The following is a 51,071-nucleotide window of genomic DNA, read 5'->3' as shown; positions in this document are numbered from 1 at the left end:
CATTTGATAGTGCCATCAATATAGCCTATGACATCATATTTAATTAATAAAGCATTAAACTATGCTTTCCAAGGAAAATAAGTTGTTGGAGTAAGTTCAGGGGGTGCTTGAGTTGCCACATTCATAACAATAAGAGTTTGATGAGAGTCAGAGAGACTAAATAAGATCCGTGTTCACAAAGAGTGAAACACAACATGAAGAAGAAAAAGTGGAGATGGTGTTGGAGACATGGAAATCTCAAACCTAAAGAGAATACATCTATTGGGAAAAAATAATATCATTGATGAGAAAAAAATAATATAAAACTATTAGTATATGACTTGCACCACAAACGTGATGTACATGAAATAGCAGGATACATGCAGATGGATAGGTATCCTTATTTTGATGAAATCATGATATCTTGAATACTTGATCTATATATATATATATATATATGTCAGGATCTGCACAAGATCATTTACCGGAACCCTAAACAAGTCATAACCCCAGAAAATCCTATCGGACTTTCCAATGAAAAATCAGATAGTATTTTCCCTAAGGGTTGTACATGCTATAAAATTCCCTATATAGAAAATATATTTCTAAAAACAAACACTTTATTCCTCCTACCTTACTACAAATAGTTTCCATAAATTTTAGAACTTCAAATAATATACAGGGTATAAGTGCAACATTAATTAAATAAATATCCAACATGGTATACAAAGCATTATAACGTTACAATTAAGTATGAAATTTAATATAATAAAAGGTAGAAAGAAATAATACAAGGTAGAAAGAAAAACAAAAAAGAACTCCTTGGAATTCAACAACGAACCAAAGACGTCGAACTTGTCCCGGACGTAGGAATGTCAATGGGGCGGGGTGGAGCAAGGCTGGTTTTTAAAATCCTATCCCCATCCCGGCAGGGAATTTTCCATCACATCCCTACGATTTTTTTCCTTTTTTTTAGAGGCAGGGCGAGGACGAAGATTCCCCAATCGAGAATAGTGCGGGGCAGTTTTCCCCATTAGTCACACACCTGAAACGACAAACATAAATTCTATAACTCACGGAAGTTAAAATTATATAACTCATAGCATAAATTAAGAAAATATTTTTAATGCTTTAATTATCAATAATTTAAAAATTAAATAATTGGAACAGTATAAACTCAGAAACCCTGCCATTCTTGCAATCTTATCTCAAAAAAAAAAAAAGAAAAAAAAAAGAAAAAAAAAGCCAAAAGTAAAAACAAAATCAAATATAGGCAATATTAAATTCATTACCAAAAAAAAAAATAGACATTTTATATATTTTCATGAACCCATTTGTACTCAGTTGCAAATAAATAAAACCCTAATCAAATAAGTCAAATAAATTTGATCTATGAACAAGATTTGGTAACTTGATAATACCTAAAAAGAGAACTTGAAGCAACGAAACTGCAAAAAAGGGAATTAATTTTACGAAAGATTGTAAATTCAGTAGAGAGGGGGAGAGAGAGGAAATTGATAAAGAAGCAGAGAGAAAGGGAGGCATACCCTTAGGAGTTGGTTAAAGTCGCTGCTAGGTTGTGTTGTAGATCGGGGCTATAGACGACGTGAGTTGGGTTGCTGCTATTGACTTCCGACACAAAAAGGCCAATGATAACCCAATTCCAAGGAACTGTGGCGGAGACCCAAAATGCACTGTAGCAGCTGACCAAGGCTAAGGTTTTATGCATATTTCCCCCAAAAAAAAGGATTTTATGCGTATTACAAAAATAAAAATAAAAACAAAGGGCAATTGAGGGAGTTTGTGAGGGAGTTGGTGGTGGCAACACTAGAGACTGGAGTGATTGGACTGAGTGTTAACTTAGGGCTTGTAATACTTACTTCACAGTGAAAATATACATGTAAAAAAAAGTAAATATATACAAGCCAGGTTGGGGCTGGGGTTTTTATTCTCTGGTTCCAGTCCAACCCCGATTTGGACCTAAAGCATTTATCCTGAGCCGGACCCTCAGCCCCTTTTTTTGGGGGGCAAACCACTCCGTTAAGGCAGTGCACCACGGTCTTTGGGGTGGATGGAGCAAATTGACATTCCTACTTGGTCGGTTAATGCCTACTAACCCGGAGCTAGGGAAACATGTTTAAAAACTGAGATGATAATCATCCCAATGAGTGATCCTAAGTACTACATAAATAATAATATAACAATATTAAATAAGCTTGACTAATTAATAATGAATAAATAAATAAGTAAGTAATTAAGTAAAATTAGATTTTCTCTCAAAACCCTCATAGTTCCACTCAATTAGAAAGGTTCCCTTTTAAAACAATTTTCATAAAACCAATTATTTTGTAACCCCAGAATCAAGTAAATAAATAAATAAGTAAAATACAATTAAATTAAAATTTAAGATTTACATTGAAAATAATATAGTAACAATTTATTTAATTTTAAATAAAATATCATGAAATGAAATAAAATCACAAATAAAAATTGTAATAGAAAAATTGGCATCAAAGCAAAATTAAACTCAATATATGATTGACAATAATTTGATTTAGTAAATCAATTAAATAATATGGGAATATTTTAACTGATTTGAAACGTCCACTTGAAATAAATGATAAAAATATAATAAAATTTATTTAAAAAAACACCAAATCAATTTATATAAAAACATGGTAAAATACATTTTAAAATATTAATTTAAAATATTGATAAAAATATGAATAAATACGTTTCAAAAAATATTAATTTGTAATATAATGATAACACACAATTAAATACATTTTAATTTAAATACGATTTTAAAACATTCTTGTTTTGAAAATCGTGTCCAAAAAACAACTTGATGCACCACACTATATACCAGTAGTGTCAGATAGTACCTGATAAGAATCCAACCGTATCAGTGCAAACAACAACTCGCTGGGGTGCTGATCTTGTGCAACTGAAGACTGACCAATTATTCGGGCACAAGCTAAGAGGTTTAAGGATAATCTGGTTAGCTTCATTCAAAGAGTAGTTCAATCTCAAGAAGGCGTATTAATATCAGAAGATTTTAAGCCTAGGCAAAGCATCCAAGTTGCGAAGGCAGAAATGGATTCAGAAAGCTGTTTTGGTGCATTTGAGGACTCCGGACAGCAAAAGACAGGTTTGTTAGTTTATAAACATGATTGAGCACACCAAGAGGCCATGGAATCATGTCAAGGCAAAAGCAATGGTGTCCAAACACATCATTTGCACCCAAGCTTCCAATATGGCCGAATCGAACTGTTTTGGCATTATGAAGGAGTTATCTTATCATCCAAGCAAGCTTTGATCATTCCAATCAGTTCTAATCCTACTAGTCATCCTACTGGGCATCCTACATGGCATACTAGATTTGATTTGGAGCCTAAATTAGTTAGTGATTGAACAAAGATAGCTTATTTGGAAAACTAGTCAACTACTTTCCAAATTTGAAAATTAGATTTTTGAATTAGAAAATAATCTTTTATTTTGCTTTTATTTAATTATTTACTTGACAAATTTAATTAGGATGGTTGACATTTTAATATTTTGATTGTAAATTAATTAATTCATTTTTCAAAATCAATGAATTAATTAATATAAATTAGATTAGGAAAGCTAAGTGAATTTCGGCCACATCAATATTCTAAACCCTAACAGTCGGCTTTTATCTAGTGATTTTAGGGTTTTGTTTTGAAACTCAAACCTATTTAAAGGCTTATTTTCTCAATAATATTAAGATCATCATTCATATAGAAAAATTACTTGTGAGAAAGATTTCTCTTTGTTTTTCTTAAAACACATAGAACTCCATCAGAGAACTAGTGTTCTAGCTTGATTTATCAATAGGACCATCCATAACCTATTGTGGCATCTTCGACATATACCAAGGTTTCTAATCACAATTTGATTAAAGGTCAAGGTGACCATTATAATCTGAACTTAATTTCGATTCGAGCTAGTTTAATACAGGTTTAGGAGCGAGTCGACCTGACGGAGAGGTTAAAATGAGAAACTTGTAAACGGTTGTCTTGGCGTCCCAACGGCACCGATGTTCATAATAATTATCCTGACCATGGAGGGGAGCGGCTTATGTGTACTATATAAAACTTGTTAATCCTTAGTTCTATAGCATCCCACAGGATGGCTATACAACTTGCACGTTTTATAATGTATAACAAATATATTATAGAACATCAGTACTGTATAATGCTTCTAAAATTAATAAATCATAATTTTTAAATATCAAAATCTCATAAATACCACTGGGTTAAATACCTCCTTTCAAATCTATATAATCCACATTTTCTTTAAACCATCATCATAAATTCAGCCATTCAAATATATCAATTTCTATCATAATGAAAACAATTCCACAAACATTTAAAGGCATAAATATAATTCTGAGCATAACAATTTAAAACAATTATTTTTTCAAATTCTCAAAACCAATTTAAATCAAAATATCATTAAAACCACATAAAATTCATATAAACACAATTATTATGCATCATAAAATCAACAATAAATTTAACAAAATTAAAACAATTATTCTTTAAAACCCCAAAACAATATTGGCAGCAACACATATCTTAAAATTTATCATAAATTAGCAATATAAATTTAAACGGAAATGCTCTTAAATATTAACACATAAAATATATATATTTTTCAATAGCCCCAAAATAGCTTTTGAAGGAGGATCACTCACCTCAAGCACATGAACCAATCAAGATCCTCCATGGGACCAGTTCCACGACTCGCACGTGCACCTAAGATATCAATGTTACACAAAATCAATTGAATTAATATTTTAATCGGGTATATTACACCCGGTTACCCAAGGAAACTAACACAAGTGTCGTCCAAAATTTACAAATAATATACCAAAATAAAGCTTGTGGAGCAAGTGCTACGGATTGAGTTTTACTTCTCGGAGATCGGACATGTGATGGCCGAAATCTCGTCGGAAAGGTTTCAAGCTTAATGTCCTTGGATCTCTCAATCTGTCAAGAATTGGGGAAAAAGGACCTCAGATTTGGGTTTAGGGAGGTCAAATTAGTGGAAAAGGTAGGTGGGGTGATCGGAAACTGTTTTCTAATGAGCCACCATAGTCACCGAAAAACATCACTACTAGTGTCACATCCATTGGCCATTGGCCGTGATTTTTGTTGGAAAGGTAGATTGGAGAATGGGTGACACAATAGGACCAGCAATGTCAAAAATGGGTGGCTGGTTTGGGAGAAATAGCTAGTTAAAGAAAATGGCACTATCGCTGAAAAAAATGCCCCGATCTAGGTGCGTCGCAGACAATCGGGCCTTGAAATTTGGGTGGGCAGCTAGTTGTAAGGGGTGGGTGATGGTGGACCAGCACATGTAATGGTTTAGTGGCCGGAAAATGGGCAACCGTTGTTGGCCAATTTCTCTCTCCTCTTTCTCTTTCTCTCTCCTCTCTATCCTTCTCTCTCTTCTCTTTCTTCCACCTCACTTAGTTTTCCACCAATTAAAACAACATTCATAGGTGCCACTATGTACTCACAAGGTTGGTCCAGTTTTTGATATGTGGCACATTATCATTGAACATTGTGCACACACACAGATTGGTACACATTAAACGCTATTCCCAAAAAAATTTTGTAGATCCATAATTTTTTAAACAAATGTTCAAATTAAGCGTGCCGCTAGTCTATGAACTCGTATTGATGAGTACTTTACAACCACATATGAGCCAAAACAAAATTTTACAAAAATAAAAAGTTAAACATGACATAGCTAGGTTAGTTCGGATCGTAACTTGTTTTGCTCATAACTTTCAAATCGTAGCTCCATTTCGACGTGCTACTAATCCACGAACTCGGATTGCCATGTATGTCAGGACCCGTCCAAAATTCCTCACCGAAACCCTAGACAAGCCCTAATCCCAGGGAAACCCTACCGGACCTTCTAATGGAAAATCCAGCAGAACCTCCCTAAGGGTTGGACTTACCACAAATTTCCTGCACTGAAAACACACTTCTATATATACCACCTTATTTCTCCCACATTACTACAATTTAATTCCACAAATTTACAGCACTCCAAAATAATAACAGGAAATTAATGCAGTATTTAATAAAATGTGTCCAATACAGTATACAGAGCATTAAACAAATAAATATGGAATTAATACAATGTCAGATAAAGAAGCAATACAAGATGAAGAGGTAAAAGGGAAGAAATGCTTTTTAGACTTTCGGCAATGAACTGAGATGTCGGGCTTGCCCCGAACGATCACGTCTCCCAATCCTTATACCTAGCGGAACGGAATTTAGAAATATGAGATACTAATCATTTCAGTGAGTGACCCTATCTACTGTACAATTATAATAGTAATAATAAATATAGTACACTTGAGTAATTAACAATAAATAAATAAATAATTAATAATTAATTGGAAATAATATTTTCTCTCAAAACCCTCACCATTCACTCCATTGGAAAAGTTCCCCTTTTAAAACATTTTGGTAAAATCCAATATTTTATGCCCCAAAAATCAAGGAAAACAATTAGTCAATAAATTTCAAATAAAATACAAGAATTTAAGGATCCAAATTTATAATGGAAATATAGAATAAGACATCATTGGATACAATAAATAAAATCATAAATAAACTTATATTAAAGAAATTTGGCGTAAGAACAAAAATAAATCCAATATATAAATTATAAAATTTATTGTTTAAGTCAAGCAAATAATCAAAAAAACATTTTAAATCAATTTAAACATCTATATAAAATAAATGATAAAAATATAATAAAATTCATTTTAAAATACCAATCGATTTAAATGATAAAATCAAGGCAAATAACTTTTAAACATTAATGAGAATAGGTAATAAAATCACGATAACAATTTCATAAAATTTGTGTAAAGCTTTAAATTTAACTAAATAATAAAAACAACATTCAATATATTCTTAATTTAAATACAATTTCAAATATTTATTTTGGAATCCATGTTCTAAAAATCACTTAATGCACCCACTATATACCAGTGGCGCCAACGGTATCCAGCGTCCCAAGGTATCGCCAGACAGGAGGTTAAAGAGAGAAACCGGCATACGGTAGCTTGACGTCCCACTGCGCCGCTGCAAATAGGCGTCCCTGCCATGGAGGGGCAGCCTACCCTTATCCGATGGCAACCACAGGACAACTCCATAAATCACCTGCGCGCTACTCACACCCACCTGCGCACTAATCATATCCATGTGCACACTAATCACATCGATATACACAGAACACCAGTACGTGTATGGTGTATCTAAAAACTCGTAAATCATAAATCAATATTTTTCAAAATCTCAAAATTTTATAAATATCATCGGGTTTATTCCATCCAATTAAACCCGTAATTTTCCACATTCTCTTTTAAATCATCATTATAATCCATCAAGTTCAAATCCATCAATTTGAATATACAAATTTTTCAATGGCATAAGGTCAAGCCATTAATATTTCAATGCATAAATATTTTTGAAATATAATAATTTAAATCTATATTTTTCTCAAATTCTCAAAAATTAATTTAAATCAACATATCCTCTGAACCCATACAAACTTCATAGATAATTAGATTCCACAATTCCTCAATATATAATAAATTTAAAATAAATAATTTCCTTCAAATCCATGCAATCAATCCATACCAAAGTAAATATTAAATCACATAAATTCATAAGGTATTAAAATCATATAATTATGCACAATAAATCTAATAATAAACATAACCATAAATTAAAGGAATTAAAACCTCAATTCCTTTAAATTCACAAATATATTTTTTGGCACCAAAACACACATTAAAATTATCATAAATTAACAATATAAACTTAGGGAGTAATTTTATTAAATCACCAACACATAAAACATATTTTCCAAGTAATCAATTAGCACAAAATATATAACTAATCACCCAAAATAATTTTGAAGGTGGGTCACTCACCTCGAGTACGCAATTAACCCAAGATCCTCCATGGGATAAGTTCCACGATGCACACGTGCTCCTAGAACAACAATATTGCACAACTCAAATAAATTAATATTTTATTCGGATAAATAATACCAGGTACCCGGGAAGTTTAACACAAACGTTAACCAAAATTTGCGAGTAATATACCGAATCAAAGCTTATGGAACGAGGATCGCATTACTGGCCTCCATTGACCCCAATTCGGCGCGGTGGTGGTCGGAATTTGCCCAGGAAGTACCAGCCGAACTTCACCTCCACATAACTCGCGAACCACTTCGAATTTAAACAATTGGAGACCATATTTGAACTCAGAGAACCCAAAATAGGGGGAAAGGGGTGGAAGATCGGACTGGGTTGGCCGGAAACGTAGAGAATCGCCGGAAAACTCAACCCATCGCCGCCGACTTCACCGGCCCGATCTGGGCGCGTCCGGGGGCGACTGGCTGGGAAATTTGGTGGGTGGCATCCTTGGGGACTGGGCTACCTCCCTGGCCAGTGCGTGTGGCCGTCCGGTGGCCGGAGTTTGAGAAACGACAAGGACCCGAAAGGAAGAAAAAGGAAAGAAAAAGAAAGAAGAAGAAGAAAGAAGGAGAAAGGTTTGGGGGGCTGGGCTTTTTCCCACCTGGGGAAAGGGAAAAAAAAAGAAAAAAAAGAAAAAATAAAAGAAAATAAATAAAATAATATTATTGTATAAAATAATAATAAAATATTATGATATTTAATCATAGTTGACATGTGGCATCTCACCGTTGTGACACATGGCATCCTTTATTAAGTCACACGTGGCACACTGTTCACATATTTAAAAAATAATATTAAAATAATATTGTATTTGAAAAACTCTACAGGTCCATAACTTTCAAACCACATGTCCAAATCGGACGTATCGCTAGTCTATGAACTCGTATCGATGAGTACTTCACAACCATGTATGAGTCAAAGCTCAACTTTGCATGAACAAAAAGTCAACTCCGGCACCCCTTGGATAGTTTGGACCTCAACTTATTTTGCTCATAACTTTCAAACCGTAGCTCTGTTTTTGACGTGCTACTAGTCTATGAACTCGTGACAATGTGTACTTTTTAACGGTGCCTCGGTCAATATGAAATTCCATCAGGAGCAAAAAGTCAACATTTGACCCCTTCTCGGTCAACGACGGTCAAACCCAGTCAACCTTGGTCAAATTTGAGAAATTTTCGGTGTACTTCGGGACGGAGTGTTACAATGTACTTCACAATGGTGCCTCAATCAATGCAAAATTCTATTTGGATCAAAAAGTCAAAACGGATCCCACTTGGTCAACGACGGTCAAACTCGATTAACGCAAGAAAAATTACAGTATATTTCGAGATGGGGTGTTATATATATATATATATATATTATATGTAACAGTGGATGTAAAATGCAAAAAACATGAGATGTCAGTGATTAAAAGCATGGACATAAAAATATATATACCTTTTAATTTAAGCATGAACATAATTAAAGGATGCCACCTTTAGAAGATAAACTAATAAAATTTACAATCCCAAATAGAAATCAATGGGATCTATGTATGGAGGAGTGTCATATATTATCTTCTGTTTCTTGACCGCAAATCTCTCATGAGTTGTCATGACAACCCGCCATTTCCATTTCTTGAAGCTGCAAGTAAACAATTGGCCATAGAAAATGGGAAAAGATTCCTCAATCATTACATGGATCAGCGAACCGCTTTCTTTATTTTCCCAAAAGGTGAATTAAACAAAATTATTTTACTAACTCAAATAATGCATGGCAAATTAATACAAGTATACAAACAATTCTTAGGTGTACATAAGTCTTTCAAATAAAGCGTTTGAAAACCATAATGAAAACACATACATGACAGAAGCTACTCATCGAAATAGATTCAAGATTCTTGAGAACATATAGTTTAGAATGCTTTAATGAGAGTCATCCTAGGATAGATGACCTCTTTTGAAGTTTCAACGAAATAAAACGCTTACCATTTGGAGTGTGGTGACTAAATTGAGGACAATATCAGAAGAGTAACAGAGTGGTGGAGCATTACATAACTTTGGGAAATTTAAATAAAAAAACCTTTTACTGTCTGGAGTGTTATGACTAAACTAGGGACAATATTGGTGGAGTAAGAGAGTGGCTAGGTATTATAGATTGTATCAAAGAGCATACTCGGCCATAAATGTGTCAGTGAGGATACTGGGCCCAAGGGGGCATATTGTAAAATCTATGAGTCGTGAAGGATGCAAGGCAAAAAGGGGGATGTTAGGCCCTAACGAGGTTTATTATAGGTCCTGTGAGTCCTGAAGGATACGCGGCAAGAAGGGACATAATCAGTGAACAACATACTAGGTGAGTTATGATAACTAATGGTAGTTTAGTGTGAAACTACCAAGATAAGTGTGGATAGGTGTAAAACACTAGCAATCTAACTTACTAGCAAGATTAAATGGTGTCCAATCCCATATTGCATAAATGTTGAATGGTAAATTTTTCAAATATAATGATAGTTACTTTTTTTTTACAATCAAAGCCTTTTCACAACTATTGATTTCAGGGTTTGTAAAAATTTAAGGAAAAAAAAACTCCTTACCATTTGGAGTGCAGTGATTAAATTGGGAATAATATAGGTGGAACAAGAGAGTGGCAGAGTGTTACATATTATCCAAAGAAATTATAAACCTTCTAAAAACTCTTTTAAATTTTCTGCAAAGGAATATAGAAAATAATATTGTTTGCAATGGATTACATGATAAATAGAAATACTATCATACCATTTTTATGTTATATAGAAATACCTTTGATGCCATGATAAAGCTTAATCTCATTTTTATTTGATTCACATGTTCTAGGATTTAATTAGGTCAATCTAGATTAGGAATAATTAGATTGCCTTATGTGAATTAAACCCATTATTTGAGGAACCATCCTTTGATTATTTTAAAGATTAAGTGTGGTTGGCATATATCATTGTTGGAATTTGGTCGCATGCATTAAAATGAATATGAAAAAGTAGTCGGGAATCCAAAACTGTAACGTTTCTATATCATTGTTTTTCTTCTTAGTCAATTCAATTGCTTTCTTTAATTTTTAATTGCTTTAGTTTAATTTTCTTTTTAATATTAATTTGCCAAACAACGAAAAAGAGTTTAAATTTCCAAAACATAAATTTATTATTCAAAGCAATTAAAGACCTTCTAAAAAATCCTTTAAAGATTCTATGCCAATTCTAAATCATTAATTTTTAAAGTCAAGCTTACAACATGATCATCTCATTAGAACTAAAATTATGTACCTAATTACCAATAAACAGTCCTAGAACAAGAAAAATTATTTCCTAGCAAATGATATCATCTAAATCTAAAAATTTACAAAGGTATTGTATACATGCATAAGTGACTTTGATTGAAATTTTAGATTAAAATAATAATGAAAACCTATTCAAAATTCATTAATAATTTGACACAAAATACTAAAAATATCAGGTTTTTATAAACATACATTTAATTTCCAATTTGTTTCTCTCTCATAAAAATTTAATATTAATTGAAATTTTATAAGATAATACTAGACATATATATGTAGTCAAATAAATTTTTATATCTCAAATAAAGGCCAAAAAAATGGTCAAAACAAACTTAGTAACTTATTAACAAAAACTGAAAAACAATGATTCATATGAAGTTCAATATAAAGAAAAATCATTGTGAAAAAAATATAAGGCCAAAAGAGGTCAAAATTTTACGGTGTTACACTACTAAAAAAAGAAAAGAAAAAGGGAATTAGTGACTAAATCTTTTGCAACTAAACTTTTTTGGTCGTTAAGACTAACATCAGTTACCATATAATGGTCGCTAAAAATTTCTTATCTCATATTGGAAAAATGGTGAGATAACATTTTCAGCAACCAAGGATTGATCACTAAATCTAAGTTTTTAATGACCAATTAAATTTTGGTTACTCAATGTGAGAGCAGAAAATCTTTCCTACGTCTTTTTTAGCGGGAAGAAGATTTTTCAGTGACCATATATGTATTGGTCATTGAAATTAATTATCACCGATCAATATTTGGTTATTATAGTCTAAGTAATTAAAAATGAAAATAAATATAAGTGCATGAAATTAGTGGCCATTCTTTGGTCACCAAAACTTTTGTCTTAGTGGCCAATGAATTGGTCATTAATACTAATAATGAGTGAGTAGATGGAGTTTGGTTGCTTAAAAAGAGTAAAAGTAAATTGTTTACTAGATGAAACTTTTGGTGAGCACATAATTATATATAGTTGTAATAATTAAATAATGCAACAAAAATATGAATATAAGACCCCCCCCCCCCCCCCCCCCCCCCTTTTTCTTTTTGGGATAGAATATGAATATAACACCTTAAGCCATCTAAAAGCTTTTATTGTTGAAATGTTGCATGAGTGATCAAAAGGTTGATAGTTAAAATTTTTTGAAATTAAAAAAAAAATGATGATATAGTACACCTTTGACTACTAAACATGAGCAAGCAAGTGATAGCATAAATAATTAAAAAAAATAAAAATAAAGGATAATACCTTTTAGTGATAAAAAAATTGGTCATTTGAGATTTTTTTTATTGTTTAGAATATAATATAAAAAAAATATAACTACTTCTCTCTCTCTCTATATATATATATACATATTTGTAATTGGTACTTGTGTATTTGAATTCATATATATATATATATGTGTGTGTGTGTATATGTGTGGAAATATATTATCATACATATATACATACATAAATTTATTATCCTTTAAATATAGCTATAGATATAAACAATATTGTATATAAATTTGATAAAATAGAAACTCTCCTCCACTTTATAATAAAAACCATATTGATATGTAGATGCTATGAGTTATCAATTAACTATGTAGACTTAATATTTAATCATTTGCTTAAATGCTCTTTTAGAATGGTTTAAATAACAATTATCATTGATGATAATCTTTAAATTTTAAATTCAACTATATTTGATATTAAAATATCTCCTTTCTTGGTTTATTAAAAAAAAAAAAGTGACATCATCATGATGTACATACAAATAAAGATGCATTCTTTGCCACCACTGGTGATTAGTGGGACCTATACTGACTTGGCAAATATTAATTGATTACATTTATTATTTTTCTTATATTATGGAAAAGTGAATTTTTATTAGTAACCTATTAAGTTACCATGTCAATATGTCACTAATAATGGGTAAGGATAAATTCAATAATCACGTTTGATCGGTTTAGTTTTTAAACGGAAAATTTTAATCAATAGGTTATTCGATAAAAAATCAATTTTGGAATTTTGAAAACCATGTAAGTATTGATTGGTCAATTTTGATTCTTCTGTTATTTTTTTCATTTGTTCAGTTAATTATTAGCTTTCAAAGATCAACACGAACATCGACTGCTTATATTTTGACTAGTTTAGCTAACCAATTAATGACATTCAGTTCTTTCAATTGGTTTCAATTTAATTGGTTTTTTTTTTTTAAATTTTCTTCGGCTTATAACAAACATCCCTAATGATGGTCATTATTGATTATAAATAGCATTTTCCATATTACTACGATTTTCATTATAAAGTAAGATATTTATTAGAAGAGCAAACTATATAAATTTCATTAAAAAACAATTGATGGTAGAGTCATTATTTTCTTGTATAAATATTGTAATTTGATTTCTTTAATGCATATAATAAAAAAATATATATATATAGAGAGAGAGAAAGAATATTTTACCTTAGAGTATAAAGCATTTTTCTTTTATAAAAGAGTGGACTTATTAAAGTGGTCTTACTTGTTATATGAATAAAAATTAAAATTCTTTCGGAATAGAACTTAATATGTCATTGTAGTCAATATTGCATGCATACATCAACATGCATATATATTAGTATATTTATATATATATATGTAAAACACAAATATTTTTCTTCAGAAGCATATATATGCATACTGATTTGATATTTACTATAAACTTGTAGTTATATATTTCCGAAAAGTATACTTAAATCACATTATGAACATGTAATAATTTTATATAGATACGGGTTAAATTTGCCTTTGATTAATTAGATTAACCACTTCTATAACATTAATACCATCTCAATAAATTAACAAAGTCAATTAATATTATTTTTATATCGATATTATATATAAAAAATTATATTAATTTATTTATCATATAAAATATAAAATTTTTACTTTAAAATTTGGGTCTTGCCAAACAAATAAAATTTTCATTTTGGCTTGGCGGGAAATTTGCCACCCTTCCCTTCGTTCCCTTCCAGTTAAAACAACATTTTGCCCTAGCCCAATTTGAGACTCTGCAGTGCTTCGTCACTCCAACAATGTCATCCCCTACTCTACGGCCGCATACGAATTTCTTCCGTGTTTCTTCTCTCTCCGACTGACGGATGATCCCGATCTAGCTGCCTCTCAGGTATGCTTTACCTCTTTATTTCTCTCTTTTCCTTTTCCCCCTCTGTTTCTCCGTCGCTTTCAATCACATAGCGACTCCCACTCTCCTCGTTTTCATCGAACTTTTCTAGTCCCATCTCCTTCATATCCCCCAACACATTCTTTTTCCTTCCTCCCTCTTTACTCACACACTTTCTTTCTGATTTGGTCCCAAAACTTCGTTGTCCTTCACTTGTGCAGGTAAATTTCCACGCCTTTTTTTTATTAGATCCGTTTTTGGGTTTTAGATGGTGGCACTGGAATTCACATTAAGCTTTTACTATTTCGATAAAGTTGGCTTCCTTAGGCTTTCCTTTATTGTTTTCTTGATGTGGATGCCACAATGCACATGTGCAAATCTGCTACTTCGCCACCTGTGAGTTCTTCTTTATGCGGTTCATTGCTTTTTCTTTGTAAGGACAGAATTTTTGCATTTGGGTTTTGGTTCTGAGGGTTCCTATAATGTTCAATTGTAGAAATTGAAATGGGTTCATTTAAAAGATTCTTTTTTTCATCCTGCAAAAAAAAAAAAAAGCAACTCCCCACACCGTTGCTCCCCCCCCCCCCCCCGCCCCCGTCCCCTTCTCTTGGAGCCTGTATTAGGAGTTCTAGTTTTTTATTGGTTTATCTAATTTGTTCTGCAATTTCTTGGGTCACCTATTTAAATTGAATGGATTGTTTTTATGGAGAAGTCAAGGAATCAGGAGTTCGCAATGTATCTTTATGGTGGGAAGTAAAGTGAACTTTCCCAGGCAAAGAGATCAAGGTGTTAGAGTTAGTAATAAATATAAGAAGCAAGGAGGAGCTCTCAATACTACTTGTCTTGAGGATAAAATTCTGGTGGCAAATATAGGAGGAATAGTTGTTCGCGTTATTAGAACTGCACATGAGATTGGTATACCTTATGTTGCTGTTTACTTCACCATAGATAAGGATGCTCTTCATGTGAAACTGGCTGATGAAGCGGTTTGCATTGATGAAGCACCAAGCAATCAATCGTAAGTCACACTAATTCTCTCTGTTTGTTTTCTCCAATCATGGTTATCCTAGTCATTTTGCATTTTTTATTTTTATATGAATGAAAGAGAAAAAGAAAAAACATGTCACAGATTAGTAAAAGGAAATCTCCCCGATCTGTTTCTGAATCCAGTTAGTCAATAGTGTTTACATGTTTCTCTCTCTGCGAATCTTATGAAAAGGTTCTGGAGTTTACCTCAAATTCGTTAGTATTCCAACTTGGTTTAAATTTCCAGTAGTTGGAATATATTGTAAAGTGTTGTATACATGCTTTCCAAGTTTCTAATATGGAATAGCCTCTCTTTTCTCTTTTCTGTCATTATCAACTTTTATTTTCCTTCGTTATTTTGTTTCTATAGTTATATTTGTTGTCCTTAAAAGTGTGCAGAAGTAAAAATTGTTGATTTCAACATTTCTAGTTCATGGTTCTCTATATTCATGTATTCACTCTTTGATCTGATGGCCATATCTTGTTATGCAGAACCAACGAAAAGTCTCCCTGAGATTGCAAAGGTTTAACTGGTTCACATATTTTCAATGAAGGTAATGATTATTTTACCTTGTTACATTGCATTGAATTCGTTAGACAAAATTTCCCTGATATATTAGATGAACATAGAATTATTGGACTGAATTTTATCTTCTTACAAACGATTATTTATACAATTAAACCATAAAAATGTCAAAACTCTCTATTTGATTATGTGCATTAGCCAGAAAACCAGAGTGACAGAGAACTCATAACAGCCTATGACACCCATAATCCTTTTAACTTCCAAGGAAAATAATCTAACCTACAAATATAACTGGCTGTGGTCATACTTGTTTAATAAAGCCTTGAAGGTATGCAATTTTGTAATGTTTGCTGGCTGTTTCCTCCATTGAGTTGAAAGTTGCTTTACTTTGATAAATATTAATTTTATCATGTGGTTTGACAGATTCATTAATTAACATAATTGAGTGCTCAAACTATGCCATGAATCTCTAGAAGCTGAGATGTAATACCACTAACCCAAGTGGTCATGTGCCACTTGTCTATTGAATAACTGGTGCACAAGTATGTGGTTTCCAATTGTATAATATCAATCTGATATCCATAACTAGAAAATGAAAAGTCTATTCTAATTATATTCTTTCTGGACCTATTAATCATAATGAAAAGTTAATTCAGAAACAAAAAAAATGGAGATGGACTATCTCTAATTAGAATAATATGTTCAAAGATGAAGATCAAAGTGCCACAATTTATAAATTACCTCAAAAAACTAATTCTCTGCAATGTGTCTGCATGGTTTGCAACCACATCCCACCAACATTTTAAAACATGTTATTGCTGTGTCTGCTCTGCAATTGAAATATCTCTTTGAACCTGTTGGTTTGAACACAATATGTCTGCATCATGATGGAATATATATTAAATATAAGTTTAGAAAAATGTGCTTGTAAATTGATCTACTATGTGTGAGAAAGTCTCCTTAAGGTCTTGTTATGTTTTTCATGATCCTCTTATAGTTAAGAAACCCAATTAGATGGGCATTATTGCTAAAGTAATTCCAAACACAAACATTACATGTCAATTTGGAAAGTGCAGTGTCTAAATTTTGGGAACTTGAAGCAGTGAAAAATAAATGACACTTTTTGCAGGATCTCTTTAGATTGAGTTACAGAGGAGAAAGCTTACTCGTTTATGTGTGTAGGGTGGATAGCTTGAGGTTGGTTTAGTAGGTTGAGACGTGTGTAGGGTGGATAGCTTGAGGTTGGTTTAGTAGGTTGAGAAGTCTTATGGGATGCTTATAAGACTTACTGGAGCGTTCACTGTTAGCAAGCATAAATAGAGTAGCACAAGGTTTCCGTGTCAGCTTGGCATATTTTCATGCATTATATTAGAAAGATACTGTGGTGACAAGTTGTTTCAGGGGGATAAAACACTTGCTTCCCGTCCAATGACAGTTAATTTATGCCCTAAGCTTCAGGATTTGTTCTGCTTTAACTGATTGTTGAATGGAATAATATATGGGGATGGAGATACGTGAATATTGTGTTTTTCTTTCTTTCTTCTTCTTCTATATATGTATATATATATAGCATTTATAGTGGCTTTATATATATATGTATATATCTAATTTCTTCTTCTTCTTTATATATATATATATATATATGTATTAGGATTTCTAGTTCTGTATTGGTTTATATATATATATATATATAGCATTGAAAAGATTATAAATATTGTGTTGTTTGATTGCTATTTTAAACAAAGGAAGGAGAGGCTGCTGAAGAAACAACACAGACAAGCTCTCCTTCTTGATAATTTCTTAAGTGTGGATGGACTTGGTCCAAGGCGCTCCCTTCATGATAGAAAACCTGTCACCTATACATTCGGTAATAGCAACAAATATGAACATGTTTATTTTATTTTCTGCATAATTTTCTAAGTGCAATTCACTCTTTTGAGGTAGTTATTTGATCTTTATGTGGTTTAACATTTGATTTTTGACAATAAGTGAAGTATGAAATGTGGGTCGTGGGAGAGTGCCTTCGTTCATTCAACTTATTGCCTTTGGTTTGCTTTTAACCCCAATTCTTTTAAGGTAAAAGCTTAGTCAAATTGAGCATTTTGTCTCTACTTACATTCATCTTTTCTTAAAAAATGGGTTACACCTTAGCTGTCTCTCCATCCAAATAGAGAATTTTCAACTGTTGAGCACTTGGGATAGCAACGTAGAGGGTCCACCCTTGCAAGTTCTTTTTATTAGGCTATATGCTTTTTCCTTTGATTGCCAAATTTTTATGTTTCTTTGGATACTGACAATTAATTGGATTTAATCAAGATTAGTTTAGATGTTGTGTGGTTGCCATGCTTTTTATGAGGTTTCATTTTTCATGGATGTTTCTACATATTTGTTGGCACATCAACATTGTCTGAATAGATGGATGTATATTATTGGAATTACTTTTTCTTTTATAGGTTACTGAGATTCCTTTTTCATTAGTCTGGTGCCTAATTCATTGATGGTCATAGCCCAAAGTAACTTTGTAGTACCAAACCATTATTGATACCTAATTAAGCATCCTTAATGATTGTTTGCATTGTTAAGAACTTGAATTCTAAAGATTTTATTTCCATGGATGCTTGGAAATATAATGTACGCACATTTCTAATGTATATGAGGTCTGTTTGTGTATGTAAGTTATCATTTTTATCTTCAACCAAAAAAAAAAAAAAAAAAATGTTATCATTTTTACCGCCTTGTCTTTTATGTGTTACACTAACTTCTCTAAGTACTAGTTTAATATCTAATTGGTTGGGGTCGTTTTCAATTTATTCTCTTGGGTTATATATATATATATATATCTATATTCTCTACATTCATGATGATTATATTTTGTTAAAAACATTCCATTTAGAAGGTTAGATGGAATACAAGATCTTTAAGGGGAATGATTTATTAAAATCTCTCTGTTTCTTATTATTGACTTATTCCAGTAGAAAGGGGTATTGACTATTCAGCCAAACCATCAGGCTTTGCTCACCTATTGGTTGCTAACATAAAGCATTTAGAGACTAAAGTTTGGTTGCTGAATATAGAGCATTGGTGACCAATTTTCGGTGATTAAAAACATTTTTGAATATGTAAAAGACCAAAAGTGACTACTATGTTGGTTGCTGTGAGTATTTTTAGTGACCAATCAATTTGGTCTCAAAAAAGTTATTTTTCAGTGACCATGTTGTTGGTCAATAATAATTATAATATTGGTCACTTAAACCACTTTACGCTACCAAAAGTTGATTAAATTGGTGAATTTTTCAGAGTTTTAGAGTCTAAAGCATGGTCACTGAAAAATCAAAATCTGGTTGCTGAAAGTTTTAAGTTTTAGCGACGAAAGTTGTTCAGTAACTAAATACAATTAGTGACGGGCTTTTAGCAACCAACCAAAAATCCATTTTTGGCGACCAAAAAGACTGGTCATTGAAAGTGATTTTTTTAGTAGTGTTACAGTACATAAAACAGACATACTATATATAAATTATTAGGTTTATTCAAGACACAAAGTAATTTAAATCAAATTTCAACTCTTAACTGATCTAATTAGGAAATGAAAATTTGCAGCAATTATACATCACTTAGAAAATCATCCTGGATAAAATATAAGGAATGTGAAGCTAAATGTTTTTACATAAAACTCGATATACAGAGGATACCGCATATAAAATTTCAAGCCAAAATAACTTTGTTTAAATCTGTTTTGAAATTTTACAAACCAATCATACTGGTGTTGTATATAAAATCAAATAGGAAACGTAAACTTTAAAATTTCAAAATATTGAAAACAAACCCAACTTAAGTAAATAAATTTTTACAAATTCGTAAAAATGTCTAGTATTATTCATAAAAGTATTAGAGCCAAATGAAATTTTTAGATATTCAAAACAAATCTAAAAAATCACATTATATAGATACCCACAAAAATTTCAGATCAGGGTTCCAACATCTAAAATTCAATCTAATCCTAGAAACTTATCTCAAAAACCATATAAATCCTATAAAACATCTAATCTTTTGCTATCCTTAAAACTTCTAAAACTTGTTCTCTTTGGGCTAAGACACCCAAAGATTGATGAAAACCTCCAATAGGAAGAGAAAAACTTAATTAATTTAAACCGTTAAAGAGAAATTTAAAAAATAATCCCCTAATGAATCCTTTAAGACTGGTAGGAGAAGGAGAAAAAATTTACATACCTTAAATTTTATAGCTAGAAATTATATTCCCACTCTAAACCTATGTACAAAGACCTATGTTTCTTAACCCTATTCCAACTTTAATAAAAATTAAATTAACATAATTATTATTGTTAATTAACTCAAGTAGTAAAACAAAATAAATAGCTAATATTCCTATATAAATAAAATAGATAAACAATTAAACAATTAAATAAATACACACAATAAAAAGTACATTTTTTTTTCAAAGCTGTATATTTATATATATATATATATGTACAGTTCGTCTATGGTACGGACGGTCCTCATACGGACCACAGTATTGATGACGGTTTTTCATAATATTGGTGACGATTTTCTAAGCAACCGTCGTTAATACTATGAAAAACCGTTACTAATACTGTGGTCTTCATGCGGACCATTTTCACCATAGAATTTCCGTATATATGTATGTATGCTTGTGTTATTTATTTGTATTCGTGGATATTGTAAAATGGAAAAACATGAGCAGTAAGTAATCGAAAGCATGAACATAAATATATATATGCCTTCCAATTTAAAAGTGTGGAATTATTAGGAATCACATCTTCGCTGCCACCTCTAGAGGAGAAACTGACAAAATTTCAGTCTCAGAACTTTCAATTGATAGGAATCAATGGGATATATGTCTTGATGAATGTTATACATTATCTTCTTTTTCTTGAGCAGAAATCTCTTCTGAGTTGCAAGAAGAAATTTGCCATAGAAAATGGGAAAAGTTTCGTCAATATACTGCATCAGCGGACAGCTTCACTTGGTTTCCTAAAAGACGAATTAAACAAAATTATTTCATTAACTCAGATATGCATGGCAATTTGTCACAGGTGGATAAACAATTCTCAAGTGTAGATAAGTCCTTTAAACAGAGCATTTGACAACCATAACTGAAACATGTGACAGAAGCAACTCATTGAAACAAAGCATTAATAAACTTTTGCCACTGTTTCAGTTTTGTCTAAAACAACAATATTATTCCTAAAATACTAAAGCACAAAGTCAAGTTGCATCCTCTCTACATTTATATATTTTTGTTAGGAGTTTGGAAAAGTGAACAATTTCATGGAAATGCCTTTGTCTTTTAAATTTTGTTGCAATGCCAGATATAAAAATTGCAAGTCCAAATTAAACAAATTGAGTTTATTTAAAAGTGTCTAAGAATCAATATGTATAAATTTACTGATTCTGCTCCTATGTGACCTATCATTAAATGAGCTATCCAATCAGTTAGATGATACCTCTGATTATATATATATACACACGAAACCTACTATATGCATTATATTAATAAATAAAAAAATTATTTACAACATAAATGTGTACTGAAAAATTATAATTAAGGCATTATAAATTATATATAAACGAAAATCTATATAAAGATCATATATCAATAAAAATTATATAAAAAGTAAATCAAAAACAAAAGAAAATAAAAGATATAAATCGGTCACCTTCATCCATTCTAGATTGATTTGTATACAATATAATCATCATCTTCTTTTTCTTCTTCAGCTAAATGTAGCGATCTTTCTGCAGATTTTGAGTCAGTTATCACAAGTATTCCATCAGGGGAAATCTCCATCTCAACTCCGCAATTAATAACTATTAAATGTTGTATATAGCATAGATGATAAATATTAGCATACATGATAAATATTAGCTGAACAAACTATACATATGGGTGTGACTGCATATAGATATAAAGACTGCTTTTTGTCACATGGATTATATATAATCCGCAGTCTTTTGGAGACCGAAGAAATTTATTTATTATATACATATATATATATATATATATAGAAAGAGAGGGAGAGAAATCATACTAGTTGCACACGATAATCAAAAACCTTACCAGAACAAGTTCTAAATAAACTATATTTATGTATATGTTGTTTGTAACTAAATTACCTTTTCAATAAGAAAGAGAGGTTTAGGACTAGTAGTGGCTTGATCATGTTGATGATGGAATGTTGAAATGTCGGCGGCTAAAATCTCCATTTTCTCACATTCAATAATCTCCACCCGAGTCAATGACGGCCACTTGTAAGTATGCATTCCTGGATAGAAACTCCCAAGTTGTGGTAGATATCGTAAGCAAAGTTTCTCTAATTTTGGGAACACAAACTTGATGATTTCTTCAGCACCATCATCACCTTCTTCTTTTGCAATGATTTCTTTGATGGACCTGCAATTCGTTACAGTCAGCTCCACTAACTGCTCAAGACCTCTAGCGGCGGAGGCTGGAAAAATATATTTGAGCCTCTGACATCTATGGACTCGTATTATACGCAGATTTCGATAGCTATTCAACTGTTTGTCGGCGGCTGATAATTTTGTAAGTTTGGAGGTGAATTCTGGAGGAGCAAGCTGGTCATGATCAGGCCATATGCTCGTAAGCCTATCCAGCTCTTCCATTTCTAATACCTCCAATGATTTAGGGAATTTAAACTGTACCATCCAAAATGTTATATAGTTCATCAATATTTTTATTAATATAAAAAAATAAAAAAAAAAACTGAATATTGTATAAAAATAAAATATTAAAATAACAATAACCAATAACCCACCTCCAATTAATTAGCTTAAACTTTTGGAAACATACGTATATATACACACATACACACAAACACACACAAGCGAATATTAATTACCTTCCAATTGAAAAGTGGTGCCGAATTATTAAGAATCTCATCTTCACTGCCACCTATAGAGGAGAAGCCAATAAACTGTGGTAGATGTACAAGACTCAGAACTTTCAATTGACAGAACTCAGTGGGATCCATGTCTTGACGAATGAAACTCTTATCTACTTTTTCTGCAACAAAAACCTCTTCTAAGATGTCACAGTAACTCAATTCCGTTTCTTGAAGCTGCAAGAAGCAATTGACCATAGAAAATGGGAAAAGATTCTTCAATCCACTGCACCCGTCAGCACATATGGTCCTTAGTTTCCCAAAAGAGCCGATTCCTAGCTGAGGATAACATATACTTTCCACACTTGAGACATCATATAGACGTAGTGACTCCAATTTTGGGAAGGCAGAATGAGTATAATTGATTGATTCAATGATATGCTTCATTTCACCAGCATGATTTTGGAGGTTGAGACGTTTCAGTTGAGGAAATCCCTCACTGTCTAGTTGAGGAATACAATTACTAACTCCTTCCACCAGATCCAAGTACAAATTTTCAGATTTCTTTATAAGCATTTTAAGACTTTGATCCAATTGATCGCTTCTTGTGAGTTCGAGTCTTAGCTTCTTTGAGTTTTCATAGCCCATAAACTCCCTCAAAGGAAACACGCCACCAACACTTATTCTGAATCTTTCTAACTGATCAGAGAATAAGCTTGTTGGCAAAGCGTCAGCATTCTCAACACTTACGTTCAATGTGGTCAACTGAGACAAGTGCTTTAGCTCTGAAACACTGGCATTAATTTGTCTTTCACCTGTAACTCCTTCGGCTTCCCAATTTTTAAAGCTGTACTTCATGTTCAACTCTTCTAGGCTGCTTAAATTCGATAAGACATTCGGTGGAATAATTTCAAGCTTTATGCAATAGCTCAAATCCAACAATCGTAGACAAGTCAACTGTCCTATTTCTTTGCACAATTTTCCAACATGAGAGCGTGCCAAACTAAGAATTTGTAAACCCCGTAGCTCACCGATTTTAGGTAGGACATCATCGTCATCCGTAAACATGCAATCTTCCAAACACAATGTTTGAAGATTTGTTAGGGAAACAAAAGATGGAGGCAGTAGAAGATTACGAAAACTTGTTAAATCCAGCACTTTGAGTTCCTTCATCTCTTCAAAGAAATTTTCTGGGACTTCCAGTGGCTTATCATCATTATTTACAAGAAGAAACAATTTTAGCTTTGGACATTGCAACTTTGCAGGAAGCCCAGCTGGGATAGTACTGCCGGCATCGAAAAAAATCATATTGCAATCCTCTGAAAAATCCTTCTCGGGCCATGTTTTCAACTCATTTCCCTTTGTTACTGATAAAACCTGGTGCTCTTTTCTAGCAATGTATAGAGCAGCATCACGGGCAACATCATGCATTTCGGGATATTGATCATCTTCACCGTCAAGCAATAGACAAGAGTCTTTAAGGTAATCAACTAATGAATACAATCTATTACGTGCTTTCTCCAAAGTATCCATATTTCTAAGTATACCCAAGCCAAAACTATACATCAACAAGTCTCTGAGTGAAACTCCGTTTCCTACCACAGTCATTGCACATAGCAAGAAAAATGACTTTGCCTCGTTATCACGTAACTGGTTGTAACTCCACTCTAGAACTGAGTATGATTTTTCTTGCATTTCATTCCTGTCAATCTTTTTTAGACTTTCCAAAGCATCTTTCCATGAATATTCGTTTTTACTTCTTAAAGAACTTGCAACTGAGATGATTAAAACCGGCAAACCTGAACATCTTTTGGCTACTTCAACAGCTATATTTCTTATAGCCAGATCTTTTACCACATCCCCTGCCTTCTTCTCAAATAAAATCCAACTTTCTTGCTCATGTAAAACTTCAAGCTTAAATTCATTTCGTGTACCCGTTTCGGATAACACTTCTCGAGTTCTAGAGGTTGCTAAGATTTTACATCCCCCAACAGGTTCAAGTCCCACGACCTCCAAATTAAGTTTTGTCCAAATATCATCTAAGATTATCAAAATCTTCTTGTTTCTTGTCCTTTCTTTCAAATTCAATGCTCTTCCAGCTATGGTCTCTTGTTGAAACTTCAAATCCAACTTGTCAGCAATTTCTCCTTGAATTCTTTTGGGGTCCTGGTTCTGAGAGACGGTTGCCATAGCCACCTCATCAAACAAGTGGCTTTGTTGAACATGATCAGAAACTTGTTTGACAAGTGTGGTCTTCCCCACACCACCCAATCCATACACTCCGATAATGTTGATGTCAGGTCTCAACAATTCTTTTATGATGCTATTCATAATTGATGTCCTTGATTGAAATGCCTCAGATGTGGTAGATGTGTTCCATGTCTCTGGAAGAGAAGCACGGTATGAAACTAGTTGGGTGGTGTATTTTTCACCCTCTGTCCGTAACTCGGCAACCTCTTTCTTTATTTTTGTTGATTTCCTGCCAAGTTGATGACGAGGCTTCAGATTTGCACAACACCCATGGAGACATTTCATGTTTGCTTGATGTTCTTCTTCAACGAATTTGTTTGCCTCTTCAGAGAATTTGTTTGCCTTTTCAATAACCTCGCCAACATTTTCGAACCACTTTTTGACATCGTCTTCAGCTTTTTTATTTTTTCTCTCACCTTCATCCACAGAATGCTGCACCCTGCCTTTCAGTAAATCCAAGTTCCTAACTTGAGTTTCTAGATCTGCTATCTTTGATTTGTATTGAACCACATAGCAAACTTGGCGTACGATTGGTTGAACTGTATACTCGGCAATTGTTGCAATCCAATCAGCAATAGTCATAATTTGTTCCATAACTTGCTCTCCAAAACACTTTTCTTTTCCTTTTACTTTTTTTTCCCTTTTTTTTTTTTTGTTTTTTCTTCTTTTTGACTATTCAAATTTGTGGAGTCTGAAAATGTAAACCAAATAAAATATCAGAATGAATTTATAATTGTTTATAATTACAATTCTATAAAAAAAAAGAAAATTTTCCATGGTTTAATTCAGTATTTAGATACCTAGCATCAAATTATCAAATTAATTTTCGCAAAAGGATATATGTGTCATATTATCTAAAAATTTATACATATAGCTTTTATAAGCAAATGCAGTTTTTTTCCCCATAAATAAAATAAAATCACATTTGCTATATATTTTTTAAATATACTAGTTTAATTCTATTCTTTCAATGATTTATCACTAAACAATATTTTTTTAGTATTTTCTTATTACTTATAAATATTTTTAAAATTTTAAATCCAGGTTTTAGGCAGGTTTCTTAATATTTAATATTTTTGACAAAATAAAGTTTAGATATAAATATTTTTGAACTATTGATGTTTTGCCCAGTAAAACTATACTAACTACAGAAACCCTAATCTTAACCCCAAAAAGAAATTTTAAAAAATGTAACCAAAAAAAAAAAGATTATATGCATGAGTATCTTAAAATGTTAAAAGATACATGACAACAATTTCATAAATATATATTGAAAATTGTTTTTTTTTTGGGAGAATTTATAAAAAAGTTCTCATTGTTTGTCTTTTTCAATCATCTAATTTCATTTTTTTTACTAAAAAATAAATAATATTGAAAATTAAATGTTTATAACGAGATATATAAATATTTCTTCATCAAGAATTGGGAAGAAAATTTGTACAAGTAATAACTAAAAAAAAACAATTGTACAAGTAATAGCTAAATATGGAAAAAATAATTATTTGAGAAGAACTTTTATAAAAAAAACCTTATAGATAATTTCAAAATATAAAAATATAAACCCTTAATAAATTGTTACTGTGTACAAATAATAAAATAGTAAATGTTATAAAATAAACATAATAAAATAGTAAATGTTATAAAATAAACATATAATTATTGTTTTCATAAAGAATCGGACAATATTGAACAAATAATTAACAAATATATAAAAAAATAATTATTTGAAAAGAATTTTTTATAAAAACAATATAAATAATTTAAAAACATATTTTACTAAAATAAAAATACACATATATAGATATATATATATATATATATTATGATGAGAGAATATAATATTCAAATTTATAAATTTTCTATTGTAGTGTAAAACTTGAATTTTTAGACATCCAACACAACACAAAAAGAATAATATTACATTGGTATGATATTATCATTCTTATAGTAATATCAAATGTCAATGTTTGTCACCCATTCAAATAAGAAAACTTCTTCAATATTTGATATTGATATCTCTATATATTATCATTCTTATATATGATTTTAGTTAGCTGTCTCTGTGTTTTTGTAATTATCTATATTATGAAAGAGACTACAAATAAAGCCCTCATCATTCTTACAAAACACATAATAATAGAATTATTTTCCTCCTTTAATATTCTCTTCTATATTTTTTCTTCTTTATTTTATACTAGGTTATCAGTACGAATTCCTAATCTAACTATTGCTATTTTGTTCTTGCTTGAGAAAAATCCTCACACGATTTGGACACTATCTTCCTATTTTTTATCACCATAAAATAGTATGGACTATTGATGTTTATGTGTTAGTAGACATGGTCATACACGTGGATTGGTGTTCAAATTAGTGAATGCTCAGTTAATTTGAACCCTTCATCTATGTAAAAGCATTTATGAATTTCAGATCTCTTAATAAGGTAGGTCCATTAAATTTGATATGTGTATATTGTTTGTTTATGTGATATCCGGGATAGTTTAATTTGAGCAAAGTCTTTCATTAATTGTTTATATGAATCTACTTTGAATCCTAGATTATAGTATTATTCTAGTTTGTCGTTTTCTGATCACGATCAATTTGTGTGCACGTGTATAGATCATTTTCCTTTTTTATTTTTAAATTTTCTTTACCTGTTTTCCTTTCCCCTAAAAAAAAAATTGTTTTCGTGAATATTCTAATTATTGGACTTTCTAACTTTGTTACATCTTTTTCTATGCTTATTATATCTTCAAACCACACATTAGAAAATAACCAATGCTTGGCAATGTAATGGTATCCCTCTGCCAAGAAAATTTTCTGGATCCGCCGTTGTAATGTAACTACTTTGTAAATGCATGTACTTTTGTTACAACCATATGATTTGACATGTCTGTGAATAACATCTAGAACCCATTTATAACTCGTCCTATTAAGTTATATATATATATATATATATTAATATTTTTATAAATGTATTCAATAAAATATCTTTGAACATATGCATGCGTTCGACGTCCACTTTTGCCGGTCAAGATTTCTTCGTATATTCTAATTATATATATATATATATAGATGTTAAAATCTTTTTTTTTTTTTTTTTTTTGGTGATATCCTTCATTCAACCTCTAACAATTTGGTTTTAATTTTGGACCATTTATAGATAAGAGTAAATTCTATATTTTAATAAATTATACATTTTTAGGTTCCATCCTAAAAAACTTTACTTCTACAAAATAATAATTATATGCATATTGCAAAAAAAAATATGGTACATTAAAAATTTAAAATGACATAAAATATATATGTAAAGTTGTTTGAGAATCATACATTTAGAGTTTTTACAATATTTATGAACTTGCTATATATAATACTTAGCCGGCATGGACACCTTCTTATCGAAGCTAAATATTCAAATAACAAATTAAATTATTTGCAAATTTTTTCTTAATGAAAGAAAAGTAAAACTAGATTGATTGAGGATTGTATATGTTGTGTTAGATAGTAAAATTTTTTAACTACAAATCTACTAAATTATAGCCTCCTCGTAGTTATAAAATTATATTAGTTCCAATCATATGACTATAGAAAGGTTTTACTGTATATTGTTGAAATATTGCCTCATGTTTTATATGTACTGATGCTATGATATATACATATATATATATATATATATATATGTATATCTTGTCTCTAATAAATCGAATCATATAATTATGTAACAACTTGTGTAACACCCTGCCTTCTTTGGTGGACCTATAATTCTTTGTCAATATTATTCCCAATTTAATTACTACTCTTGATATATAGATTTTTGTTCAGAGCCCCCGAGGAAATCATCTATTATAGGATTGCTCTCGCCTAAGCAAGCTTAATTTAAGAATTCTTTCAAACCTTGAAGCTAACCACTTTTAAAAGGCTCCGGTGTTATGAGAGTGACTATCATTAAATTTGAACTATATCTTGATCTACTCTCGAACGATGTTGGATTGGACACCAAATAGCCTATCAATTCCCACACACGCCGACACTGGTCATCACAATCCATATTCTTTGAGGCCTAGCATCTTTGCTGAGACATTTTCGACTGAGTACAAGCACTAATACTATTTGTAGCAACTCGTATCTACTGGTAAACTTGTCTCTCTCCGCAGATATTATCCTTAATTTAGCCATCGCACTCAGTGTAGGGGTTTTTTGTTAAAGCTTCCTAGGATTGCTCTCGCTTGAGAACTTGAGAACTCTTAACTTAGGAGTTCTTTAAAACCTTGAAGCCAACTGCTTTGAAAAAGCCTCAGCATTATGAGAGTAACTATTATTACATTTGAAACATCCCTTAATCCATACTCGAGCAATGTGACATTGCATACCAAATAGTCTGCCAATGCCCCGTACTTGCTCACACTGGTTCTCACAACAAGACCATTTATGGTCCTATGCACTCACACTAATTGTCATAAATTGTCTTGATAACTACTTGAAATTTTAAAATTTTGATCGAGTTTAAACAATAACACCATTTATGGGTCATAAGGACCATTTATGAGTCCTAGGTTTATGTAACATCTTGTCTCTATTAGCATCTCACTCTCTACTGATATTGTTCCCAATTTATCCACAAGACTCTTGATGGTATGGGATTTTTTGTTCAGACTTCATAGAATGTCACCCATCTTAGAATTGCTTCCATTAAAGCACGCTTAACCTAAAAGTTTTTTCAAACCCTGAAGCCAAATGCTTTGAAAATGCCTTGGTTGTTAAAAGAGTAACTATTTTACATTTGAACCATTATCATTCCATACTTAGGCAATGTGGGATTAGATACTGGTTATCCTTATCAGTAAGGTAGGCTACTAGTGCCTCTTACCTGCCCATATTTATTCTGGTAGTCTCACATCGAACCGTCACTAGTCATCACCATATACCGTAGTGTATTGTTCACTAATTTTGGCCATTTTTGCCCCGCATTCTTCTGGACTCATAGGTCTTACAATACAACTCCCTTAAGGCCTAATGTTCTTGCTGGCACACTTATAGCCAAGTATAGGCTCTAATATTGTCCACCGATATTATCTCCAATTTATCCACTGCACTTTAGATGGTTTGGGATTTTTTGTTCAAACTTCCTAGAAGATCACCCATCTTAGGATTGTAAATAGGCTCAAGTAGCTTAGAATCAACTCAAGCTAGGCTTAATTTTAGCTCGATGAAACTTAACTCATAAAAAAAAGAGCTAAGCTTGAACAATAAATGAAGCTTTTGAGTCGAGAAATAGATTAAGCTAGTGAGTAGCTTAAATTTATCATATATATGTATTTATATAAAAATTATATCATGAATTTAAGCACATTAAGTATTTATATTATAATGTATAAACAATATTTTTTATATTTTAAATTTATAAATTTTTAAAAATAAATTGATTTTATAATAAAATTAATAGAATCAATGGAACTTATTGATTATTAATAATAACATTTTTATTTTAAAAAAATAAATATTCAAGTTTTTAAATTTTCATAACGTGACTAGTCAGCCGAGCTAAAATCAAATTTTTTATGAGCGAGCTGAGTCGGGTTTAAGTAAGTGATTTCAAAATTTATGAACTTAAACCAAGCTTAAGCACTCATAAAATTATGTGAGCCGAGCTTAAGAATGCTACTACTCAGTTCGACTCAATTCTTTTATACCCTTACCCATCCTATCATTGCTTGCACTAGAGTAGGCTTAGCGTAAGAGTCTTCCTACGTTGAAAGCAAACGTTCTAAAAAACCCTTAATTGTTAAAAGAGTGACTTATTTACATCTGAATCATCCTTGTTTCACACTAGGCGATGTGGAATTGAACACTAGTTAGCCTTGCCAATAAAGCAACTTACCAATATCCTACACCCAACCACACTATCCTATAGTAGCCTTACGCTGAACTGCCCAATCTATTATTTACTGATTTTGGCCCTTCGGGCTCCTAGATCTTACAGTTTAACTTTTTAAATAGTCAAGTTTTTGGTTTGGCATGTATAACATTATGTAGAACTCAATGACACGAGTACATAAACTAGTGGCATATTAAATTCTGACATATGATTAAAAAGTTATAGCTTTAAAAATTTTTGAGCATAAATAGTTTATTTATGTCCAAACTAATCCAATTTTCTTATTAATATGAGATTTAAGTCTAGAATAGTTAGTAATTACTATTTTATTTAAGGGAAAATTACCCATTATTTAATTCAATATTTAGCTACTTAGTGTAACAGCCCAGACCACCCGCCTCAAGATATTGTCCTCTTTGGGCTCGGCCCGCACGGTTTTGCTCTTCTCGACCCCAGTACAATGGTGGGTCACAGGAAAAGGCCTCTTAGTGGTTAGGGGTCCCACCCCTACACCTGCTAGTCCCACTAGCCCGGGCCTCCCAGGCCCAACCAAGATATTGTCCTCTTTGGGGTATTCCAGGCCGTAGTCCCCCTCAAGGTTTTACGTTCATAGGATCTTTCACCTGGAAGGCCTCTTAGTGGTTAGGGGTCCCACCCCTACACCTGCTAGTCCCACTAGGCCGAATCTCCCAGACCCAACCAAGATATTGTCCTCTTTGGCAGTGGAAGCATACCTCAAGGTTTTACGTTCCCGACCCCTTTCAACGGTGGGTCACAGGAAGGCCTCTTGAAGGGAAAGGTATCCACACGCTTATAAGCCATACTTTGTTTCCCTTTCCAACCGATGTGGGATGTTACAATCCACCCTCCTTAGGGTTCAGCGTCCTCCCTGGCACACCGATCCGGGTCCGGCTCTGATACTACTGTAATAGCCCAGACCACCCGCCTCAAGATATTGTCCGCTTTGGGTCCGGCCCGCACGGTTTTGCTCTTCCCGACCCCAGTACAACGGTGGGTCATAGGAAAATGCCTCTTAGTGGTTAGGGGTCCCACCCCTACACCTGCTAGTCCCACTAGCCCGGGCCTCCCAGGCCCAACCAAGATATTGTCCTCTTTGGGGTATTCCAGGCCGTAGCCCCCTTCAAGGTTTTACGTTCACAGGATCTTTCACCCGGAGGGCCTTTTAGTGGTTAGGGGTCCCACCCCTACACCTGCTAGTCCCACTAGCCTGGACCTCTCAGGCCCAACCAAGATATTGTCCTCTTTGGCAGCGGAAGCATACCTCAAGGTTTTACGTTCCTGACCCCTTTCAACGGTGGGTCACAGGAAGGCCTTCTAGAAGGGAAAGGTATCCACACGCTTATAAGCCATGCTTCGTTCCCCTTTCCAACCGATGTGGGATGTTACACTTAGCATCAAATCATCAAATTAACTTTTGGGAAAAGTATTTTTCATGTTTTTTTAAATATTTATGTAGCTTTTTATGAATAAATGTAATCTTTAGAAAAACAAAAACATAATTTCTATATATTTTTCAATCCTAGTTTGCTCCAAAAAACAATTAGGAGTTTAAATATATTCATTTCACGTTTTATTATACAACAATATTTTCTTATTTCTTGTAAATATTTTTATTTATGTTAATTCAGATTTTATTTTAAGTTTTATAAACTATATATTTTCTTTTACAAAAATAAGTTTAGATAAAAATATTTTTAAAGTATTGGCCCTAAGCTATATTAATTACCTAAACCCTAAATCATAGGGAAAAAAAAATTGTAACTAAAAATCATTATATAGGTGCTTGAGAATTGAAGTAGCATAAAGGTGATAAATTATATGAAGTATTTTCGGCATTCCGGATAAATTAGAAATAATTTAGGAAAATCGATTAACTTAGATTTGATTAACGTAGATTTAATTTCATAAATAAGGGAATTTCATATTTCATTTCCATCTATGTTTAGGAACCTTTTTAACTATGGAATTTTAGTGATTTGTAATTTTTTGTTTTCTTAATTTATGTATTAGAATTTTGTATGCCTACATATACTTAGTATTGGTGGAGGTAATGGGGGCTGATGATGAATAATATTTTGAGGTTTCTTTTTTTTTTTTCTCAATTTTTATCAAATTCACTGGTATTCTGTGGAATCAACAACTCTTTAATTTCTAAATCTTGGTTATTCGTAAATTAATTTAGATTATCGTTATAAGTTTTTGTGAGATTTTACCATTTTTTACGCTTCTACTCTGCATCAATTAGTATCAAAGTCTGGTTAGCGTTCTCCATAGCATAGAGAAACGCCGCCTTGGAAATGCTTCTCTGCCTACGATGAGTAGATAGATGAAGAGTATGAACATATATAGCAAAATCACGAAAGTATAATAACACATGGATCTATTTGGTGTGTTGCCCCACTTGAGGGGATTCGATTTTGAAGAGGATAAATCCGTTGATTTTGATTCTGATCCAATTTTCAGTGAGGAGCAAGTTGAAGAAAATCAATTTTCATCTTGATTTTCTTGGAATTAAGATTCATTGTTTGAAAATTTCAAACAATTAAGTTGATCTAGTTGCCCTATGTGAAGATTGATGATCGAGATTTCAAAAGTTTCCAACTATGCAATCAATAGTTTTAGATTTCTAGAAAATTAAAATATTCTAAATATATATATTTTTTATTTGGAACGGAAGATTCCAATTTTAAAATTGCAGCTTGAGGACAAGTTGCTTCCAAGAAGGGAAGAATGATGTAGCATACAAGGCAATAAATTATACGGAGCATTTTGAGCATTCCGAATCCGGATAAATTAAAAATAATTCATGAAAATTAATTAATTTAATTTTAATTTCGCAAATAAGAAGATTTAATATTTTATTTTTATCGTTGTTTAAGAATCTTTTTAACTATGCAATTTTAGTGATTAGTTATCTTTGGTTTTCTTAGTTTATGTATTAGGGATTTTTATGCCTACAAATGCTTAATATTCGTGGTTGTAATGGGGAATTGATGATGAGTAATATTTTGAGTTTTTTTTCTCAATTTTTATCAAATTCTTTGGTTTTCTACAAAATCAGCAAGTCTTTGATTTCTAAATCTAAGTTATTCATCGTAAGTGAATCCACAAATTTAGATTATTGTTGTATGTTTTTTGAAATTTTTATCATTTTCTTTTGCGTTTCCATTCTGCATCAAGAATCTAGTGATGTTAAATGTTAAATGATATACATGAGTGATCCCAAAAAATAATAATAATAATAATATGCAAGCATAAATTATCACAAATATATAAATATATTTATATATATATATTCCATGCTTGTCTTTTTCTTCATTATCTAAATTCACTTTTTTATAATAAAATAAAAAATATAAATATTGAAAATTAAATGTTTACAAATAGATACATAATTATTTTTTTCGTAAAGAATTACGAAAATTTTGAACAAATCATAATAAAAAAAATGTGAAAAGATTTTTTTTTTATATAGAAATGATAATCATTCTACAAAAAAGAAAATGCATATGAATAATTTAAAAATATTAAAATATAATTTTATTGAAAAGAAAATATTAAAAATTGTTCTTGTGTACAAATAATGAGAAAGTAAAATTTGACAAATAAATATATCATTAATTTTTTCATAAAGAACCAGAAAAAAAAAAGTTGAACCAATAATTAGAAATACGAAAAAAGAATTATTACACAAGATTTTTTTTATAAAAAGCCATATAAATAATTTTAAAATATATTTTATGAAAAATATTAAAAAAATTGTTCTTGTGAGAGAATATAATATTTAAATTTTCAAAATCTTCTATTGCGATGTAAAACTTAAATTTGAGACATGCAAAACAAGACAAAAAGAAAAGATTATGTGACAATTTCGGATAAACAGCACCTTAATTAAAATATCTTCCTAAACATAACTTTTTTTTTCCTATTTTTCTTTTCTTTACTCCGACCAAGTTTAGTTTTGAATGATTAAAAAAAAAAATATTAGTTTTTGAAGACTCACAAATGGATCATATATTAAAATATTAATTAATTAACAAATGAAATCATTTTTATTCAACAAGATCCAAATCCAAACCAAATAAGATATAAAAGTAGTCTATTAAAGATGATATAAGAAAGGTTTTTCATTAAAAAAAGAAAAAAAAAAAAAAAAGGATGATATAAGAAAGAGAACGAGTTGCTTACCCAAACTGATTAAGCTCGGGCGCTAGCTAGTCGATCACTTGCTCGCTTACTTCTCCCTTCTTTTGCTCCTCCACCTTGTCTTACCTCATAAATATCTTTTAGGCCTTTCATTTCTTTACATACTCATACTATTTAAGAAAATAATAAAAAAAAAAGAAAGGAAAAAATGATAAAAGCAAGCCACAGCTACACATATTTTAAGAAAGGTAAAAGGGGTGATGACTGATGAGTGGTATATAGTGGGCAAGCATGTGAATAATATACCATACCCACTAATTGAATGAAAAAAGTAAATGGACATAAGTCACATGACATGCCTTTCCGTGAATGCAAATAAGCTGATTTTAATGTATTCGACTCACAAATTTATCAATTACCAGCATGGATGCACATACACCATCTCATTCTGTGTTTAATAGATTCTCCTTTCACCAATTGAAAATTGACCTGCCAAAGAAATTAAAAAAAAAAAAAAAAAGAAAAGAAAAGAAAAGAAAAGGGTATTGTTTCTGTCTATGATATAAGAGAGAATCATGCTTCTTCTTCTTCTTCTTTTTTTCATTTTTTTTTTTTTTAGGTTGTGCAATTTGTATTTGGAATATATTCATTTCTCTCAATACCACATCTTTTATTCTTTGTGCTTTACATTATTATATTCTTTTTTGTGTCGTGAAAGTGGTGGTGGGAATACTATACTAACTAACACCTTTTCCATGTTCAAATGTGCCAATTTATTGTAATTTTAACATTCATAAAACATGTATGATCAATATCAAATCAAAATCTTATCTCTCGATCAAATTTGGGACTCTCAATTTTTGCAGCAACACAAGTAGATGCTTCCACTTCATCTGCTTGCATTCAGCCTTATTTCCGCATAATTATCCCAAACTTGTAATTTAATACCTCATGCAGTTACTACTATGTTCACCAACCCGTACACAAAATTCGATAATATTTAATTAGTTAAGGAAATTCGTTGCCTTCAACTACTGCTTTATTATATGCGGAGATCTCGTCAATCATTCAACTGTTCATCACCAGCTGATAATTTTGTAAGTTTCAAATACTTACTTTTTTATTAATTTTAAATTTATTTGAAGCATCTTTTAAGGGTACCATGTTAATTTGGGAGGAGGTAGGGGGGCCATGTCTTCTGTTATTTGGCTGACCCTTGGCTGTTGGGCAGCATAGCATGCCCGAAGTCGCCCGGTAGTGTGTGTATATATATATATATATATATACCCACCACTTATTTAATTAGTTTGAACTTTTTATATAAGAATATTACCTTCTAATTTAAAAGTGTGGGGAATTAAAAAACTACCGTCTTCTTTTTTCTTCAACGAAAATCTCTTCTAAGATGTTACAAATTTTTGAAGCTGCAAGAAGCAATTAACCATAGACAATGGGAAAAGATCCCTCAGTCTACTACATTTGCTAACCTTTATCATCCTTACCTGTTATTTCCTAGTTAAGCATAACATACACTTTCCCTTTGCTGGAGACATTTGTCCAGACCCATCAAAGTTCCTTTTCTGGAACCCTAAACAAATCCTGATCCCAGAAACACCCTACCGAACTGTAGTATAGAAAATTCGACAGTATCTCCCCTAAGAGTAGAACATGCCCCAAAACTTTCCTGTACGAAAAGGCACTCCTATATGTTATCACCTTATCTCTCCCACCTTACTACAATGATTTCCACAATTTACAGCACTTTGATGTCAAACTCTTTATAGATACATGTATTAGAAATAATTTAAAACACAAAATACCTTTAACTATTCACGTCCGCCTACAATACCCATTTAGTGCCATACATTTCAAATATCATTTTACAATATACCAGCGCGTAATATATAAAGTAAAGTAAAACAATCACCACACCAACAATAATAATAATAGCAATCATTTTAACGATAATAATAGTATTAATATAACTTGTAACAGTCCAGACCACCCGCATCAAGATATTGTCCGCTTTGGGGTATTCCAGGCCGTAGCCCCCCTCACGGTTTTGTTTCTGCCAGTCCCACTGGCAAAAGGCCTCTTGAAGGGAAAGGTATCCACACGCTTATAAGCCATGCTTCGTTCCCCTTTCCAATCGATGTGGGATGTTACAATCCTCCCCCCTTGGGGCCCAGCGTCCTCGCTGGCACACCGATCCGGGTACTGGCTCTGATACCACTGTAACAGCCCAGACCACCCGCATCAAGATATTGTCCGCTTTGGGGTATTCCAGGCCGTAGCCCCCCTCACGGTTTTGTTTCTGCCAGTCCCACTGGCAAAAGGCCTCTTGAAGGGAAAGGTATCCACACGCTTATAAGCCATGCTTCGTTCCCCTTTCCAACCGATGTGGGATGTTACAATCCTCCCCCCTTGGGGCCCAGCATCCTCGCTGGCACACCGATCCGGGTACTGGCTCTGATACCACTGTAACAGCCCAGACCACCCGCATCAAGATATTGTCCGCTTTGGGGTATTCCAGGCCGTAGCCCCCCTCACGGTTTTGTTTCTGCCAGTCCCACTGGCAAAAGGCCTCTTGAAGGGAAAGGTATCCACACGCTTATAAGCCATGCTTCGTTCCCCTTTCCAACCGATGTGGGATGTTACATAACTTGTCCGAGAATTACCATATTACGATATATGCCCGAAGGCAATCATACTTATCCGAAAGCAATCATCTATCCCTGCCCAAGGGCTATCTCACCTGCCCAAAGGTTACCACCTGTCTAAGGACTTATACTTGCCCGATTGCTGTCTTTCTTGCCCGTAGGTTGTGATACTTGTCCAAATGTACCATATAATAATAGTAATAATAATAGCAATAATGAATAAATAAATAATAAAAACATCAATACTCACATTAACAACATTAATAACAATAATGTAATTAAAACAATTAATAATAGTGATTATAATAATGATTGACCATATTAATGATAAATAATAATAATAAATGAAAATAATTGTAAACGAAATCATGATATATAATACTAACAATATTAATAACAAGAATAATACTAATAATACTAATAATAGTGATGATAATAAAAGAAATTAAGTATAATGTTAGAAAATCATATTATGAATAGGTAAAATAATATAAGGTAAAATAATATTTTAAAATTTAAAACATATTATGAAATATACACTCATATAGGAGGTAAAAACGATACCTCTAACATGCTGTGCAATCCATGATTCCAGTTGTCGCCGGCACCGAGCTACCAATACAGTCCTAGATTGTTGCTTAGATTGGCATCCGATCCCCTGAACTCGTAGGCAACATAGTTACAAGCTAGCTTTTTATGGACCACATCGGACCGTCGCTCTCATGCGGTGTAATATATACAAACATAACATAATATAACATACACACACATATATATATATATAGATACTTGATACACATATTATATACCAGTGGTGCCGGATGGTACCTGACATCCCAAAACACCACTTGATGGGGAGGTTAAAGACAGAAACCTACATCCGGCAGCCTTGGTATCCCAACAGCGCCAATGCTATAACTCTCAATCCTGGCCATGGAGGGCGGCTACGGCCAATATCAAACATGCTTGCCCTCGGTCCAATGGCAACCACGGGAGAGTATACAACCTACGTGCTCATCACATCCGCACGCATGCTAATCACATTCATAACTACAGAACACTGGTATGTGTATGGTGCATCGAAAATCGATAAAATTTATAATATTATAAAATTTGAATTTTTATAAAATACAATCAAATTTATGCACTTTTACCAAATCCATAAAATCTCATATTGTCTCGTTAATCCATCATCATGAATCCATCAATTTACATAATCCATCTCTACCATTAGAAAATCAAGTTTATGAATAAATAAAGTAATTAATTAATTAATTAACTAATGCATAAATATATTTTTGGAAATACTAAATTTTAAATAAATATTTTTCTCCAAATTCATGAAATCAATTTACACCAAAATATATATATATATATACATAAAAAATCATACATAATTAAAATCACATAAATGCATTATTTATGCACCAAAGTTTTAACATTTAAATCAACAGTAAATTTAATAAATATTAAACCATAATTTCATAAAATTAACCTTTTCCACAATAATTCAATTCCATAAATAAATAAATAATTAAACACATAAACTTATTTTTTATCACAGTAATTTAATATAATTAATTCCTCAAACCTTCAAATCAATTCATACCAAATATCATTAGAACCAGATACCATTTCACATATAATTAAGTATATAAAGATACATTCTATTAGATGCCATAACCTCACAATAAAATTAAAAATAATTTAACAACAATTTAAATTTACTGCTTCGCAACTTTTGGAAACATTAATTCAAGACCACATTTATACAATTCAACATAATTTGGCATCTTCAATATAAATAACAATTATTTAAATATTAAATAGATACATTTTCCAGATTACCACATAAAAAAATAATATTTCATTCAAAAATGGCATTTTTCAAAATACTCCATCATAATTCGCAAATGAGATACCAATAGAAACCTAAAGAGATGAGAAATATGTTACCAACCTCCGTTGGGCTCAATTCAACTAGCAATGGTCGAAAAATGGACAGAAAGTTTTGACCAAAGTTCAACTCATCATATCTCCCAAATCGTAAGGAATTGAGCTGAATAGACCTCAAATTTGAGTTTAGGAGGTTCAAAAATGGTGGAAAGGAGTATCAATTTGACCGATGGTGGTTGGATCACCTTAAAATTGGCCTTGCCATCATCGGCTATGGAGGCCCGATTTGGGCTCGTCAGGCTATCGGCCACGTTTTCCATCGACTTTCCACATGTTCGGCGTGTGTCAGCAATTAAGGGTCTGGAGAGGGGTGTTTTCCAGTTGGCCAAGAGGGAGAAGGAAAGTGAGAAGGGGAGAGAGAGGAAGAAAGGAAGAAGAAGAATAAGAAGAAGAAGAAAAACACCGGGGAGGGTGTTTTCCCCGGGGGGGGAAAAAGAAAAAGAAATGCAAAAATAAATGATAATATAATAATATTATATTATATTTGGGGATGACACGTGGTTCTTTATAAATGCGACACATGATGCATCCTATTTGGTGACACATACTATACTTAAAAGTCTCTTTTAAATATTATATTATCCGGTAAAATCAGTCTGGGGAAAAATAATCATAACTTTATAGATCCATAACTTTTCAACTGTATATCCAAATTGGACGTGCCACCAGTGTACAAATTTGTCTCGACAAGTATTTTACAACCATACATGAGTCAAAGCTAGATTTCACAAAAAAAAAAAGTCAAACTCGACACCCTTGGACAGTTTGGACCGCAAATTGTTTTGCTCATAACTTTCAAACCGTAGTACTATTTTCGGCGTGCTACAAGTTTACAAATGTGTACTTCGCAATGGTTCCATGATTAACATGAAATTCCATCCGGAGCAAGAAGTCAAAATTTAACCATATTGGTCAAGGACAGTCAAACTTGGTCAAACTCGGTCAACGCAAAAAAATTTTCGATATACTTTAAGACAGGGTGTTACACATTGGTTAAAGCTAATGACTCCAAGTTAGGGAAGGCAAAATGAGTACTCCTGGAGTGCCAATTGATTTATTAAATGCTATGCTTAATATCAGCATCATGGTTATGGATGCTTAGATGCTTTAATTGAGGAAATCCCTAATTGTCTAGCTGCAAACACAATTACAAATTAACTTTCAGATTTATTTAGATTCATTTTGACACTTTGATCCAGTTGATCATTTCTTGAGAATTTGAGTTTCAACGTCACCAAGCTTCCATTTAGGATACATGGTGTCAACACTTATTACAAATCTCTCTAACTTATTGGAGAATAAGTTTGTCAGCAAAATATCAACATTGGAACATGTATGTTTGTCAAGGTGCATTGCCGTTATATTAGGTGTTGTATGTGTTAGTCCTAGCCAGCAACTCAGTTATATTTGTTGTGCCACATTAACATCGCAGTTGTAAAGAAAGTGGGGTCTCGGTAGCAGAGCTAGCTTATGCTTTCTTTTTGTATAAATATCACTAAACAAAGTAATAAAAGTAAGGACGTCTATTTAGAAAACCAAGAAGCTTCCAGATCCTTTTATTTTCTTTCCCTTTTTTTTCTTTTTTCTTTCTATTTTTCCTTCTTACCAAACAATATTCTTTCTCAAATTTCTCATGCTATTAGAGCAGAGACTGCGTTCAACAATGCTGAATTACTGTCTCAAGTCTCAACTATGGCTAACGAAGTTGCATCTATAGTGATCGATCACGGTACAAAGGCTTTCTCATAAAAAAAATTTTGATTCTTTAATTACTGTCTCATCATTTCCAAGTAATATAATAAAATTGAATGATGAGAATTTTCTGGTTTGGAAATCACAAATTTTACAAACTCTTAAAGGATATAAGCTCGATAAGTTTTTTTTTTGTGTGACGAACCATGTCTTATGGGTGAATGTGTTTCTAAGGACAAAGAAGTTACTGAAGAAAATCTACCTAAATACACACTTAAGCAACAGGTCTGGATTTTACAAGATCCATTTATTCAACAATGGTTCATTCTTTCTATCAATGTGAGCAAGCTTGGAATATTGTTGGCCTACAAACATTGTGAAGGATTTGGTCTACTATAGAAGAAATTATGCCCCTCAATCATAAGTTGCTATGCTTCAGCTCAGGAATCAATTGTAAACTATACAAAAAAGTTCAATGAAAGTGATAGATTTTTGCACAAAAAAGAAATGAATTGCAAATCTATTAATTGCAGGGGGTTTCTTTATCTCAGAGAAGGAGCTTGTGATGTGTATTCTGACTGAGTTAGGATAAAGTAAGAAACAGTCTATACAAATTACATAAGTCGGCGTCCTTTACCAAGTCTTTAAGAGGTATGAAGTTATTTTGCGCATTATAATCCTGTAACAATGTTCAATTCTGCCAATCTGGCTTATGCCTTTAACACTTGAATATAATTGACTCCTTCTGTACCTCAATTGAGTGAATTTACGATGCAATTGTCTAGTTCCTCCTCTACATAAACTCATATTCACTCAATAGGTTTCCAAGTCAAGAACCAGATGAACATTATATTTCTTTGGTCCTAGAGGTGTTGAACATAATTAATTTGATGAAAATAGAAGAAGGTATTATGGTAGAGGCTGTGGCCGAGACACAAGAGGAAGAAACTTTAGGCCTCAATGTCAAATTTGCACTATGTTTGGTTGTACCACAAACACATGCTATTATAATGCAGGTAGCTCAATATTTCATAATTCAGGTGTTCCAAATAATGGTGGATTTCATAATGCTTTTAATGAAAGTCATGGGGTTTTTCCTCAAAATTCTTTTGGTGCAAATAATGGAAGTCTGTTTCTAGGTTTTGGAACTATTGGTGCAAATACTAGCTGTTGGAATACTCAACTGTCATAGTTTTCTTACATTGGTTTCAGTGACTCTTATTTGGGTGGTAACATACCATAAGGTGCTAACAATTTTGGTACAGGTTTTGGTTTTCAAGGCAATATTGGTTTTATACCTCAAGGAAAGTTTAAGAATGTGTTGTGTCTCATAATTTTAAGTTGAAATAATGCAACCTATAACATGCCATTACTCATAGGTGGTTCATGTGAGGACCAGTATGGACGAATGAGGGATACTGGCCTGGGTATAAATTAGGAATGTTTCAAATGTAATTATAGTTACTTTCATAACATTGAGAACTTTTTAGAACTCTAATGTTAAGTATGCTTAGGCCTCTTGGAAAGCTCTAAATCGAAAAATCAAATAATAAATGTGGTAGCTAAGTTGGGGATAGTATTGATAGAGAATGTCAGGTCCGTCAATGGAGACAGGGTGTTACAAATGGCATCAGAGCCTATACTCTAAAAGTGTGCTAGTGAGGACATAGGGCTCCAAAGGGGTCGGATTATGACAACTAGTATGGATCACACATCGTCCAGATGTGGGTCAAGTATGGTTTAAATGTAATGATAATCACCCTCATAATGCCGAAATCTTTTCAAATTTGCTGACTTCAAGGTTCAAAAGAACTTCAAAGTTAAGCATGTAGATCAAACTTACACACCATCCAGGTGTGGATTAAGGATGGTTCAAATGTAATGATAGTCACTCTTATAACACCGAAGCCTTTTCAGAGTTGTTGACTTCAAGTTCAAAAGAACTTCAAAGTTAAGCGTGCTTAGGTGAGAGTAATTCGAAGATAGGTAATCTACTAGAAAGCTTTAAATAAAAAATTCCATAATGATTACAGTGGCTAAATTGGAGACAATATCAACAGAAAATGATAGGCCAGTCCATGCCGAGTGACAGGTTTGCTAGTGAAGGTAGATATTATAATTTACTATACTCCAATTCAGTGGGAAAGTTACAATTTGCTTCAAGTTGATACCATGAGAATTCAAGAATATTGGTCAAAATCATGTCTTTGAGAATTCAAGAGGCAATACTGGTCAAAATCTTGTTGACAGGAATTTGCAGCTACACCAGTATTAGTTGGAGATCCCAACTAGTATTTTAATAGCATCACCACAAATCATGTAGTTTCTGATAGTGAAAATTTGTCTTAGCAAATTGATTACGATGGAACCAACAAATTACTTGTTAAAAATGGCTAAGGTCTTGATATCGCAAGTGTAGATAATGCTTCTATTTCTTCCTTTACCTATCCAAATTATGCTATGTTGTTAAAGGTGTTTTTGGTGGTACCAAATATTGCAAAAAATTTACTCAGCATCTCAAAAATGACTTTGAATAATAATGTTATGGTTGAATTTAACAATACTCACTATTTGATTAAGGACGAATGGATAGGAGTAGTTGTTCTCAAAGGGTGCTTAAAGATGGCTTTAAACAGCTTCTCAAAACTGACTTTGGATAATAATATTGTGGTTGAATTTAGTGATACTCATTGTTTGATTAAGGACAAACAAATGGGAGCAATTATTCTTAAAGGGATGCTTGAAGACGCCTTACACAAGATACATGTTCCATATCAAAATAATTCAAAATGGCTATGTTCAAGTAGCTTCCTGGGGAGTTGCAGAAAGAAGTAACGGACCGGATTTTTCAAGTGCTCTAACTAAACAAAGTATTACAGCTTGTGTTTGTTTGGGATTTTAGAATCTCATAGTTCTAACTATGTAGTTGATAACCAAAACAACATTGTAACTTGTATTGTGGTTGTTGAAGATGATTGTAAGGAAGATATTGCTCAAAGCAAAGTATCTAGTGCTCCTAATAAAATTGCTAGTAACAATGAAGATGTTCATGTTACAAGCAGCAATGTTGTTGATTTAAAAATTTTACCTCAAAGATTAGGACATGCTCCTTCTCTTGTATAAACTAATGTAGAAGTTCAATAAAAATTCAGTATTTGTGAAGCTTGTCAACATGGTAAAGGTCACATGTGTACTTTTTGTTTATCCGATAATTGAACCACGGCTCCACTTGAGTTGGTCCATACTAATATCCAGAATCATCTCCCTCACCTTCTAGGAAAGGTTTAGATATTACATTCATTTTGTCAATGACTTTTCTCAATTCACCTGGGTTTATCATCTTAAACTAAAATCAGAGGCTCTTTGAGCTTTTAAACAATTTCTGGCTATGATAGAGAGAATGTTCAACACAAAATTAAAATGTTTCATTACAGATTGGGGGGGCATGTACAGAGCTTCCTTACCTTATCTCGCAAGTCTTGGTATCAAGTTCAAACATTCTTGTCTTCACACCCACCAAAAAAATGGTAACGCTAAAATAAAACACAAACATATTGTGGAAGTAGGTGTGTGTCTGCTATCTCAAGCTAGTATGCCTCTTTGGTGGGAAGCATTTAGTTATGCTGTTTATCTCATTAATAGATTACCTACAGCAGTTCTACTTTTTCAAAGTCCTTATCAAGTTCTATTTAAAAAGGTTGCTTTGATTTCTTGAAAGTGTTTGGTTGTGCTTGTTTTCCACTTCTAAGAGCTTATAACAAGCATGTTTTCATTAGCTATGGTGATACTTACAAGGGGTATAAATGTTTAAACAAAATTAGAAACATTTATATCTCAAGAGTGTGAATTTTAATGAACCAAATTTTCATTTCAAATCTAGTTTTAGTTCTCTAACTTTGGAAATGTTGATATTAAAGTATCATATTCAAATGCTCAACTAGTATTGCTGAAAAATGTTGTAGCTTAGCTAAGATTCAGTTCGATAAGTTCTTCTGAACATGCCCACAGACACAATGCTGGTTCAATTCTTACTTTTTATGATAAATCTGATAAAGCTTGTTTTTCTACTCATGATGGATCAAACGATCAAAATGAATCATTAACTCAATCTACATCTCTCAATGGTCCAACATCAGATCGTTTAGCTAGTTCAATCTGTTCCAAAAATAGAGAAATTACAAATGAGCAAACTAATACTTTTGATTCATCAATGGCCTCAAGATCAGTAGCAAAATGTACTTTCAAATGGTCAAAATACTTTAAGTACTCAGTTTAAGGACAACAATGATATTTCTAGAGGGTCAAGTTCAAGAATTCAAACACATATTTATCCTCCATTTCAAATTTCATATGACAAGCTCAATTCCATAGCAACCATTCGTTCTACCAACAAGTTTACAACTCAGAAAGGTTTCCAAAGTAATTTCTTTGATAACGAATTCTTATTCTACACATCCAATGCATACACAATCCAAAGATGGGCTCATCTGAAGATTCTCAATCTATTACAGAACCTACGTCCATTAAAGAAGCTTTGAATAATCCAAAGTGGAAAGAGGCCATGGACCTTGAATATGACCCTTTGATGAAAAATGGTACCTAGACTTTAGTTCGATGCTCTTCTAATATGAATATTGTTGGCCATAAGTGGGTTTTTAGAGTTTAACAAAATGCACATAACAAAATGCACATGGTACTCTTCAAAGTTGTAAAGCGTGGCTTGTTGCAAAGGGATATCATCAATGTTCAGGATTTGATTTTAATAAAACATTAGTCTTGCCATCGACCAGTTGCAATCAAGTTAGTCTTAAGTATTACAATCTTTTTACATTGGCCAGTCAACTAACTAAGACTTTAATAATGCATTTTTAAATGGAGACTCACAAGAGGTGGCTTATATGTCATAATCATAAGGATATGGGTATATAGCAATGCCTTGCCTTCTTATGTTTGCAAGTTACACAAAACCTTTTATGGCTTAAAACAAGCCACAAATGCTTGGCTTGACAAACTTAAAGGAGTCTTGACTAACAAAGGGTTTAAAAACTCCGATGCAGATTATTCGTTGTATAACACTCCAACCCGAGAAAATGCCTCAGTTTGAATTTTTAATGAAGTTTGAGTAAGGTTGATCGGATTGACTAAGTGGGTCCACGATTGACTTTTTAGTATGGGTGAAGTTTCATATTGTCCGAGGAACCATGGTAAAGTACTCGTTGACACGAGTTCGTAAACTAGTAGTATTTCAAAGATGGAGCTACGGTTTAAAAGTTATGAGCGAAACAAGAAACAATCTGAATTGGTCAACAAGTTCAGTGTTGACTTTTTTTTTTTTTCGTTGGATAGTTCGGTAGGGTTTCCCCTAGGATCAGGGTTTATCTAGGATTTCGGAATGGGATCCAGTATGGGTCCTGACAGTTGTTTGTTTTAAAAATAAAGTCTGTATATCTTTTTATTTTGGTGTATGTGGATGATATAATAGTTACAGGACTAGATTTCAAGTCTATCCAAGATCATTATAAGTCTCAACTCCCAGTTTTCGTTAAAGGATTTAAAAATTTTGAATTTTTTTCCCAGAAGTTAAGGTAACCATGAATCACGATAGTATGTTGCTCAATCAAAATATGCAAGAGATTTGCTTAAGAAAACAAGAATGGATGGTGCAAAAGCTGTCCATCTCCTATGGTGGCTAACAAGCCTTTGTCTTTGACAAGTGGTCCTAATGAGTATAGAAGAATAGTGGGTGCTTTACAATATCTTACTATAACTAGACCTCACATTTCATATGTAGTGAACTAGTTAAGTCAATATGTGAAATCCCCAACTTCTGCACATTGGGAAGGTTGTAAAAGGCTATTAAGGTACTTGAAAGGAACAATCGATCATGAACTACGGTTGCAAGCTTTAGGCAAAATTTGTATCCATAGTTTTGCAGATTCAGATTGGACAAGTGGTAGTGATGACAAGTGTCCCACAAGTGGCTATTTAGTCTTTGTTAGCCCTGATCTTATTTAATGGAGATCTAAGAAGCAAGCAGTTGTGGCTAGATCCAGCATGGAGGAAGAGTACAAGTCCATTGCACATGTAACAGTTGAGTTGTGCTGGCTAAGGAACTTAGTTTTTGAATTGCAACTTCATTTTCCACCACCAATTATATGGACTGACAACTTAAGTGCTGTTTCCATTGCTTATAATCTTGTGCTGCATCAGAGAACTAAGCACCTTGAAATCAATCTCCATTTTGTTCGACATAAAGTCTTAGAAAAGTTCATGAAAATTCAATATGTAGATCCAACACAGAGGAAGAATAAGTAGCTAATTTGCTTACAAAACCATTAGGCATAGCTCGTTTTCTTTACCTTCGTTCTAGACTTAAAGTTGTTGCAGATCTTTGTTAAATTTCATTGTTTACTATATTTGGGGGAACTTACATTGTTTTAGCAAACTCAAGTTTATCAATTTTGATAAACTTCAGTTTTTAAGGGGGAATGATAAGGTCCATTGCTATTATATTAGGTGTTGTGTTTGTCAGTCCTAGTCAGCCACTCAATTATACTTGCTGTGCCATGTTAGAACCTCAATTGTAAAGAAAGTGGGGTCTCGGTTGGAGAGCTAGCTTGTACTATCTTTTTGTATAAATATCATTAAACAGAGTAATAGAAGCAAGGAAGTCTATTCAGAAAATCAAGAAGCTTCTAAGTCCTTTCATTTTCTTTTTTCCTTTCTTTCTTTTTTCTTTCTATTTTTCCTTCTTACCAAACACAATTCTTTCTCAAATTTCTCAATGTTCAATGTGCTCTAGAGGGACAAGTATTTTAGCTCTGAAAGACTAGGGTACGGGTGAAATAATTTGATAAGGACACGCTGGCAAAGTTTATCTAATAAGCAACAACGTCAGTGGTAGTATCCTAACCAGCTACAATGCCTCGGTTAAGAAGGGGATGACACAGGATGAAAATCCGGTACATCCAAAATAATTTACCTTGGACATCTTAGTCGAAATAGATTGTCTAAAGGAAAGACATGATAATGCAGGATCTAATGTAAAAAAAAAACATAGAACTACCCGAAACCCAAAAGAGTATAGAAACAAAACAATATGAGAGTAAATATCAAGATTTCTGAACTCTAAAAGAAAGGAGAATCCAATCAAGATAGCTTAAAATCTTGCAGAATCATTTCAAACAGAATTCAAACGGGATTCAAATCAGGTCAACAGAACCCTCAAAAACCTCCTAAGAAATACTTCAAATTTGTTTAAAAAACATATTCAAACGTTATAGAGGTGACATGGGGCACCCCCATCCAAGGTACATGCTAAAAAAAATAAATAAATAAAATTAGCTACAATTAAGAGGAGGATTATGAGTTCAAAATCTGACTTGAACGTTAGAGTGCCTTTGGCCAGTATCACACCGGTGCCAAGGTAACTTTGCTTTTCTGTCCTTTGTTTTACAGTTCCATAGTATACATTCCAGTTGCCATGTCAGTATTTTTGCCTAGCTGGAAGCTGTCAAAATTTCAGCATCAATAGTTTGGCAAGCCAGGTAGGGGAAGAAAACAACAAACAAAAAAAATCTGTTGAAGATTTTGGCAATGGCTTCCCAAGATAATCCCACCCAAGGCGAGCAAATTTTTGCTTTACAGACCGAAGTGGAATCACTACAATCAAAACTAGAATCAATTCATTCTTTTGAAGAACTCGTCAACCATTTTGGAGCACAATTGCTTCGAGCAGGAAGGTAAAGAAAGAAGTAAACCATCTTTTCACAATAATCCAAACAAGAAATGAGTCCTTGAAGGCTTACACACAAAGATTCAACAAAGAAAAGGTCAGTATATTATATTGTAATGAATCAATTGTGATAGAAGTTTTCAGGAAAGGTCTTTTGAGGGAAAATCATTTGTACGAATCACTCACGAAAAGGGTCCCCGAAACAATGATCGAAGCAATGTCTCAGGCGGTGAAGTACATCAACCTGGAAGAAGATCGATAGATGAAGTAAAGAGACAGAACTCGAAATGTTAAGAAAGAAGAACCCGTGATGGAGGTAGATCGGATTTTGTCTCAGCAGAAACCAACTCGAACCCCTCAACTCCAAATAAAGGCAACAAGGGTCGAAAGAAGAAGGCAAGACAAAGATAGCGATCCTTTCAATTACTACTCTCTGATGATCACCCCTGAACGATTGGTTGAGCACTTAGAAGGGAATAAGCATGTGAAATGGCCAAAGAAAATGATAACAGATCCTCGACTCCGAGACACAGGAAAAGTTATGCGCTTTTCACAATGACTACGGTCATCTTACATCAAAGTGTAGACATCTGAAGTGGGAAATTGAAGCCCTCATCAAGAGAGCATACTTGAAAAAATTCATGTTAAAAGGAAAGAAGTCGGACATGGAGGATGAAGAACCTCAGAAAAAATATGATAAGATCATCAATACCATCCACAGCGGCTTTGGATATGGAGGAACTTCCATTAGAGAAAGAGAGCAGCATATCAAGCTAATAGAAATAGCACTAGTGAGCTCACCTAGCCGAAAAACTCCCAAACTGGAATCATCACCCTTGATCATGTCCTCAAATCACGACATGCTAATGCATTGATCATCAAAACAGACATAGCAAACAACTTGGTCTCTAGAATCTTAGTAGATGCCGACAGTTCGGTCGACATCATTTTATTATCAATATTAAGCAAAATGAAGTGGAAAAGTGACAATATAGAAAAGGTCGATGCCATAAACTTGGTCGGATTCAATGGAGAGACAAGTTGAGTTATAGGGAAAGTGACCATGCCTATTCTCACCAAGGGTAAGACAGTGCTATAAAAAATGAGGGTAATCGATGTGGATTCTGCATACAACGCCATTTTAGGGAGACCTTGGATCCATTCAATGGAAGTCGTACTATCTTCTTATCACCAAGTGGTGAAGTTCCATTTTAGAGACCAGATTGTGTACATGAAAAGTGACTAGGTCAGTGCCCGAAGTTCCTATGTGGCCACCATGAAGGGAAAAACTTATAGGGATAAATAGCAACCATGGAACTTGGGATTTCGACGGAAAAAGTGAATGAAGTTGAGATCCTAAGACAATCCTAGAAGTGGCCTTGGACGAGACAAAACCGAGTCAAAAGGTCAGAATCGGAGCAAGTATATACGAAGAGATGAAAGGACAACTTTTTAATTTTCTAAAAGAGAGAAGATACTATTTCACTTGGGATGTTTCAGACATGGAAGGAATAGACCTAGAGGTAATCACGCATCAACTGAGTGTAGATCCGAATCACAAGCTAGTGAAACAGAAGAGAAGGAAATTCACCCCCGAAAGAAGTCGGATCATCAATGAAGAAATACAAAAGCTGGAAAATAGTGGACTCATCCGAGCAGTCCATTATCCGGAATGGCTAGCAAACCTAATGGTAGTAATGAAAAAGAATGGAAAGCCACGAGTCTGCATTGACTTTACTGGCCTAAACAAGGCTTGTCCAAAAGACGGTTTCCCCCTCCCAATGATCGAAACCTAGGTAGATGCAACAGTTGACCATGAGATGCTAAGCTTTTTAGATGCTTATTCACGGT

At 32.8% G+C, this 51,071-nt stretch overlaps 2 protein-coding genes across 23 annotated transcripts; one reads left to right on the top strand and one right to left on the bottom strand.

The window, feature by feature from the left end:
• The first annotated feature begins 14,266 nt into the window (after nt 1-14,266).
• Nucleotides 14,267-22,120, top strand: LOC132803235 (biotin carboxylase 2, chloroplastic-like). Of its 21 annotated transcripts, none has more exons than XR_009638274.1 (6): nt 14,267-14,854; nt 15,171-15,476; nt 15,977-16,038; nt 17,756-17,877; nt 20,928-21,082; nt 21,792-22,118. XR_009638274.1 is itself a non-coding variant. In XM_060815640.1 (4 exons), the coding sequence occupies exons 1-3, from the start codon at nt 14,727-14,729 to the stop codon at nt 15,996-15,998; spliced, it is 456 nt and encodes a 151-aa protein (XP_060671623.1). In that variant the 5' UTR covers nt 14,269-14,726; the 3' UTR covers nt 15,999-16,038; nt 21,768-22,120. The 21 variants fall into 21 exon arrangements, 6 of the variants coding, with proteins under 6 accessions (XP_060671623.1, XP_060671621.1, XP_060671620.1 ...); XR_009638286.1 differs by lacking the exon at nt 21,792-22,118 and having other exon boundaries at nt 14,267-14,461; nt 14,786-14,854; nt 15,176-15,476; nt 20,928-21,267; XR_009638284.1 differs by lacking the exon at nt 21,792-22,118 and having other exon boundaries at nt 14,267-14,461; nt 14,773-14,854; nt 15,176-15,476; nt 20,928-21,267.
• On the bottom strand, nt 20,726-35,426 carry LOC132799329 (disease resistance protein At4g27190-like). 2 transcript variants are annotated; one of them, XM_060815634.1, is made up of 5 exons: nt 35,220-35,426; nt 22,907-25,829; nt 22,164-22,703; nt 21,707-21,785; nt 20,726-21,020 (listed from the first exon to the last, which is right to left on the bottom strand). In XM_060815634.1, exons 2-4 carry the CDS (start codon nt 25,730-25,732, stop codon nt 21,768-21,770), a joined length of 3,384 nt encoding a protein of 1,127 aa, XP_060671617.1. In that variant the 5' UTR covers nt 25,733-25,829; nt 35,220-35,426; the 3' UTR covers nt 20,726-21,020; nt 21,707-21,767. The 2 variants fall into 2 exon arrangements, with proteins under 2 accessions (XP_060671617.1, XP_060671618.1); XM_060815635.1 differs by having other exon boundaries at nt 21,707-21,781.
• Nucleotides 35,427-51,071: the final 15,645 nt, after the last annotated feature.

This window comes from Ziziphus jujuba, chromosome 3 (genome assembly GCF_031755915.1).
Source record: "Ziziphus jujuba cultivar Dongzao chromosome 3, ASM3175591v1".
Taxonomy (NCBI): domain Eukaryota; kingdom Viridiplantae; phylum Streptophyta; class Magnoliopsida; order Rosales; family Rhamnaceae; genus Ziziphus; species Ziziphus jujuba.
The sequence above is the reverse complement of the archived record's forward strand: the minus strand, read 5'-3'. Positions and strand labels throughout refer to the sequence as shown.

Coding starts and splice junctions, on each gene's coding strand:
- LOC132803235 (XM_060815640.1), top strand. CDS start 14,727: ATGGTGGCACTGGAATTCACATTAAGCTTTTACTATTTCGATAAAGTT. Junction 14,855..15,170: donor AATCTGCTACTTCGCCACCT/GTGAGTTCTTCT, acceptor TTTATGGAGAAG/TCAAGGAATCAGGAGTTCGC. Junction 15,477..15,976: donor GAAGCACCAAGCAATCAATC/GTAAGTCACACT, acceptor CTTGTTATGCAG/AACCAACGAAAAGTCTCCCT.
- LOC132799329 (XM_060815634.1), bottom strand. CDS start 25,732: ATGGAACAAATTATGACTATTGCTGATTGGATTGCAACAATTGCCGAG. Junction 22,704..22,906: donor CACCACTTTTCAATTGGAAG/GTAATTAATATT, acceptor TGGATGGTACAG/TTTAAATTCCCTAAATCATT.